The following is a 72,089-nucleotide window of genomic DNA, read 5'->3' as shown; positions in this document are numbered from 1 at the left end:
GGCCATATAAGCAGAAACCTAAGAAGCCAGAGTGGTGTGAAATTTAGTGGTCCCTTGGTCTCATAGAACTCTACCTCACATCTTTACCCTACATGCCTACTTTGTCATTTTGTGAGTAAACTATAGACATTGTGTTGTGTTCTGCTTTAACCTCAATCATTTACTTGAGAATATTTCAGAATTTGCATAGTCCAAAACAATCAAATAAGATAATCGTTTAATCAAGATTAGACAGTTAAAATTTAAATTAAATATTTTTATTTTATATATTAAAAATTATATTTAAATTTATTTGATATTATTCAACTAAAAAAATATTAAAAATAAGTCGAATGCATGAAATGTTGACGGTAATAAATCTGATAATAAACCTTAAAAACCTTAAGTTATTTAGTTGAGGATTTCTTGAATAACAAGTTGTTGGTTTGGCTTTCTAACCATATAAGTTAGTTGTAAATGCCAATTTTTCCACCACCTTGTATCTAACTCAAACCAAACAAGTATCAAAATATCATATATTAAATTGACAATTTTAAATCACATTATATGTATATAATTATTTTATATTGAATATACTAGAAAGGATTTTGAAAGTCGATATCTTAGAAAAGCTTAGTTATAGACAAGTAGGTCCACATGCATGATCCTACTTCAACTGGAAAAATTATGATATCTTGTACAATTATAATCAAACAGTTGAGGCAACATAAGGTCCACTTCATTATTAGTATGGTAGGATTATTCCATAAAAAAATGTGGTAAGATTAGTGTCCTCTATTCAATCATATAGTCTTGAATTTTACATGTTTGAAAAAGGATGAGAGATTGGGGGCTGAATATAATTTCTCAAGTTGGGTCCAATGTATTTTAAACCTTAGTTGCTTTTAATCGAACGTTCAAAATTTCAAAATTTAAAGTAAATGGTTGGTTCAACTAAGGCTATGTATGACGAAGGTGTTGGATCAAAGTAGAAAAAAAAGGGCTTGAGAAATTTCATGTGACGTTTCTATTCATTAAGTAAGTTGAAATGAAGGTGAAAAAATATGCACATAATGTTGAACACTTAAATCAATTCCGTGGCACCTCAATTTTATCGGGTTTAATTTTCTTAAAATAAAAATAAATTAATTTTTTTGTTTATTTTTTATTTTCACTAATATTTTTATTTTTATTTTTGAAAATCAAGAAAAAAAGTTTAAAAAATTAAGATTTTTGTATTTTTTCCCCACAATTTTTCCATTTGAACAAACTTTTATTCTCTATTCTTTTTTGCCATAGTTTGTCTGCGACAACTTGCATCTAATCTAATCTAATCTAATCTATTGTGATGTAGGAGGTCTAAATATTCTCTATGGTGGCTGGACTTGATTAGTAATAATGGTAATGGGATTGCTAAAGATTTCATAAATTAATTGTTCTTTAAGTTGGGATTAGGAGCGAACATACCATTTTGGTCTGCAAAATGGTGCAATCGTGTTCCATTGACAACCTTATTCCCTCACTTATACCAATTACAAATCAATAAGAATATTGAGCTTGGAAAGATGAGAAGTTGGACTTCGCAGGTCTGAAACTGAGATGTTTATCATAATATTATTGATGAAGGTGTTCTTGCAAATTCTGTCGTGGAAGAAATAGTGAGATTGAATCAATTACTATGTGAAATCTCTCTAGTTTTTTAAGTTTCTGATTGTGTGGTATATATTAGTGCAGGGGACAAATCTTTTTCTGTCAAAGATTGTTATACAAAAATCATGCAGGGTGTAGATGCAGTTTTGATTGAGGATCAATTAGGAAAGCTTTTAAATTTATGTGGGAAACAAAAGCTCAGGAGAAAATCAAAACCTTATGTTGGAGGCTTCTCCAAAACAAACTTTCAACTCGTCTGCAACTTAGAGCCCGCAATGTCTTACATGATCCACACGACTTGGTGTGTTTTTTTGTTTTCATCAGGATGAAGATCATGAACATCTCTTGCTCCATTGCCCTGTCGTGATGACTATTTGGCTTAACATTTGTTTATGGATAGGTATAGATGTAGGTGAACAAGTCAACATTGTAGAGCATTTTTTCAATTCGAGGACATGTTGGTTGGGGGAGATTGACTGCAAATGGATAAGTATTATTTGGATGGCATATTGTTGACTGATTTGGAATATAAGGGATGACATTATCTTTAGAGGTGTTATAGCTAATGTGAATGAGATTACTTTTAAAATTAAAGTTTTGTCTTAGTTTTGGATTAGTGAGGAGTTTAATTCTAATCATAATTGCAAGTTCTATGATTGGTATAAAATCATTTTCTTTGTCTTAAACTTCTTTGAAGTCTATGTATTTGGGTTAGAGTACCCCTAATACGCTTTGATCAATACATTATTTGGTTATTAAAAAAATAGTTTGTCCACTACCATTCGTATGTTGGAAATTTTACACACTAGGAAATATATTGTGCTCTTGGTTGATGCATAATGGAGCCACTTTTTCACATTAAAACCACACAAAAAAACCCTAAAAAACACAAACCCTAACATGGCACTATATAAATTAACTCATGGCCTTTGAAGGGGAAGGTCGGAAAAGTTGAAAGAGAGAAGCTTAGAGAGTTCTAGGAGTGAGTTTACAATATAAGAAAAACACCAAAAACCCAGAAAAAATATCCACCAAAAAAACACCATCACATAACACTATTCATCATCCTTACATCATTACAACCACCTTCTATTAAAATCACATTCCATAAAAACCATCATTTTCACCTTTGACAACAACAACTTTATCTTCTTCAACGTAGCTTGTTAGAGTTTGAAAGTCCTTTTATCATTCAAAACCTTAGCTTATGTAACATGCCTGTTTGGATAGTTTAGGTTTTGTAATAACCATGTTTGTAATATTTTGTAAATATTGATGCACATGTTCATGTAAAGTAGGTATGATCATGTTATCATGGTAGTTTATGGTTAGTTTATAAGTTATTATTATGTAGATATCCTTTGTATGCTACTGTTTCAATGAATAAATGAGAAAAGATAGGGATAGCTAGTTATTATAAGTGAAAAAACGTAGAAAACACAACTTGGGAGCGCTGACGAGCGTTAGCGCGAGGTGACGACCATCACCATGGTTTGCTTCCGTGACGGTTTGGTCGTCAGCACAGTGACGATTGTCATTGATGCTTGCTTCCATAACGGCCTGACCTTCGACACAATGACGACCATCATCACTGTGGGTCTAGTGACGGTTTGACCGTCACCAGAGGTGGACGACCATCACCCTAGTCTGAACCGCCACATACCTAAAAAAATTGTAAAAAAAATTATTTTTATTTTTATTTCACCTTTTAACTCATATTTATTTTCTTTTATTATTTTTGAATTTTCATAAATAAAAAATGGATTAAAAAAGAATAATCGAGTGCACACCATTTTATTCCTTAGATAATCAAACGCGAGGCGCACACCTTATTTTAGTTCGAACATTTTTCTTCTGCATGATAATAACGATCTTTAATCCTCATAAAAATTTGGATTAAAAATGAAATGATCAGGTGCACAAACTTTTACCCTCGAGTAAATGAAAGCAACACATACACATTGTTCCATATCAGCTATTTATCTTCGCATAAAAAAAAACATAACTGATCAATTTTATTTTTGCCTATGCGCAATCAAACTATATCTTAAACAAACTTTTACCGCTCAAGCGAGAGTATTTTTATTTAATTAACAAGTCTTTTTCTGCCATAGTGTGACTAAACTCCTTTTTGCAATTAAAATCAACCAACCCATAAATTTTTGCTACAAGAACTACGTAACTTTGAATTCTCCATCGCACCGGGAGATACGTAGAAGCAAGATTCAACCTCTCGTGAAGCACCCTAATAAAAAAATTTTTATTATTTTTTATTACATTTAAATACTTTTAATAATTATAAGAAACACAACATTTTAAGCTATCATATCTTCAAAAATTAATTAAACGGTTCTTGTTGGTTACAAAGGATGTCGCAGGGTATTAATATTTTCCCTGCGCATAATCGACCCCTAAATTTGGTTGCGATGATCTTATTTTTGTTCCTCAAGGGTTTTATCAATGTTTCCCTTTTAAAAAAAATTGGTGGCGACTTCATTGTCATTCGAGTGTTTATACGCTTGGGAATATTTTGTGTTGCTTCAGGTGGCGACTTCACTGGGGACCATAGAAGGTCAAACCTAGTTTAGTTAGTTTTAGTGTTTAAATGTTAAATTTGTTTATATTTCCTCTTGTGTTTTTATGTTTTCTTATTATCTTGCCTTATTTTTTTTAATCATATCTTTTGTATATTTTTGTATATATTCACCATGTTATGGGTTTGAGATTCTTACTCGAGCAAGGCATTCTACTCATGATCCTAGAGAAGAACCTAAGTTTAAGTTCAGAGATTATGTAGTGTTTTCCCCTGAGGTGCACACCTTGTATGGTTAACCAGAAGAATCCACCTAGAGTAGATCCTTTTCGAGAATCTTGTCGTAAAATGGCTAGCCCGTTATGACAAAATTCTGACCAATTTTGTTTACTCTAGGAAGCTTTTAGAGTCGTTTTAGAATATGAAGGTTCTGTAGTGTTAGACCCAAGGTGCACACCTTGTATGATTAACATGAAGACTCTGCATAAAATAGATCTTATTGGAAGTGTTGTCATAAAATGGATAACCCATTATTATGGCAAAATTTTGACTAAGTTCTATGACTCTAGGTACTTCATCAAAAACTCTGTAGTCAACCTTTGTGAGTTATTTGAATAGAAAGCACTTATAACTATCCTATCACAATGAGCCTTCCAATTTAGGTTGTTTTATCGCCCAACTACCCGTACAATCATGAATTCATGTCTTCTTAATAGCACATGTGACTTTGCGTTGTATGCTTCATCATGACATTTTTTTTAGGCCTAAAAAATATGTTTTCAAGGAATTATAAAGGCTAAGATGAGAGTCACAGGATGTCCCCATTCTCTATGCAAACAAAGTTTCTCTCTCAGAATCACTCACTAAGTTAACTGTACGATCACTCATCATGACTAGAAAATAGGAAATGTTGAAGATAAAAGCTTGAGTCGAGGAGGAAACCTGGTTGTGTAAGATTGATGAAGCGTAGAAACTCTGGTCAAAGAACTACAATAGTCCTATATAACGCTCTTAAAAAGGAAGAGGCAAAAGTGTTTGTCAATAAAGTGTATGTGAATGAACCTGAATGCCAAAGATTGTGAAAAAGTTTCCAAAATGCTTAACTCCTCCTATTTATAGGTGAGAACAATTGGACGACCCAAATTAGTTAAATAAAGGAGTTACGAAATCAACGATTAGATTTCTCCTCGGGGATATATGTAAACTCGAGTGCACTAAGAGTCGCTCAATTCCCTAACTGGCTGCATAATCACAAACGTCAGAAGAAGACGACAAAACATTTTAATGATGTAAATATATTTAATGCCCTTGTTCCCCATTACTCTTTCAATTTGTCAAAGCATTTCAATTGTAGTTCACATCGGATAACGTCTTGGAGGCTGAACAAAATCACTAAAGGCTTCCTCGACTCACTTAGTGCCCGACAAAACCTTGGAGACAATTATTCTGGGCCGTCCAAACGCCTAAATAGCTAAGGCCCAATTCATCTCAAATCCGCTCCACTTGGCACAAGGTATAAAATGAGTTCACACGAGAAAGTAATATGCACTTTTTGATCTCCGCTTTCACTATACTCATCTTGAATCTTGAACTGACCTGGGCATTGAAGTGTTAACCATGCAAATCCATCACGCGTCTCCACTATAGAGATCAATACCCCCGATTTGAGATATTCATATCACATACATCACTGATTTCTAGTTCTTCAACGGAAAAACTGCATTTTGTATAGTTTTTATTTTTATGTTTATTTATGTTGATTTTTTTCTTCTAATTTTGTTATCTATATTAAAAAGTTATTTTACGTATTTGTTTTTTAGATGATTTATCACGATTTAAAAGTTTCTACCAACACATAGTTTAATTTGTGTAGGAGAATTATAATTTGAGTTAAGTGTACTCAATTATTTTAACGTTAGGTGATAAGTTATAATTTTTTAATCACTCAACATTAGAAAATTTGTATTTATTTATTTATGCATATTTTATTGCTAAAAAAATATTTATAATTTTTTCATCTTTGAATATCATATGACTTATATAAGATCATAAGGATAAAAATATAAATTATTAATACAATTCATCTCCTTCTCATATGAACCAAAATTATTTATAATTAAATGTTCACCATTACCATTCCGTTAAGCCAATTCAAATGGTAGTTGTACACACATTATATGCAGAGGTGCGGGTTTAAATTCGTGACATTCCAATTGTTCACCTTTAAAGGGTGAACTTCATCCACTAGACTATTTGAAAAAAATCACCCTTTCCCTCTTAGGGATGACAATTTGACTCATCCCCAAAGGAAACATGCAAATTTACCCACAACGAGTAGGGTAAAAACCCGCAAAAATGGGTACGGGCATGGGCTCGGGTAATTATCCATAAAAATAAGCGGGTATGAGCGCGGGTATGTGCACCTTGGTATCCACCCCACCTCATACCCGCACACTATATATTTATGTATTTATATTTATATTTATATATTTGAATCTATATTATTATATAAAAATGTATGTCTATCAATTATAAAATGTATATCAATGTTAAACCATTATGTATTTAATATAAGTGTTCGTTCATTTCAATAATAAATTATTTGAAAACTTTTTAATGTTTGTAAAAACTTAAACTTATATGATATTTTATAATTGATCTATTTATTTTTAATAAGAATGAGGGTCATGGGTACGGGTATGGGTACTTGCATACCCATAAGGTACGAGTACGGATGCTAACTTTAGCACCCAAGCGGGTATGAGTTCGGGCACATGGATTTTTCAAATCACGGGTACGGGGATGAGTACTATAGTACCCTGCCCAAACCCTACCCATTGCCATCCCTATTCTCTCCCCTCTCATTTCATTTCCTCTATTAAAATCCCTCATTTCCTTCTATTATAATCCTTCTCTTCCTCCCTCGTATTAATCAAATAGGTCCTCTTTAAATGATTTAAAATACATTTTTTTAATAATTTATTATGTGTGGCATTATAAATAAAACATGATATGTATAAAATATTTTTACTATAAAAGTGCTAATACTCAAATTTTAGAAAATATTTATTTTAGCATGTCAATTACCAATTCACTAATTCATGTATAGTAAGTAAGAACATTGTTTGTCTCAAATTTGACAGGTGAATTCAAAATGTATTGATATTTCTATTACAAAACAATGAAAGTTTAATTTTCTATTTCATAATTTTCTCTCTCTCAAATTCATTCATTTAAATATAAAAATAGCAATATTCCCCTCTAGATGGTAAATATGAATGAACGTAGTTTTTAGAAAGAGAATTACTCTTTTTACCCTTATGTCTTATCCCACACTACTATGAAAAGTCCATATCGTTCATAACATTCGAATATGCATCTCATGACGCTTCTATTTTAGTTAATTTTCAGACCAAATTAAAGAGACACTCCTTTTACGTTAAAATTTAATATGAAAATGCATATCCGTATGTGTAAAAAGTGCGTATGAATATACATCTCTGTAACCATCATTTATTCAAACATTTGTGGGTGGTCCGGAGATGTATCTTTGAACGCTTTTCTTTCATATCCCGCGCCAGACCCTTCTTTCTTCCTCCTTCTTCATTTTCTCAAAAGTTCTTACAAAAAAACACTTGACCTCCCCCTCTCCCAACAATTGAAGCATCTCATCCTTTCGTTGAAGTATCAGTGAAACTCTTTCTCATCCTTTCTAGCATCCCATAACATCTATTCTTCTCCTTCTCATCAATCAATTTCATTTGGTAAGTTTTTCAAATTTTATTTTCTTTTTATGTTTTGATTTGTATTTAGTTTTTTTAGAATACATTAGTTGTTTTAAGTATGTTAGGTAGTAGTGTAAACGAAATTGACAGGCTAGAAGAACAAACCCTTATATCTTATCCCAAACTAACATGAAAAATCCAAACTGCCCATAGTGTTCGGAGATGCTTCTTATCACGCATCTATTTTAGTCAATTCTCATATCAAATTGAAGAGACACCCCTTTTACGTTAAAATTTAATATGGAAATGCATATTTGTATGTGTAAAAAGTGCGTCTGAAGATGCATCTCTGTAACCATCATTTAGTCAAATATTTGTGGGTGGTCCAGAGATGCATCTCCGAACGCTTTTCTTTCATATTCCGCGCCATACTCTGAAGGTGTGAAAAACACAATAAAGGGGGAGGGGGTGAATCGGGTTTTACAAGCAAACACTTTTTCCAAAATAAAAATACCACTAACAAGTTAAATAATGAAGAGATAAAAGCACAATGACTTTTATCCTAGTTCGCTTGAAACTCAAAGTTAATCCAGTCCACCCGCCAAGGTGATTTGCCTTATACACAAGGACTTAATCCACTATAGTCAATAGATTACAATAAACACAAAGAATACCCTTATTTGTCTTCTCAAGGATCCAACTAAACCTTAGTCTCCTAAAGGACTCACAAAGTACAACTTTCTTTGTCTTCTTAAGGATAACCTCCTTAAGGAATCAAACAAATAGTTTGAATAAAAGTTTATGTGTTACAAGATGCTTCTACAAAAGCAGATTTACACAAATGAAAAATAAATACTTAAAGAACACTGTATACAAAAGATGATAGTTTTTCACAAAGAAAAATAGCTTGTCAAAATACTTGTGTAGATCAATAATTTCTTCAAGTCTCCAATGCATCCTTATATAGTGTAAGCATGTGACCGTTGGAGGGAAAAATGAGGAAAGCTCCTTGTCGCAACCTGAAAAAATACAGTGCGAAAAAAGACAACCGGCGAAGAAAAAAGACAGGAGAGTCGCCACCGTGCGTTATTTATCCCAAAGGAGGGAAAGGAAACGCTCGAAGTAAACCTGAAAATAGGAAAGAAAAAGACAAGGTCTCGCAACCAAATCTTGGGTTCGGGAGTCGGTTATGCGAAGGGAAGGTATTAGCACCCCTACGCATCCGTAGTACTCTACGGGATCCACTTATGCGGTTTCTGTTTAAAGGGTATGGTTTTGCCTAATGTGCTATTTACTAAAAAGGTTAAGAGAAATGACTCGCGCGGATGTCGCATCCACTGCATACGTATCTCATCTGAATATGAGAATCAGAGTCTTCGTAGCTCGGCTGACCTATGGGTTGGGGGTAATTGTGCTCGCTAAGACATCGCGTCTTATGCCTACGTATCTCATCTGGAATGAGAATCAGAGCAAGCCGTAGTTCGACTAACTACGGGGTTATGGATTATGTTACGGGGTGAACAACGTTACTACGCAATCTACCGGATGCTCGACCTTTGGAGACTTACTCGCCTGTAGTAGAAGGAGTAAACGTGTTGCTTTGGGTTTTAGGTTTTGTTTGCGTTGTAGGAACGCGCATGCAAAGAGGAAGTCCTAGGCGGAGGAACAGTGCTACCTAAATTGGCATGCAAACGGGAGGCTATGCGAAGCCTCGCATCCTATGGGGAAACAATCACATCACACAAAACATATATCTTGAAATAGAAAAAATGCCACCAAGGGGCTCAAACATTGCCTCCTATCGAGGTCTTCCAGCTAAGAAACAGTAGAAATAAAAGGGAAGAAGTAAAATACCACACGGATCAAGATCCGAAGTTACAGCAATTAAAGGATAAGCGACCCTGAGATTCTCCCAAGCTGATGCCATCAAAGAAAACCAATCAGTACGGGAAATCGGAATAAACCTCCGGAGGGTATCCCTGCGAGAATATGTGAGCCCTCACAAAAACTCAACAAAAGGGGTTAGGCAAACAGGATGAAATCAAAAGATGACAAGGCCATGGCAACACAAAGAACAGGTTAGAACAAAACGGAATAAAGCAGATACTGTCACATTCGCGACTGCTTCGCCTAGCGAAAGCCTAACGAAGCTTCGCTGCATGCTCGCCTAGCGAAGCGGCTAGCGAGCACCTGCGGGATTTGGATTTCCCATTGGTACCTGCACGATGTTAAAGATTCCAGATCCTATGGCATTCACCTCATAAACGAAATTGTTAAACAGTCAAGGCATAAATCACATATTCATACACAAATATAACCCTGTGGGCCAAGCCTGAGGTTACCTCATATATTCAGTATTCAACCCGAGGCATAGAGTAATAGGAACAGAGGCATACCTGATGAGAGACCTGTTAAAATTGGAAAGCAAGGCCGGATTGGCGAAGCAACGTTTAGGGTTTGCGTGAGGCGGAATGAACTCCTCAGGGCTGCCCGAAGGTTGCTGCAGAGTAGTTCCTAGGTTTGAAACTCCACGTGAACTCCAAGTCTATTTCTCAGGGAATTTCCAAGTGTCTGAAACCCTACTGAAACTCTTATATTTATAGCTGATTTTCGTGGACTTGTGGGCTTGGAATGAGGGAGACCCAAAATTTGTTATATTTTAATTATTTATTTATTTTTTCTTTTTTTCTTTTTTTTTTTGGAAAAACTGAAGGGTAAATTTTGGGGTATTACAGCTGCCCCTATTCAATCAACTGGAGACCCGGAAGGAAGATGACAGCTGCTTTCGTGCTTTCGAGGTATCAAGGGATTGAATACAATAAAAGCCCAAAAAATTTGCACTGAAGTGAAGTGAAGTAACAATGTCTGTCAAAATCGGCAAAGAGGTGGTCTTGAAAGAAGAATCCGTCTGGTACGGTGAAAGTCAGTCTGAATATCGAAAAAAGAATGTTAAATTGGATACCAAAATAAATGGTAACACAGAAATAACCATGGCCTGAATGCCGCTCATCAGTCTGAATACTGGAAAGAATTTCGATCTGATCATCGGAACACTGGCCTGGACGCCACTTCGATCTGAATATCGGAAAACTGGCCTGAATGCCACTTCGGTCTGGATACCGGAAAACTGGCCTGAATGCCACTTCGGTCTGGATACCGGAAAAGTGACCTGAATGCCACTTCGGTCTGGATACCGGAAAACTGGCCTGAACGCCACTTCGGTCTGGATACCGGAAAACTGGCCTGAACGCCACTTCGGTCTGGATACCGGAAAACTGGCCTGAACGCCATTTCGGTCTGGATACCGGAAAACTGGCCTGAACGCCACTTCGGTCTGGATACCGGAAAACTTCATGCCTGTCAGCATTGGCAGAAATAGGGAATGATAATAGAGGCGGCGCATGGGCCAATGACACTTGCTGGGGATAACAAAGGTAAGTCATGAACAATCTTCAGTCTGAGTACTGGAAACAACTTCTAGCTTATCACTTGGGATACCGAGAATGTTTTATGCTTACATGCGTATGTTTGAATTTTTCAATGGCGTAATGCTCCATGAAAATGGAAATGCTACGCGATTTAGAAGGATGCAATGCAATATGATTCTACATGCAGGGATGCAAAATGCTGGGTAGAATGCCAAGCTGAGGCAAGGGATCTGCTGGAGAAATGATCACCATCTTCTGGACCCTGGCAAGGCTGTTGGAGATGCACAGCGCAAAGGATTTTGTGGGGAGATGACTAGCCATGCGGTGTTCTGGCCATACCGAGACTCTGATCGGGGAAAGAATGGCATTGGAAGCCTGCTGCTGAGGAAAGCTACAATGGTTCTGGCAACCACGATTTGCGAGAGATGACTCAGCAGGGGGAGCAAACACTGATACGGTACCGAGGTTCTGCTTCAAGGAAAGAAACCATGGATCTGGCATTGGGATTATCGATCTGGCATCGAACTCTAAGGAGCGGCCACTTCTGCTGGGAAGATAAAGTCTGGCACTGTTAACCCCGTTGGGGATATGTAGTCTGGTACTGTCAACTCCGCTGGGGATATATAGTCTGACACTGTCAACTCTACTGGGGAGTGTATGTCTTGAAACAACCGCTTGGGGAAGTACAATGGTGAGAACCTGCTGGGGATTGAAGAATCCAACACTCTGATCAGCTCTACAGGGATAAGACACCGAAGTCCGTTGGTGACTTCTGGGGAAGATATTCACGATCATCTGCAAGGGGATTTTAAAGAAATGCCCCGAGGGTATCTGTTCTGAATAGACGATCCAAGGCACTCAAAATTTACAGCAATTTTAAATGTTTACTGAGCATGTACCTGTAAAGCCCTTATGTGTCATGATGCAATGTTTATCAAAAATTCGGACGTCATTTTCGCAAACAAAACAGTAAAATGAAAATGAAAACAGAGATATACTGAATAACATGATTTTATTGATTGAATGGCCTCTGAATAGGCATTTACATTAAGAAGCAATCCCTGGAAAGAGGTAATCGCACAATAGATAAAACAAAAATTAATCTAATGGCAATGTGAAGTGGATTTCTATTGGGTTCCAATTCTGCTATGACTTGCCCGTCTTCAAGATCCTCCAGATGATCAGCTTTCTGAAAGAGTGATTGGACTGTTTCCTATCCTTCAAAAATTTCCAGTCATTGGCACGAGATGAGATTCAGAGCTACTCAGAACGCAGTCATTCGCTTAATCCCTAACTTTTGCCTGGATCGCCCTTTTCGGGTTTTCGATCCACCGGGATACCCATTTTTGCCTAAGTTGCCTTTTCAGGTTTTCAACTTATCGGGTGTACAATCTTTTTTTTATTTTTGTCCCTAATTTTTGCCCGAACCCTTTCATTTTCTTGGTTCGCCGGGACGCCCATTTTTGCCTGGACTACTCTTTTTACTGTCCAGCGGGTCTATTTTATGCGAAGTATTTTTTAACTGCGTCTGAGTTCACAGGGGAAGCGAAGTCTTCACCCTCCATAGTTGCAAGCATTAGGGCCCCACCATCAAAAACCTTGGTGACAATATACGGTCCATCATAGTTAGGAGTCCACTTGCCCCTGTGATCTGTCTGAGGAGGAAGGATCCTTTTCAACACTAAATCTCCGACTTGGAAACAACGAGGACGCACCTTCTGATCAAAAGCTCTCTTCATCCGACTCTGATACAACTGCCCATGACAAATGGCTGCCATTCGCTTCTCTTCGATAAGACTCAACTCATTGAACCTTGTCCGAATCCATTCAGCTTCATCTAACTTGACATCCAACAGGACTCTTAGAGAAGGAATCTCCACTTCAACAGGTAGGACCGCTTCCATACCATACACAAGGGAGTAAGGGGTTGCCCCTGTCGATGTACGTACTGAAGTGCGGTACCCATGCAAGGCGAAGGGTAGCATCTCATGCCAATCTCTGTACGTAACGACCATCTTCTGCACAATCTTCTTTATGTTCTTATTTGCCGCCTCAACAGCGCCGTTCATCTTAGGGCGGTAAGGGGAAGAATTGTGATGCTGAATGTTGAAGTTCTGACACAACTCCTTCATCATTTTGTTGTTGAGATTAGAACCATTATCAGTAATGATTCTTTCGGGAGTCCCATAGCGACAAATAATTTCTTTCTTGATGAAACGGGCAACCACATGTCTGGTGACATTCGCGAACGACGCTGCCTCGACCCATTTGGTGAAATAGTCGATGGCAACAAGGATGAAGCGATGCCCATTGGAAGCAGTCGGCTCAATCTTTCCAATCATGTCAATACCCCACATGGCAAACGGCCACGGCGAAGACATCACATTCAGAGGATTCGGCGGTACATGCACCTTATCAGCATAAATCTGGCATTTATGACACTTCCGAGCATACTTGAAACAATCTGATTCCATGGTCATCCAATAATAACCCGCTCTCAACAATTTCTTAGCCATTGCATGTCCACCGGCATGAGTACCGAAGGAACCTTCATGAACTTCCTGCATTAACATGTCCGCCTCGTGTCTGTCCACACATCTGAGCAAAACCATGTCGAAGTTCCTCTTATACAACACATCGTCTTTGTTCAAGAAGAAACTACCTGCCAATCTTCTCAAAGTCTTTCTGTCATTGTTGGATGCCCCTGCAGGGTACTCTTGATTCTTCAGAAAGCACTTGATATCGTGATACCAGGGCTTGTCATCGACTACCAGTTCAGCAGCAAACACATACGCGGCCCTGTCAAGGCGCATCACATCGATCCTGGGAGCATGGTTCCAACGAATTACCTTGATCATGGAGGATAGAGTAGCAAGCGCGTCTGCCATCTGGTTCTCATCACGAGGTATATGATACAATTTTACCGTTTGTGAAGAAAGTCAACAGTCTTCTCGTGTAATCTCTGTAGGGGACCAGAGTGGGCTGGAGAGTATTCCAATCACCATTCACTTGATTAATCACCAGAGCTGAATCTCCGAAGATGTCCAGAGTCTTGATTCTCAGATCAATGGCTTGCTCAATGCCCAAGATACAGGCCTCGTACTCAGCTTCATTATTTGTGCACTCAAAAGTCAAACGAGCGGTGAAAGGTATGTGGGCACCTTTCGGAGTTGTAATGACAGCACCAATTCCACTTCCTCTAGCATTGACAGCCCCATCAAACAACAAAGTCCACTTTTCGTTCGGATCAGGTCCCTCCCCAACAACTGGCTCTTCACAGTCTTTCATCTTGAGAAACATGATGTCTTCATCAGGGAATTCAAACTTCATCGGCTCATAATCATCAATCGGCTGCTCGGCAAGGTAGTCTGACAGAATACTACCTTTGATGGCCTTTTGCGACGTGTACTGAATATCATACTCTGTTAAAATCATTTGCCAACGAGCGACCCTTCCGGTGAGAGCTGGCTTCTCGAATATGTATTTCACTGGATCCATCTTAGAAATCAACAAGGTAGTATGGTTCAACATATACTGCCTCAGTCGGCGAGCAGCCCAGGCCAAAGCACAGCAAGTTTTCTCAAGCTGCGAATATTTGATTTCACAGTCGGTAAACTTTTTGCTAAGGTAGTATATGGCATGCTCTTTTCGACCAGACTCGTCATGCTGTCCCAATACACACCCCATCGAGTTCTCAGTCACTGATAGGTACATTATCAGAGGTCTCCCAGGAACTGGAGGTATAAGGATCGGAGGTTTCTGTAGATACTCTTTTATCTTCTCGAAAGCCCTTTGACAATCTTCATTCCACCTGATAGCCTGATCTTTCCTCAGCAATTTGAAAATTGGCTCACACGTGGTTGTTAGGTGAGAGATGAACCTTGCAATGTAGTTCAACCTCCCTAAGAAACTACGGACTTGCTTCTCTGTTCTTGGCTCAGGCATTTCCTGTATTGCTTTTACTTTGTCGGGATCCACCTCAATCCCTTTTCCGCTAACAATAAAACCCAGCAATTTTCCCGATCTCACCCCGAAAGTGCACTTGTTCGGATTAAGCCTCAGCTTGAATTTCCTCAAACGCTCAAATAATTTCTGCAAATTCACCAAATGTTCTTCTTCTGTCTGAGATTTGGCAATCATATCATCCACATAAACCTCGATTTCATGATGAATCATATCATGGAACAGAGTTACCATAGCTCGTTGATATGTTGCTCCGGCATTTTTCAGACCAAACGGCATCACCTTGTAGCAGAAGGTGCCCCACGGGGTTATGAAAGTTGTCTTTTCCATGTCTTCTGGTGCCATCTTGATTTGGTTATAGCCAGAAAAGCCATCCATGAAGGAGAATACCGAGAACTGAGCTGTATTATCCACCAAAACGTCGATGTGAGGTAATGGGAAATCATCTTTAGGGCTAGCTCTGTTCAGATCCCGGTAGTCGACACACATCCGTACCTTTCCATCCTTCTTAGGTACTGGGACGATGTTTGCAACCCATGGCGGATAATTGGTGACTGCTAGAAACCCTGCATCCAACTGCTTTTGCACTTCTTCCTTTATCTTGACAGCCATCTCTGGTCTTGTTCTTCTGAGCTTCTGCTTGACCGGAGGACAACCTTCTTTGAGAGGCAAGCGGTGTACCACGATGTCTGTGTCCAGCCCAGGCATGTCCTGATAAGACCAGGCGAAGATGTCAATGTATTCTTGCAGCAATTCAATCAGCCCTTTCTTCACATTGTCTTCTAAAGCAGCCCCTATCTTGATTTCTCTCTTGGCGTCTTCGGTGCCGAGATTAATCACTTCAACAAACTCTTGATGCGGTTGAATAACCCTTTCCTCTTGTTTCAACAACCTGGCAAGTTCTTCAGGGAGTTCACAATCTTCATCATCCTCTTCTTCAGCTTGAAAGATTGGATTTTCAAAGTCGAAGCGAGCCATAGCAGAACCGTTATCAATAGGATCCGGTGATGTGCATCTGCATGAGTGATGGTATGTGCTTATGAGTGTGAAAAAAAATATGGAAACTAAACAAAACATTGCCATTTTTTTTATTATTATTTTTTTTTTATTATATATTTTTCTTTGAAAAACTGCAAAAATAGAAAGACAAGGAACGAAATATTTGAATGCGAAAAGACGTCTTTTATTTATGATAAAAAAATGCAAGTGTCACATAGACGGGCCCTACAATGAGTCGTTACGCCCTGGGTGGAACGTAAGACTTGGATATGCATGAATAAACAAAGAAAATTACTCTTCAAGAAGAGTGACTTGAACAATCTCTTCAGAAGACCAATTGTTGATGACTTCACCCGGGATCCTCGGACGCACCCAGTTGTTGATGTCGCAGTCACTATCCCCATCTTCTTCGTTGACTGCAGAGACTTGACCATACTGAATGATGCCAGCACTAGAGAAAGTGATCGGCCCCTGAAGAGTCTGAAGTGCTGAAGTTGTAGAAGTCAGAGTTGGCTGGTACCCAATCCCGAACTTATCCTCTTTCACTGGTAATTCCAACAGACGCCCCCAACCAGAAGCAACACCTGAATCCACCACGGCCCGTGCCTGCTTAAAGGATGAGATAGAGGCACCCGCTTTAACTTCTTCCACCGGAGCTGCATCCTTGACTTGAACTGACTCAAAAGCTTGACACAGAGTCTCATGAATTTCACCTTCTACTTCTACATACTTGAATGTAGACAGGTTACTGACCAGGATGTCCTCCTCACCACAGACGGTGATAATTCGTCCGTTGACCGGAAACTTAACCTTCTGATGTAGAGTTGAAGAGACTGCCCCAGCATTATGGATCCAAGGCCGACCCAGCAGGCAACTGTAGGAAGGACTGATATCCATCACGTAGAAGACAGTGTTGAAGGTTTGTGATCCAATCAGAATTGGCAATTCCACCTCTCCAAACACCGATCTCTTAGAACCATCGAAGGCTCTCACCATAAGATCTGAAGGTTTCAAGACCAAACCCTCTACTTCTAACCTCGACAGGGCCCTCTTGGGTAGCACATTGAGAGAGGAACCTGTATCCACCAGAACATGAGATAACATGGTGTCTCTGCATTCCAATGAGATGTGCAGAGCCTTGTTATGATTGCGTCCAGCTGGTGTTAAGTCAGAATCAGTAAAACCCAACCCGTTGCTTGTATGGACATTGGCAACGATCCCTTCTAGTTGGTTCACTGAGATCTCCTGAGGTACATATGCAGCATTAAGAACCTTCAGAAGTGCCTCCCTGTGTGCCTCCGAACACAATAGGAGTGAGAGAATGGATATCTTGGACGGAGTCTGAATCAACTGATCGACTACCTTGTAATCGCTTTTCTTTATGATTCTTAGAAACTCGTCCACGTCCTTTGCAAAAGTGGGCTCAGAACCATCTTGGGGTGCAGAGGTACCCTCATTCACGACTTGCTTGCCTTTGGTTTTCGCCACAGCATCAGCATTATCAGCTTGGGTAACCGGTGGTGAGAGCAATCTACCACTCCTGGTGAATCGCCAGATTCCACCAACATTATCCACTGCGGGACCTTCAAGTTCAGGCTTCTGACCCTCTTCTACTTTTAGTGGCCGTTCCACCTTATGATCGTGCGTATACACGCTCCCCCCATAATGCCACGGAATGGCCCTTTCACTGGTGAAGGGTAAAGGACCAGGGGTTGTGATGGTCATAGTAGGTCGTCGCATTGGTGGCGCGGGTTGCGCTTCTGGCACACTGATCTGATTAGTTGGATAGAAAATAGTTATAGTTGCAATGTCACAGTCGTACTCAGAAACCTCATTTGTTGGAGCATGAACATCCGAAACATCGGAATCAAGTTCAAATACAAAAGAGTCAACCGTATTGGAAAGAGTAAATACATCATCATGGACTGCAGAATCAACAGGAACAACATCTAGGAACTCAGTAGCACCTTCAAACCCTTCTTCCTCGACCCCTCGGACAGACAAATCTTCAACCTGGAGGATACCCTTGTCGAGCAAGGCCTGAATACCTTGCTGTAGTTTCAAACAACCCTTCTCCTGTGCAGCACAATCCAAACAAACTTTCCCACAACCGGGGAAAACATCGGCCTTCAGCAAGCATCCTTTGATATCCAACAATGGAGTCTTCAACTTCAACACATCCTTAATGGACTTGGCTTCTCCTTCTATCATGTTAACGTTCGCACCACCATGCTGGGGCATGGGATTGTTAACGACATTCGGAGCCGGTGCAAGGTCGATGGCCTTTGAATCTATGAGGTCCTGAACTACGTGCTTAAAAGCTTTGCAGTTCTCAATATTGTGGCCAGGTGCCCCAGAGTGGAAGCTACACCTAGCGTTGGCGTCGTAACCCACCGGAAGTCTACCAACAGGAGGAGCCAGAGTGCGCAGTTGCACAAGCTGTAGTTGTTGAAGACTAGAAAGTAACTGGGCGTACGACATTGGAATAGTGTCGAAACGCCGGTCCATCATCCTTTGTCTCTGTTGATAAGCGGGTCTGTTACCCGGTTGTTGCTGCTGTTGGTACTGAGCTGGTTGATGCTGCGGTGGTTGTTGTTGTTGTGGCACTGCAGCTGGAATGGTCACTGCCGCAACATACGGTTGTTGATGATAATTCTGAAAATTATTCCTTCTAACACCTCTGTTCTGATAGGAAGCCAAAGAATTCACTCCCCCCTCTCTTTGCTTATGCCCTCCAACGAACGGCTTTTTTACCCCTGACGAAGATCCTCCTCCACTTTGGATCTTGCAGGTCTTCAGGTAATTCTCCACCCTCTCTCCGGTAGAGACCACATCAGCAAAGTTGGAAGCATTGCACCCCACCAGGCGCTCCAGATAAGGTCCAGGCAACGTATTCATGAACATGTTGGCCATTTCTTTCTCCAGCATAGGGGGCTGAACACGGGAAGCTGTCTCCCTCCAGCGTTGAGCGTATTCCCTGAAGCACTCATTGCTTTTAAGAGACAGATTCTGAAGTTGAGTTCTGTCCGGAGCCATGTCTGCATTATACTGATACTGCTTCACGAAGGCCTCCGCCAAATCCCTCCAGCAACGGATGTGGGCTCTGTCCAGTCTCATATACCATTCCAAGGATGCCCCAGCTAGGCTGTCCTGGAAGAAGTACATAAGTAGCTTCTCGTCATCAGAGTATGCAACCATTTTACGGAAATAGGCTTGCACGTGAGTCTTGGGGCAAGAGTTGCCCTTGTACTTGTCAAAGACCGGGACTTTGAATTTTGGTGGCACTCTCACACCTGGGACCAGCCCTAAGTCAGCAACGTCTACTCCCAAAGGATTCTGTCCTTCCACTGCCTTCAACCTCTCTTCCAATCTCCTGAACATGGGGTCTACGCCATGACCCATGCCAAAGTCTTCCTGAAGTGGGGGAAACTGATCGTCCTGATCATCATGAACGGTATGTTGACCGGGGTTGGCATGCGGGATCGGGATAGGCCCCGGTCCACTGGGTCCGTTAACCTCTCCAGCTGGAGGTTCAGTCACTGTCTCTGGTTGAGCAGGGGGATTCCCCTGTATCATCTGCCTGAGCTCTTGTTGTCCCTGAGCCACCCCTTCAACCACATCCATGAATTGGGTCATGCGGGCCCTCATCTCAGCGAGCTCTGCTTGTACACCTTCCATTGCTCTCTGTTGATTCCTCCGGGTACCGTATCGGTGAATGCCTGAGTCAGCTATCCTGCTAGTGGAACACCAAACAATATGAGAACACCGCAGCGGTACCTGTTATGCAAGATATGACAATGAATATGTAAATGTAATGACATGTTTATCAATTCCAAAAGGTATTCTACCCCCTTGATTCCAGTCTCACATCAGGTGGGTAGTGCAAGAAGGCCGAGTCATGGATAAACTTCTGAGATCAAGATGTAATAAAGGGAAACCATCATACAAATGAGTTCAAGGAAAGGGCCTTAGCCAAAAAATACATCAAAGGAGGATCTCCACAACAAGCCTGTGGATCATCACTACACAGTACCAAAGCAATAAGTAAAGAGAGGAACAAACAAATCAGAAGTCAGCCTCCTGTATACAACCCATAAGGACCGTTCCTCACTTCATCCAGTAACGCCACCGTGTCAGGATGATCTGGAGATTCTGTCAAACGCCGGATAAGCAGATTCCTCTTGCGAATGTTCCTATCCAGTTCGTTGATGTGTTCTTTGTAGTAATTCCCATCATCTTCTCCAAATACCTCTTCAAGTCTGGATTTCTTCAAACTTGCCAGCGTCTTGAGTTCTTCGATATATCCTTGAGCCTCATTGAGTTGATCTGTGATATAACCATTAGTTGATCGGGTACACAGCAGCTCATGGTTCTTCCCCTTCAGCAAAGTCTTCAATTTCTCTATCTGACCAGTCAGTTCAGCCACCGTCTCTTCCTCCTTTGTCTTCCGAGAAGTTGAAAATGCATCCCATCGCTCTTGCCACCCAGCTAATTTACCACGAGCATCCATTAACTGCTGCTTGACTCGCCTCAACTCAGAACTGGATGATCTCAAGGCTTCGTCTGTCTTCCTGAAGAAATTCACCTCCACAGCAAATTTCCTTTCAGCTTCCTCTTGCAATTTGACGGTTTCCTCCTTCTGATATTCTGACTCATGGAATCGATGCATACAGTCTTGCAATTTCTCCCTTAACTCCGAGTTCTCGATTTGAAGTCCTTCTGTGGTGTTCTTCAACTTGTCATACTCCTCTCGGCTCACCGTTGCTGACTGCTCGAGAGTAGGTGAATACAAGGGTTCTTCAATAGGAAACGGTAGACCAAACTCTTCGATTCTTCCTTGAAGCCATTCTCCATACTGAGGGTAAGCTCTACAATCTCCTTTCCCAAGAACAATTCTTCCTTTCTTGATCACCTTGAGCCAGGCCTCAGCTGCCTTACGGGATACCGTCAAATCAGGCGAAGAATGGAAAAACAGAGACTCTTCCACATCCTTTTCCACCGGCGGAGTTCTTAAGGCATATCCAAACTGTCTAACTGCCAGAGAAGGATTATAGTTGATTCCTCCTTTTCTTCCTACCAACGGAACATTCGGGAAGTTCCCACAACTGTGAATAATATCTGCCCGAAGCAAACTCCGGTCAGACCACCAAGAAATATCTTCAGCTCTCAACCCCATCAATCTCTTTGACCAACTCAACGAGTCCTTGACATCAATGAATGCTCCTGACTTGGGTAGGTGAGAACTGAACCACTTATAGAACAAAGGCGCACAACAATTCAACAATCCTCCTTTTCTATTCTTATTCTTGTGGTGCACTGAATGAAAGAAATCTCCCAGCAAGGTCGGCACTGGATTTCCCAACACGAAGAGGCGTATGGCATCTACGTCTATAAATTTGGCGACATTAGGGAACAAGACAATCCCATACACACAAAGAGCCAACACAGCATTGAAACCCCTCTGGTCACCATCTTCAAGCTTCTTCTTTGCTTCTCCCAATAAGAAACTCAGATGAAAACCGTTAACTTCTCCCTTCTGACACATATTAGCCTTCAAAACTGATTCCCTCAAATATGTGGTTGAAGCAACCATGCTGAGATCGGGCAGACACTCCGAGCTGTAGAATAGCAACTGTGACTTGATGGGAATTCTGAGAAAACTGGCAATCTCCTCCAAAGTAGGGACCAAAACATAATCCGGGAATGTGAAGCACCTCAATGGAGGGTCATAGAACTGCAGTAGTGTGAAGAGAGCATCATGTTGATCTTTGGAAAGGACCGCGACGAAACTTAGAATTAAACCGTAATCCTCTCGGAATCCTTCTAGAGAACCAGGATCCATTAACTTCATCAGTTGTTGGATGGGCTCCAAACAGACCACCGGAAACTTGTAGGCGACGAGTCTCTTTCTGCCAATATCCATCTTAAGAGAACCAGGAAAAACCCCGACCGGAATCAAGAAGAAGATGTAAACCCCCTAGAAATGGATAAACATGTGTTAAATGATATGAATGCAAATGATGTGATGATGTGAATGCAATGCAGCGGCATGTCAATCAGGATCGCTGTATCTGCTTGAGCATTTGTCAGGTTGCACTGTCTGAAGAGAAAACCACTGAGGAATATAATACGAGATCAAAGCACTGCTCCAGAAAACCGGGTTGGTTGGAGGTTAAGGTTTCCTGAATTTAGCCCGCCCCTCACTTGTAGGTTCTAAGAACAGAAGTTCGTCAACTTCAGCCCTTCAGTCGCGAATAATACGTTTACCATTGAAGGTTTGGCATTATTACGGAATAAAAGACCTCCACTGACTCCCCTCAACAGGACATCCTAAAGCAAGTTCCCAGTCTCGGGGTCCTCGGATTGATCAGCGAGAATGTGCCCACCAGAGCTAACATAATCACGTCTCGGAGGAGAGGCCTCGACTGAGTTCTCGGGAAATGGTCACCAGAGTCGACAATTTCTAGGGGAATATTATGTCGTTACGGAACATCCGTAGGACATAGTATATCCAAGAGAAACCTCGTCTGGGTGTGGTTCTTCACGAACGACTTAACGCAGCAACATACCACGCAAGCCTCATGAACATCCACTCTAAAACCTGTGTGTACACTCAAGCCTGGGTAATGGGCTTATCTCTCGTAGAACATCCCATCCCAACAAACAAACAAACAGCAGCAGATACAGCAAACATATGTACATGAATGCAATTAGGCAAATAAGTAACTGCACAAAAGAATGAACACTCAATAAACAAGAAAACACACAAGCTAGGAAGGACTCGCTTAGGGAAGATGGACCAGCAAGAGGTCAACTTCTACACTCCCCAGCAGAGTCGCCAGCTGTCGCAACCTGAAAAAATACAGTGCGAAAAAAGACAACCGGCGAAGAAAAAAGACAGGAGAGTCGCCACCGTGCGTTATTTATCCCAAAGGAGGGAAAGGAAACGCTCGAAGTAAACCTGAAAATAGGAAAGAAAAAGACAAGGTCTCGCAACCAAATCTTGGGTTCGGGAGTCGGTTATGCGAAGGGAAGGTATTAGCACCCCTACGCATCCGTAGTACTCTACGGGATCCACTTATGCGGTTTCTGTTTAAAGGGTATGGTTTTGCCTAATGTGCTATTTACTAAAAAGGTTAAGAGAAATGACTCGCGCGGATGTCGCATCCACTGCATACGTATCTCATCTGAATATGAGAATCAGAGTCTTCGTAGCTCGGCTGACCTATGGGTTGGGGGTAATTGTGCTCGCTAAGACATCGCGTCTTATGCCTACGTATCTCATCTGGAATGAGAATCAGAGCAAGCCGTAGTTCGACTAACTACGGGGTTATGGATTATGTTACGGGGTGAACAACGTTACTACGCAATCTACCGGATGCTCGACCTTTGGAGACTTACTCGCCTGTAGTAGAAGGAGTAAACGTGTTGCTTTGGGTTTTAGGTTTTGTTTGCGTTGTAGGAACGCGCATGCAAAGAGGAAGTCCTAGGCGGAGGAACAGTGCTACCTAAATTGGCATGCAAACGGGAGGCTATGCGAAGCCTCGCATCCTATGGGGAAACAATCACATCACACAAAACATATATCTTGAAATAGAAAAAATGCCACCAAGGGGCTCAAACATTGCCTCCTATCGAGGTCTTCCAGCTAAGAAACAGTAGAAATAAAAGGGAAGAAGTAAAATACCACACGGATCAAGATCCGAAGTTACAGCAATTAAAGGATAAGCGACCCTGAGATTCTCCCAAGCTGATGCCATCAAAGAAAACCAATCAGTACGGGAAATCGGAATAAACCTCCGGAGGGTATCCCTGCGAGAATATGTGAGCCCTCACAAAAACTCAACAAAAGGGGTTAGGCAAACAGGATGAAATCAAAAGATGACAAGGCCATGGCAACACAAAGAACAGGTTAGAACAAAACGGAATAAAGCAGATACTGTCACATTCGCGACTGCTTCGCCTAGCGAAAGCCTAACGAAGCTTCGCTGCATGCTCGCCTAGCGAAGCGGCTAGCGAGCACCTGCGGGATTTGGATTTCCCATTGGTACCTGCACGATGTTAAAGATTCCAGATCCTATGGCATTCACCTCATAAACGAAATTGTTAAACAGTCAAGGCATAAATCACATATTCATACACAAATATAACCCTGTGGGCCAAGCCTGAGGTTACCTCATATATTCAGTATTCAACCCGAGGCATAGAGTAATAGGAACAGAGGCATACCTGATGAGAGACCTGTTAAAATTGGAAAGCAAGGCCGGATTGGCGAAGCAACGTTTAGGGTTTGCGTGAGGCGGAATGAACTCCTCAGGGCTGCCCGAAGGTTGCTGCAGAGTAGTTCCTAGGTTTGAAACTCCACGTGAACTCCAAGTCTATTTCTCAGGGAATTTCCAAGTGTCTGAAACCCTACTGAAACTCTTATATTTATAGCTGATTTTCGTGGACTTGTGGGCTTGGAATGAGGGAGACCCAAAATTTGTTATATTTTAATTATTTATTTATTTTTTCTTTTTTTCTTTTTTTTTTTGGAAAAACTGAAGGGTAAATTTTGGGGTATTACACTCCTTGAGCGGTTGTCTACTGTTGGATGAGAAAGGAATGATACCATGTACTATCCTTTCACCCACATATTCAGTAACATGTGTGATGAATAGTATAGTCCTTGCCCATGAAATTAGGTAGTGGAAAGGTTGTTCGATTTGTACTATGTACTATTTGATCACGTTCCCATTTGATCTTATCTTCAGATTCATTGGCTTCTGGAAAAAAAATGATTGAAGCATGAAATGAAGAAGTAAGGAGCTGAATTCAGAAACTTCAGAACCTTGACAACGTCGGAAGTCTGACTTGAGTTCTTCAGTGTCTTCATAATATTCAGAGTCTTTAGAATCCTTAGTCAGAACCTTGATAACTTCAATCGTCTGTCTTGAGATCTTTAGAATCTTCAACTACATAACACAACTTCAAAAGCTTGCTATTCTTCAAAAGTTTGTTGATCAGAGTCACATCCAGAAGCAAAAACTAAGAGAATATTGCAACAACAGTATAGAGTATCCTCAGAAGCTTCTGATGGGTGAGATAACACAAAAGCAGAAAGAGCATTGCAACAACAATATTGACGTCTTTTAGAACTTCTAAAAGCAGCGCAGAAGCGGATTTGGAACGCAAAGTTCAGAAACTGATGATGTTGCACATCATATGATCAGAATCAGAACTGGTTATTAAAGCTACACAGTAACAAACCATTAGGTACCAAAATTGTTCTCACATAAATACAATATTGTTATCATTAAAACTCAAGGTCTAGATGCAAAACCAAATCTTATTCTAACACACCCTTCCATTTTCCTCCTTCATTTTCTCAAAAGTTCTTACAGAAAAAACACTTGACCTCTCCCTCTTCCAACAATTGAAGCATCTCATCCTTTCTTTGAAGTATCAGTGAAACTCTTTCTCATCCTTTCCAGCATCTCATAACATCCATGCTGCTCCTTTTCATCAATCAATTTCATTTGGTAAGTTTTTCAAATTTTATTTTCTTTTTATGTTTTAATTTGTAGTTAGGTTTTTAGGAAAAATTAGTTGTTTTAGGCACATTAGGTAGTAGTGTAAACAAAATTGATAGGCTAGAAGAACATGCATTGAGGTTTTTTGGGACTGTTAGGGAATAAATGGCGTATCTGCCATGACTGAGAGAATTGTAGGTGTGTTCGGAGATGTATCTCCAGATTTACTCTGCATTATTTTCGGAGATGTATCTTCGGATTAGACCCAGGCAAAAAAATGGGTGATTTTATGGAGTTTGTGAATTTCTTCGAACAAGTTATTTATATTTGTCTCTATTTCTAACGTAGGTGAAATGGCTTAAAGCAACACTAGTCGGGCGTGTGTCCCACACTATGTCGGTACAACGTCAGAAGGCCGCAGCAAGGACCACAAGGTCACGAGTTACTGATATCTCATTTGATGGCACATCTTCTTCATAGCCCCGTGGTTCCCACCTGTCTGGTTCTCGTAGCCGACTCTCTCCGACCTCACAAGCAGTAGAACCTGAAGTTACTGAAGCACATGTTGACCCTGAAGTATATAAAGCCCATGAGGAAGCCGCTATCAGCCCCGATGCTCCATTAGAGAGTTACCCAAGAGGCCTATTTGATACCTCTTCACTTCATCTTTTTGCAGTCCACGCTGCTAGGCATGTCTAACATGGAGAGGTATATTTCTTTTCTTTTGTAATACATATGTTGCAGACTAATTAAATCCATACTAGTGGTTATATTTTCTCTTTAGAAAAGTCTGATTATTTGAAATTTATTAACTACGACAAGAAGATTTTGGAGCTTCCATACTAGTGCTTCTTGTTTCATTGATGTTATTCGCTATTCCGGGCTTGCCAATTTTTGTTCTTCAGCTTACATGACCATAAACCATGATGTGCTGGCGGCTTTTAGTGAGAGGTGGAATTCATAAATGTTATCTTTCCACCTACCTATAGGCGAGATGACTATCACCTTAGATGACGTTTCATGCTTCCTACATCTTCCCATCAGGGGGAGATTTCTGGACCATGGTGAGAGGAATAGGTCGATCTGATGGTTACCCATTTGGGTGCTGACCCTGGTAAGGCCTCCAAGGAGGCAACTAACACTAGAGGTGCTCATGCACGATTTAGTTTTTTGGAAAAGCTTTATAAACACCATTTGCAGAGGCCCCTTGATGCCTTAGCCGATAATATCCAGGTTAAATACCACCAATATTGCGCATTGAGGTGTTACCTCTTGTTCCTAGTTGATACATCCATGTTTGTGGATAAACATGCAACCTATGTCGATATGGTCTACCTTAATTACTTCATCGACATGACTTTTATTCACGAGTACAACTAGAGCCCGCCTATTTGGTCTACCTGTACTCGAAAATGGGCGAGAGTTATCTTTGGAAGACAAAACATATGACATGGAGCTGTATGCTTGTTATGATAATTTCTCGTCACTAATATTTTCATAATTCATTTGTTATACTTGTTATTAATATTGTATCCGAACCATTTGTAGGAAAGCTGCGTCTGCCTACGATGACAACTGACAACCACTTTTGTTCCATATGGAGGGGATTTGTGCGGTCGAGTCATTTAGAGTCTCTCTTAACCGTATGGTACCAGATGACGTTTACTTTTGCCCATACGGGGGTCATCTCCATACACATCAATTTGACGTCATTTTCTTATACTCTAGATGACTGACATGTGGGTCATCTCTTATGTATCCCTATCTATCCGAGCGAGCAATGCACTAGTTTGGTTACTTGCAGATCATTTTGAGACCTCCCCATGAGTCCGCTCTTCCCGACGTCCGCTGCAGAGATAATTGATAATTTCGAGAGTCACTTGGTACCAGAGGAGTATTGTAGGGAGCCAACTCTTGTACACTTGACTGTTGCTAAGGGTTACATGACATGGTTCTATAGGGTGTCACACCTTATCATGACGTCAGACGCTCCTAGAAGACCACCTAGGTCAGTTAATCAGGAGGTACTTGAGGTCTAGGATGAGCAGGCAAAGAGCGTGATGGAGGTCTGTCGGCGTGTTGTAAAGATAGGTAGAGCTGCCATAACATCAGGACTATTTGAGGATGTCAGTCCCTAGTTGTCCCTCGTGGAATGCATGGTTGCCGAATTACGATATGACTGTGCAATACATGCGAAGGAGGAGGCATGGGATTAGACATATCCAATAGTTAGTTTATGTTTGGATGTATTACTTTTTAGTATTTTTGAACAAATGTTATGTATGGTCTTGACTTTTTGGATTAATGTATGACTTTTTGCTTTCATTTAACTTTAATATAACTTCATTTTACTTTGCTTTTACTTTAATATGCAGACTAAAAAAATTATGATGTTGGGACAATGTGATGTTTTGAAATGATTCAGGAGGTTAATCGGAGATGCAAATCCGGATGCATCCAAATAATATACAGAAATGCATCTTCAGACCATAATTTTTTAAACTGGAGTGAAACTCAGAAAATAAAGGATTGACGTGATTTTGGATGCATGCAAAGATACATCTCCAAACACATGAAGAACAATTTTAGATTTTCAAGAATGTGGTATGCAAATGTAAGGGTCTAATGAGCAATCCCTTCAAGATATTACCGTGTTAAAAGTAGCTCTCCAAAACCATTCTTAATTTTACGTGGCCCAATACGATCCAATAGGCCCAACAAAGATAAAAAAATTGAAATTGCATATCAAACTGTAAAATCAAATTGAAATCCCTAAAAAGAGAAATGCAGAAGAGAGACCAAAGCAAAGCCGGTGGAGCCACCGGCGGTGGATCATCAACACCGGCAAAGAGAGGCCGTCCTTTTGGAAGCGGAAACAACAGTGCAGCTGCCGCCGCCGCAGCTGCTGAATCGGCTGCTCCGTCAACACTTCTCGGCCCTTCTCTTCACGTTCATAGCGCCTTTGCCGGTTAGTTCACAGCTTCTTCTCCTTCCATTGTTTTGATTTTTGAAATTGCTTTAGTGTTCCTTTTAGGTCTGAATTTTCTGGTTAACACAATGATGTTGAAAATGTCTCTAAATTTACTGTATTTTAATAATTTAATTTTTGCAGATCAAAACAATAAAAGAATTGTTTTGGCTCTTCAGAGTGGTCTGAAGAGTGAGCTGACGTGGGCATTGAATACTCTCACATTGCTCTCTTTTAAAGAAAAGGATGACATGCGCAAGGATGCAACTCCCCTGGCGAAAATCCCCGGTTTGCTTGATGCACTTCTTCAAGTTGTATGTTCTAATAAACTCGTTTTACTCTACTGTTTTATTTCTCTTTGTTGTGTATGTTAAGATGTTTGAATATTTAAATATGACCGATTGTGTGATGACATTAATCGTATAAATATTTTGTTGTGACAACATGGGATAGATTTAGATCAAACTTGAGATTGTTTGTATCTTAGCTCACTTCCTGTAGGTCTGATAAAAAAACCCAAGTCTGAAACAAATCTGCATTATCTTTCATGTTATTGGGCAAGTCCTTTATGAGTTCTTTCCTATCGGAGAAACTCATAGAGAAGAAATACATTGTTTGGCAAGCAAGGTTGTCAAGATTGGGATTTTGCGTAAGATTGAGAAGGGATAGTAAGACTGTAAAACATTAGATTGTAATTAAGAACGGAAGATTCTACCCAATTATTTTTTATGATTGAGAGGGGGCGGCTAGATCGTAAAACACAAGATCGTAACAAAAATTGTAAGATAATACTAAAACATAAAATAATACTATATATTTTGGCAAGCAAGTGTATATTTGGGGAAATGTTTTTTTTTCATATTCTTTAGACATGTATTAGTTTTTATACCTTATTACCATTTATCACAGGAAGCATTTGTTAGACATTAGTGACATAATTGGTCCATTACTTGATTTATCATGAGTCTAGTTTAAAACAAACCCTACGACTAATATGTTTATTCTCTAAACCCTAAATCTAAAACTTCAACATTTCAAAAGGCATGCACTCATCACCACCAAACCGAAATTGTTGTGCCTCTGCATCTTGGTGGTGGCCTAAAACGGCCGATCATGGTCGGAACTGGCTAAGATCGCTCACAATCAATGGTTTTACGGATTTTTTTTCTTCACAATTTAGCTACAACACACGATTCTACTTAAGATCTGGATCGTTGGAGGTGAGTGAGATCGTAAAATCTTAAGATTTTATGATTTAGATCGTGATTTTGACAACCATGCAAGCAACTGTTGAGATGTGATTCTATGCTCAAGTTATGTTTGATCATTTGAACAAGGAAGTAGATGGTATTTACTAAAACTGAACGTGAAGGATTGAAGAAAGCTGTCGATAAATCAAAATCTTCCTTGGTAACACAATAGAGCACAGTCTGCAATTTCTGAGGTCAAATTGCTCTTGATACATGTGTACGCATTAGTCCTTCACTGCTGTCACAAGGTTTTCGAATCCGCACAAAACCAAATTCACACGAAGCCTAGCTTTCCCACCATGAAGAACTTGTTAGTCTCTTGTTGTGACTCCCTCATCTAGAGGTTATGTTAGGACTTGGCTCTCAACCATGTTTAGATTCATATGCTTTTCTTATATATTTAACCTCATCTAAGTCCATTAGTCCAAACTTACTTTCAACAACCGAAACAACTGAAGCAAAATCCGATGGTAAGCCTTCAAGAATAACATCAATATGATGAGAAACAGGAACTGGATCATCAATTGAAGCTAACGAGTCCACAATAATGCGAATTTTGAACAAATATTCCTGAACCGTTGAGTTTTCAAGAGTTGGGTACGAAGTTCAACACGAAGTTGTATGGCGCGCGCACAAGTCTATCTTTGAAAGTAATTGAACAGGCGATCCTAAAGCTGATGTGCATGAGTACAACCAAGAATACACGAGAGAATTTCGTTCAAAAGTGTAGATTGAAGCTAGGAAAGCAGCATTTGATCTTTCTGCAGCCAACGCGAATATTCAGGATTAACATTACCTGAAATTCGAGCATCATTATCCACGAATTGCTGAGGAATTCGAGCACAAACAACAAAATCAGTGAGATTATGAGCAATTATATACGGTTCAATCTGCTGGTGCCATAGATAAAAGTTCTTCTCATCCAGTTTTTGTGTGAGTTTGAGCCAAAACTGGAGGTGACTGGTTTCTTCACAGGAATTCGACAGCACCAGTGTACGTGCGGTGGAGACATGAGCGGAAGCCGTCTGCCACTGCGACGGTTGCGGTGGGTCAGCCATGGTCAGGTCCTAGATCGTGATCTAGCAATCTGATACCATGTTAGATTAGTTAGAGAGGTTAGTTAGAGTTCTCATTTCAGAATATAACTAACTTTTGATTTTTGAAAGATTAGTTACAATTGACAGCATGCATTACTTTATATAGTAACTGCATGACCTGCTACACCAGGTCAAGATTACACTCAAGCTGACAGTTGTCAGTCTTGAGACTAAACTAGTGTTAAGCTAACTTTCTCTAAATCTTACACTGATATAATTAATAGTCAATATTGGTTATTTATGTACATAATATTTTATTATATAACTTGGTAGTGTTAATTATTTTTCTTATTTATAATATAATTTTGTCTTCCTTGATGGGATCTTACTATCTGTATTACGTTCCCATGGTTTACTATTTTTCTACTCTCAAACGATCTTAAGTGAGATCTTGAGTTTGAACATGTTATTGATAATAACTTTATAATAGCTTGATACGAAAGACTAAATTGTAATCCCTATTTATAATTTTAGACAATAACGAAGAAAATATTACTGATAATGACTTAATAATAGCTTGATGCATAGATTGAATTCTAAATAAATTGGGAAGTCAGAAACAAATCATAATAGTAACAAGTACAGTAATATAGATAATCTAAGATTATAAACTGATCTTTGGAAATAAACTAATATATTCTAATATAATATCAAAGATACATTTTCTTATATTCTATTAGTGTAAAAATATTCAAAGAAGATTTGTAGATGTTCTTTCTCCTTTTATTGTCAAAATAATTACCGTCTTTAATACTCTGTCATGTTGTAAACCAAAACAGATTGATGACTGGCGTGACATAGCACTCCCGAAGGATCTAGTTAGGATATCGAGGGTCAGGTCATTAGGTGCAAATTCTGTTGCAACTGGATTTGGAAATGGGTATCAGGCATTGGGCTCTACTGGTGCTCTCCAGCGGCCTAGGTAAACATGTCCTTAAATGTTGCCTTTGTTTTTGGCTGTCCAAATTTCAATTGGTTTTATCTTTTCATTTTGAAAATGTGAAGCTGGTAGAGAGAATAAGTCACATTGTAGGATATTGCTCTTAAATATGCAGTCTAGGATCTGGATCTGCCAGTACAGAATCAACACAGCAGAATGGCACAACAAAAACTCGCTTTTCAGAGTTGCGGTTTGATGAAGAGGGTCTATTTAACTTAGATGACGAAGGGCGAGCAGAAAAACAGCAATGTGCTGTTGCTGCTTCAAATATCATTAGGAACTTCTCTTTCATGCCAGATAATGAAGTTATAATGGCCCAAAATCGTCATTGTATGGAAACAGCCTTCCAATGCATCGAAGATCATACAATAGGTGAGAGTTTTTGCTAGTCGAATATAACTTGTTCATTTTTAGTTTTGCACAAATGATTGATGGTTACAAATTACAATGGTAACAGTACCTTCATGGTTTAAGCTATAATATGTTTTGGTTTGTATTCGTTTTTATTGTTTCCACCGAGTTGGGCTTTGGTCCCTACCATTGAGTATTCTTTTTTGTTTTAGTCCATATTTTTGTTCTAATTGAAATTTGATCCCTATAAAACTATAGTTGAGTTATCAGTCTTAGATAGGTACATGCACCAACAACAACCATGCTTTATCCCACTTAGTAGGATTGACTACATAGATCGAACAGTGCCATAATGTTCTGTCATATATTACATCTATATCCAACTATTTAATTGCTAGGTCTTTTTTAATCGTTTCTCTTACAGTTTTTCTAACATCTTCCTCTACCTTTCATGTCTCCTTCTACCTTCTGTGATTTGACTATCCTCCATCTGATCTATACTTTTAAGTACATATTCTATATGGCTTCTCTTCACATGCCCAAAGCACCTAAGCCGAGCTTCCACCATCTTTTCTACAAGAGATGCTACCCCAACTCTCTCTAATATTGTCATTAGTAATTCTATCTCATCTAGTCTTGTACACATCCAACACCGTTTAAAGCTTTCTAAATATCGTGTTGAGTTATGACGTTTTTCTTTCTCATTACTACCATCCTATCATGCACTGCCACATCATTAAAAGTTTGTATTGGGTTTTGCTATAAACTGTCTTTCGTAATATTGATAGAGGATGAAGAACTCGTCACAAATGCTCTAGAGACAATTGTTAACTTGGCTCCATTAATGGATCTTCGAATATTTAGTTCGTCCAAGCCTTCATTTATTAAAATAACGTAAGTCATTATTCTACCTTCAATGTTCTTGCATTCCATTGTATTTCTCTATAACTGATTGATAAATGGCTGTATTACTTACAGAGAGAAACGCGCAGTTCAGGCCATCATGGGGATATTGAATTCTCCTGTCAAAGCCTGGCATTGTGCTGCTGCTGAGTTACTTGGCCGATTGATCATTAATCCTGACAACGAACCTTTCTTGCTATCATTTTTTCCACAGGCACTACTTCTTTTTATGCATGTTTTACGTTGTTAATTTGTTAGTTTAAACATGTTCTATGTTTTTTGTCTCTGCAAATTTATCACCGTTTGTTTGTTTTTTAGTTTGTGAAACATATATTTTTTTGCTTTTGGATGATTCTTATTATTTTGTTTTTTCTTTCTTTCGCTATAATGTTTGTTCATGTTAAAGTTTTGTTCTTGTTTGTAATCTTTGGTCCATCTTTATTTTAATGAAATATGAATCATATATGGACAAAATTCATATGGTTGATATGATATTGTGACTCATTTCAAAACAGACGATTATTATTTATAAACAAAACAACTTCCAAAAGCAAAAATTGTATATTTGTAAGGACAAATAACGAAATTTATTAGTGAGTAAAAGCAAAAAATGATATATGTTTTTGGATGAAAAAAATATTTAAGCTTATGCTGCAAAGATAATCATCATCAATTGATTACTGCAGATACACAAACGTTTGATTGACCTTATCAGCTTACCGGCAATTGATGCTCAGGCAGCTGCTATAGGTGCACTCTATAACCTTGCTGAAGTTAATATGGATTGCAGGTTGAAGATTGCTAGTGAGCGATGGTAATCTACTTATTTTGTTTGTTTTTTCCCCTTAAAATAAAACAATATATATTATTTGTGCATCTGTGAATAGTTATAATCATATGATATGACAATTTTCTCTAAAATTTGCAAAGAAATTTGAAAATGCACAATAACAGAAACTGATTAGAATTCCTCAAACTCAGGGCAATAGATCGATTGCTCAAAGTAATTAAGACACCACATCCTGTTCCAGAAGTTTGCCGGAAAGCTGCCATGATATTAGAGAGTCTTGTTTCTGAGCCACAAAACAGAATTTTGTTGCTAGCCTATGAGAATGCTTTTTCTGAGATACTTTTCACAGATAGCAAATATTCTGACACGTTTGCGAGGATATTGTATGAACTAACATCTCGACCAAGTAACAAAGTGGCAACAGCTCGTGGCATCTGGGGCATGTAACTTCTATCCATGTAAGTGTAGATCTTTGATTTGATGCATCTGCAATTAGTGATCAGTGATATATATATATATATAGCCCTAGTTTCACAACTTGAATAGCTCTTTAATATCTGATTTCATTAGAAGTTTCAAAATGTATATTATGTTATGCTGTATGATTGTACCATAATGAATGTAATGAAGTTGTATGATGACAAGCTGATGCAAAATGACTTAATTTTTGGAAGCTATGAACTATTGCTTTGCATTTGCTGCATGCTTGTTGTCCTGCTACTGTGAAAACAAACATGACATTTATTTGCCATTTGCACTGTATCTTCTTTTTAATGATGGTTGGTATAATTTTTTTTGAATTGAGAATTAAATTTTATTGTGAACCATTGTTTCTGAATTATGATTTAAATTTTATTAAGAACAATGTAATGTATTGTCAATTAAAATTTCATTTTAAAGAAGAAATTAAGGGGCATAACAAAATTATAAACTAATATATCAGATACAAATTTCAAAATAATTTAAGAATCAAGTTGTGTATCAAATAACAAAAGAAAAGTGGTTTGTAATTTAAAGTTGTTAATAAAGTGAATGAATAGAAATTCATCATGGTGAATTTGAAGTATTAATAAAAGAATAACAAAACAAACATGGGAGTAAGTTTAAAAGTAATATATTAAGTAATTTTAAAATTAATTATTTTAAGTTTAATTTAGTGTTATGATAATCATTAAGGGACATCAGTGTTATGATAACAAAACTCTGGCGCTTCTTGATCATTTGAAAATAGCAAAACTCTAGTTTTGGCTTCTTCTCAATCCCTCTTCAATGGAGTCTTTCACAATTTCTTGGTCTTGCGTTTCTCTATTGACAACAGAGCCTGCCCTGAAGTCGATACAACATCCCCAATTCAAAATTAGAAATCTTTTAGTCGGTCTGAAAGCTTGTAAAAACAACTTCCATGGTTGCATCTTCGATCGATGACTTTCTTAGTTAAATCAGAGTGATTATTTGAATTATTGCTTGAATTTTCATCATTTGTAAGATTCTTTCTCTGCTTCGTCTTTTCTTTTTCATATTTCTTGATGAATTTTCCTTGCAATGCCTATTCAACCACATTTTTCCCTTTTTGAGTCTCTCTACTTCAGCCTTATCTCATGAGTTTCTAATGAATTTTTTTTCATCTGTGTTATCTAAAACAACTTTCTCAGCGCCTACAATTTTATCATCTTCAATTTTCCATCTTCGCTGTACAAGTTCTTTAGCTTGTCCCACACTTCTTTGGATGTTTCTTCTTCAATGATCTTCTTAAACACGTTAGGATCCACACACCGGTGAATCAAGAAAATAGTTTTTTCATTTTCTCATTTGTTCCTTGTGCGTAGTCTTCTGAACATCATTTGAATTTGCTTTCAATGCAGGTACTACGTCATTCACGATTTTATTCGTTTGTGCAACCCACCTCTTATGGTTTTCCCTTTTAAAAATCAGTAGATTCAATAAAAATTGCGTTGATGTTGTATTACCGTTTGCCATTATATATTCTCTCTGAATCGTAATCGGACTCGTTGAAATCAATTTGTTAGAACAATTAGGATTTTCAAAAATGATGAAGAAGAGAGAATAAGAGAGAGAAATTATATCGTGAAAAAAAAGAATTTATTGAAATAAAATTGTTGTATTTTGATTTACAAAGTTACCGGTATGTGTAGACAACCAAAATACAATTCACTTCTGTAGTGTTCGACTATGTCAAATACTTGCTTGCACAATACAATTCACTATTGTAGTGTTCGACTATGTCAAATACTTGCTTGCACACTTCGACACATACTGTATTCGACTAACACAATTACGTAGAATACAACTTTTCTAAAAACACTGAATTATATCTTCTAACAAATTTGTCATTTTAAAATATTGGTGAAACATCAATAGAAGGGTTCACATTTCACCTCTTACGAAAATGGTCCTCTCTAACTATAGTCATTTAACCAAACTCATTTAATAGAAAATACTTAGCTAGTACTTTTATTGTACTATACTTTTTGTCATTCAAACCTAATATTCAGGCGAATGACGGTTAGGATTGTCCAAACATTAAAAGAACTTAGGTTTGGTAACAAATTAAAGAATAAAAGTTCCATAGCATCTTGTTCTATGGTCCAAACTTTCTTTGGGACTGATTTATGATTCAATTTTTTTTATCAGTTCTTGTGTTTCCAACACAAAATATGTCCAAATTTAAATATTGATTCGCCACTTCACGTAGACCAACTTATATGTTATGAAATAAGTTGCCAAGTTAGCTCAATTTTCATGAGACAAAATGTAAAGAATTGAAAAAGATAGTAAAATGTTCACATTAGTTTTTACTAACACAAAATGTGCGCTGATTTTGAAAAGGTAAAGTAAAATAACAGTGATTTAGATATTCAGTGTTATACTAACATATTGATATATTAAACTACTTTATATTAAAATAAATACATTATTAACATATTAAAATTGAAGGTTCTCAACTTACAATGGTACTCTCTTCCATATATACATCAATTTAATGGAAAATTAAGATACAATAATAGACAAATACGTCACGGATATAAAATTTCTCACATTTGTTGGAATCTTAAGTATCAACAATAAATATAAGATGGCAAATCGAACAAATAAAGACATAAAAGAATACCGATACTTTAACGTGAAACCCCCCTCAATATGAGAGTAAAAATCACGAGTCGTACAAACCAAAGAAATAACTCCACTATAATCAATTAAGGGTACAATAAAGTCTTAAAGTGATTCACAAGTTATTGTCAACAACCACAATTACAAAATAAACTAGCTTACAAATAAGAATAAAAAAGCTGAAAAATTATCCAAATCTGCAGCTTCAGTGTGAAAAAGATATCTCTCGGATCAAACATTGTTTTGAAAATTTGAACGGTCAAATGTTAGATACAGGAATTGCAAACCTGCCCTCCAAATTTGAGCTCGATCCGACGACTAACAAATCGGAGATCGTCGATTTAGTGAGACTGGTTGTAGAAAAATGGGAATAAACTTCTCTCATCTTTTCTCTCTTTGAAATCCTTATTTCTCTCTATCTCTCTCAACCCTAAGTTGATCCTCCCCACTTAAATATGATAAATAATATAATCATATTTGAGCATTTCTCCACATAGGAAGAGAACCCAAACCCAACAAAATTCCCTCTCATAACTATGTGGAGGAAATCACCAAACCGACAATATCACAATAAATTTCAAATCTCTCTCTTGGTAATGCTTTAGTCATCATATCATAATCATTATCATTTGTATGAATTTTTGCTAACTTCAACAACTTAGCATCCAAAACATCACGTATCCAATGATATCTCACATTAATGTGTTTGAACCTATTATGAAAAGTCGAATTCTTACCAAGATGAATAACGCTTTGACTATCAACGAATAACACATATTTGTCTTGAACAAAACCAAACTCCTGCAATTTTTTTCAACCACAGTAACTTTTTGAATGCTTCGGTATTGACAATGAACTCAGTCTCTGTAGTAGACAATGCTACACACTTTTGCAATCTGGATTGCCAAGCCATAACCCCATATGTAAATTTAATCATGTAGTCGAAGTGGACTTTCTGGAATCAATGTCTCTAGCCATATTAGAGTCATAGTATCCCACTAGAGTGACTTATCTCCTCCAAAACAAAGCCTCACAGAAGTAGTACCGCGAAGATACCTTAAAATCTATTTTACAACGTTCCAATGCTCTCTACGTGGATTTGACAAAAATCTACCGACTGTACCAACATCTTGTGCTATATCTAGTCTGGTACAAACTATTGCATACATCAAACTACCCACAACAGACACATAAGGAACACATTTCATACCAAACGCTTCATCTTCACTTGAAGGACTTTGAATAGAACTTAACTTGAAATGAGTAGTAAGAGGAGTGCTTACCGTATTAGAACTTTCCATTTTGAATCTTTGTAGCACTCTTTCGATATAATTTTCTTATGACATCCAAAGTTTCTTCTCTTTTCTGTCACACATGATTCTAATGCCAAGAATCTGCTTAGCTACTCTAATGTCTTTCATGGAAAATGACTCTCCCAATTGCTTCTTTAACTTGTTAATGTTAGAAATAATTTTCCCTACAATAATCATATCATCAACATATAACAACGGGATAATGAAGTCATCGCTAGAAAATTTCTAACAAAGACGCAATGATATGAAGTAGTTTTCTGGTATCCTTGATCACACATGAAAACTTAAACTACTTATACCACTGCCTTGGAGCTTGCTTCAACCCATATAAACTCTTTCTCTATATACAAACATGATCTTCTTTGCCTTTAACTTGAAAACCATTAGGTTATTTTATGTAGATCTCTTCCTCTAAATCACCATGAAGGAAAGTTGTTTTCACATTCATTTACTCAACCTATAAATCAAGAGTAGCAACCAAACTCAACATGGTTCTAATTGATGACATCTTTACAATAAGTGAAAAACTATCATTAAAATCAACACCCTTTCTTTGACGTAAACCTTTCACCACTAATCTGACTTTATATCTTAGAGACTTAGAGTTGCTCTCATGTTTAACTCTATAAATCCACCTATTTTCCAAAGCCATTTTGCCTTTAGGAAACTTCACTAAATCATAAGTGTGGTTATCATGCAATAATTTCATCTCATTATGCATTGCATCCAACCACTTTTAATTTTCATCACTTTCCATTGCCTCTTGAAAACACTTGGGTTCACCCTCTTTAGTCAAGGTCACATACTCATCATAATTATACCTTATAGAAGTCCGTCTCTTCCTATTAGACCTCCTAAGTTGAACTTGAGAAGATTCTGGAGCTTCACCAAAATTCTCATCCTATGACCTATCAATCTCCCTTTCACCATCATTAGTTGGAATATTTACCTCATCTCCAAGTTGTTAATCATCAAAATAATTATATGGCTCACCATTGTGATCATCACCACTAATAGCATCCAAATTATGACTAGGTAACTGAACTGGATTAACATTAGACAAACTTATATCTTTCTTGGGTGTAGCCTTCTCTACCTTATTAATGTATTCAATAGTTTGGTCTTCCATAAACACCACATTGTGACTTTGAATAAGCTTCTTCCCTACAAGATCATACAACCTGTAACCAAACTCATCTTGCTCATAGCCGATAAAGATACATTGTTTTGACTTTTCATCTAACTTGGATCTTTCATCCTTTGGAATATGCATAAAAACCTTACAACCAAAGACTCTCAAATGATTATACTTGACATTCTTTCCAAACCAAAATTTATCTAGAACTTCACTGTTCAAAGAAACAGTAGGAGTGAGATTAAGAACATGCACTGCCGTGTAAAGTGCCTCGCCCTAATATTGATTAGGCAACTTAGTTTTAGAGAGCATACACCTTACTCTCTCAATTAGTTAGATTCATCCTCTCAGCTAAACCATTCAATTGAGAGGTTTTAGGAAAAGTCTTTTCATGTGCAATACCATGCTGCTTGCAATAGGAATTAAATGGTCCACAATACTCTCCACCATTGTGTGAACGAACACTTTTCAGCTTCTCGCCTGTCTGCCTCTTAACCAAAGCATAAAATTATTTGAACTACTCAAACACTTGGTCTTTTGTCTTCAAGGGATAAACCCATAATTTCTTAAAGCAGTCATCAATAAAGGTAACAAAATAAAGTACACCACTAAAAGATTTTACCTTTAATGGACCACAAACATCAGAATGTATTAATTGAAGCAACTTTGACTTACTTAAGGGGTGATGTATCTTGGGATACCCCAATCTGTTTACCAGCCATGCAATGAGAACACTTCTCCAAATCTGCATTATTTAATCCAGGAAGAACATCCTTTTGGCTAAAACATTCAGCCCTGTCATACCCCAATTTTGTCCAACCCATTCCTAATTTTTCATCTGCATTAACATGACCATTGCATTTGGTCATGCTTTCCTCCATTCATAAGTCATCTGCATACAATCAAAATAAAAGTCAAGGACAAAAGGTGGCTCTTTTATGATTTTGATTTTTCAATTTTTCATTGTCACTGGTCTTTAGCTTGGATTTTAAGAAAGTCAAAGTCAATAAGCTTGACTGTTGACTTTGACTTCTTTAGGCCTTATTTGCAAAGGTCCATTAATTGCATATTTGTCTTGATTTTTCTCTTAAGTTTGTTCTAATGCCTAAGTCCATTCTTTAGTCAAATTTATTTTGATTCATATGTGGATAGAAGAGCAGTTCAAAATGAATGAGTTGTTGTTTTTATATTATATTGGTCAAAATTTACAAAATACAAAAAAGTAGTTTTAGTCATACAAGTTAATTTTGATGCATTTCCCTTAATAGTGGACTTTTTTCATATCACATGCTACATCATTTTCACATTGCGTTTATATACTTTACAAAATATCGAAAAAAAGAGAATTAAAATAAAATAATTTTTATTAATAAATTAGTTTAGTCTTTTTACATAGGACAAAAGAAAAATCAATACATAATACATTTATTTTACATTTGTTTTACAAACTACAAAAAAGAATTGAACAAAAGTCCCAATTTGTTGGAGGGCAGTCCCACGCACATCCTAATCCCCAACCCATCATCGTTTCATCACCATCATGATATTTACCACCCTACAAAATGCAAAATTAAAGCATTATCTGTTGGTGTAAGCCCTAAAGGCCAATACTTTTGGTACTTATATCGAATTATTTATTAATAATAAAAGGCTTTTTCTTTATTATGTTTGTTTAATAAAGTTCCTAGAATAGTTAGTCCGTTTAATGTATCAAGTGTGACTTAATCATGAGATCCCATTAAACATAAGGACACTATTCTTAAAGTATCCGTAGTCGAACTTTGTTGTAAAGTGGGATAACATTAAAGCATTAAGACTATTATGTATATAGACTGATGATCACATCTCATGGATCATGGATAAGAAGTTATCAAGTCTTAAACATAGGTATGAATATTAAGAGTAATATTTATACTGGATTGACCCGCTATGGGAATACTATATAGAATGTTATGCAAAGTATCATAAGTTCTTCTCATGGTGATAGTAGTGTATACCACCCTTCGACCTGAAACCACTATGGACCCTAGATGTAAAGTCGAGTGCCTTATTGCTGATCAAACATTGTCCGTAACTGGATGACCATAAAGACAGTTGATGGGTACTCCACGAAGCATGCTGAGGGACATGAGTGACCCAGATGGAAATTTCCCATCCTGCGTAACAGGATAAATGTCTACGAGCCCAATATTGAACTGGACAAGGATGACACGGTCTATGCCTTGTGTTCAATATAGACATAGGGCCAAAATGGTAATTGTACACATAAGTATTATCACAAAAGGATTTGTCATTTCACATGACATTTTCGTGTCTTGGGTAGCAGTGATGTGTTACTAGATACCACTCACTGTTTATTATGTTAAATACGTGATTTAATATAATTGTCAATACCGCGAAAACCTACAGGGTCACACACAAAAGGAAGTATTGATGAGAGATAGAGTAACTAAGGAACACCGTAAGGTACAATGCACTTAAGTGAATTATAGAACATTGTAAGGTACGATGTACTTAAGTAGAATAGAAATATGGTAAGGTACCACGCGCTTAAGTGATTTTGACATAATATAAGATATGGACCACATACACTTAAGTGGGCTTTTTACCTTGCAACCCACACAAGTGGTTCTATAAATAGAACCATTGTGCAGTTGCAATTTCGTTTCTCTCTCTCTCACTTAAAGCCTTCATCCGTAGCAGCTAGCACTGAGATCGAAGGAATCCGTTTGTGTGGACTGGGTAGAGGCGTTGTCACCATTCAACGTTCGTGATCGCTCCGTAGATCTACATCAAAGGTTTCAATCGCCACAAGAGATAACGATTCTATCACTGATCATGCCCATTCGTAAGGATAATTAAAGGAGAAAATTTTAAATTCCGCTGCATTTTGGATCACTCTTCTCCTTCATTATCAACCAACAAACAAATCATGCCATACGCATGAGAGTCATCACCAACATCACATACAACATCCAAAATCAAACTAACGAACTTAACAAATATCTCAGCAATATAACCATCCATACACATACATACCAATTGACAAAATCAACAAACCCAATAGAAAAGAGAAAAACGTGACTCAAGCCACATCAAATCACACACTAATTCATACATACCACATACATAGCCACTAACAAATTCAAAACATAAAAACAAAGTAAGAAAGAAACTCAACAAGGACTAAAATGCGTGAACCACATTCCATCCATATACCATTCATCTTCACTTATACATGAAAAAACACACTTAAAGAATCATAAAATGTAACATATTTCACTCCCACAAATGAATCACAGCCTCTCATCTTTGATCATCACACAAATTGCAAAATTATTCCCTCTAATTTCTTCACTCACCTTACTACATTTCCTTCCTAAAATCTCACACTCCTATAAATTAACCCTCACACTCGTTCATTTTCATCAACAATCATATCACTAAACCCCTGCTAAAATTCCCCAAGATCCCTACACTAAAGCTCAAAACCCACACTACTCAGAGCTTCACACTAAAGCTCTGAAGCAGTGGAGCTTGGCCCAACAACCACACACAATACATCAGAAGCATACACTTAGAGAAACACACTAAACAATCAACACAAATAAAAGAGGGAAGAAGAGAGTTTAAGCAGAGTGGAGGAAGAAAAAGGATAGAATAAAAGAGTAAAAAACTTACTTGCTGGAGAAGTCACTGGAGTGCCGCTGATCAATCACCATTTTCATTAAGTTTTCGTTACTGATCCGACAAGAAACCGAGACTTTTGAAACACTGTGCAATAATTTTTGATACTTTTCGAGTCAAATTTACTTCCGGTATTATATTTAAGCATTTTCAATCATTGTTATATTTTAATTTTATTTTCGTGATTTTATGCATGGGATAAGTGTGTTTTTGTACGATAGGTCCAGGTAGAAAAACCAGGGAACTCAGAACGAGACAGTGCGAGATTCCAGCAAGCAAAGGAGCAGAAAACCCCAGTACAGGAGGCCTGACACGGCCACCCATGTCACCTGACACGGGCCGTGTCAGGCAAAGGAGGGCGTGTTGTAGAAAACAGTAGCCTGACACGGCCGCCCGTGTCAGGCACCATACCCAGCCGTGTCACCCATGCCAGGGGCGTGTCAGCCAGGACAGTAGGCTGACACAGCCACCCGTGTCAGCAGACATGGGCCGTGTCAGCCCAAGCCCAAAATTTTAGTTTTCTCGGGCTTTTGTTCATCGGGCTTTTTTAGAGATATTTTTGGACATGTCCAACTGTTTCTTGGAATTTTCACTAGAAAAGAGGACCTTCTGCCTAAGGAAAAATCATCTTGGAATACAACAAAATACAATATTGTGAAGCAATCAAGTATTACAGAGAGCAAGGCATTCGGAGAGCTGAAGGTTTTCATGAGCGGGAGCGATGGAAGATCAAAGTCATCCAATTACTTGTAATGTGTAATTTTTATCTTGCATTTGTTTTAAACAATATGAGTAGCTAAACTCCCCAATGCTAGGGGGGGTGTCCCTGATTTAAAATTGTAACGAATTTGAGTTTACATTTGCATTTATAATATTATTTTTACGGTAACCTTTTGATGTGTTTATATGGGTTTCTCTTTTGGACCAATCGAGATTGATTTGTGGTTATCAATTAGGCTGGACCACCATTGATAAGGTTTTCATAAGGTTACTCTACAGTAGATATCACCTAGGACTAAGGATACCCTGTATGAACTAGAGTATTCTTGATATTATAAAGCTTAACTTCACCTTAATTGGCTATGGACATATAAATTATGGTAGATTAATTAAAGGTTTTCTCACCAAGGACTTGGGAGAAAATACCCTTAAGAACTGATAGTAATTGATATTTGTTGATGCAACAGTGACTCAGAGTTGTTACAGGGATAAATCATACACCTTCCCTGACATTGTTCATTTTTCTCTATAAACCCTTATTTTCATTCTTGTTTACCTTTACCTTTATTGGTATATTTTTACACCTAAAAACCAAATTAATACTTTTTGTTTAATTGAATGATAATTTAAACTCGATATTGACTTGTAGTCCTTGAGATCAACATTCGGGGAATTTCCCCATTATTACTATAAAAGGCAAAATAGTACACTTGCTATTTTCCCGATCAAGTTTTTGGCGCTGTTGCCGGGGACTGCCAAAATATAGAGTTTAATTTTAAATTCAATTAAAATTTTATTGCTCTGCAATAAAATTATTTTTCTGTCATTTATAATTTACGAATTTGTATGCGAGGAGAACCCTCAGGTGAATTTCTTTTTGACGCAGAGATCGAGAGAACCCTTCACCGAAGACACAGAAATTAAACAGTGGATTCCAAAGAAGAAAGTACCTATGATCACTCCGAAGTCAAAGAACCAATGGTTGAAGTTCCTCCAATTCCACCTCCTCCACCTTTGGAAAGACTCCTGGGTGACTATGGAGGTGCAAACGCACCGGGTGGTCGATTGACCATTGTCAACCAACCGGTGAATGTGACGAATTTTCAACTACATCCTAGCACAATCAATCAATTGGAAAGAAAACATTTCACCGGAAAGGTTAACGAAGATGCCAACAAACACCTACAAAGATATCTGACCATGAGCACCACGCTGAAAATTGATGGTAATACTGATGAAGCAAAAAAATTAAGAATGTTCCCGTTCACTTTAGCTGAAGATGCGGAAGAATGGTTCTATTCTCTTCCCGCCGGCAGTATCACATCATGGGAAGAGATGGAAACTGCATTCTTAAATGAGTACTTTCCAGCATCAGTATTCCTGAGAAAAAGGTATGAAATTCTTAATTTCAAATAGAAGGATGGTGAATCATTGGGAGACGCCTACAAAAGATTCAAAAGGGTCTTAGTAGCGTGTCCAAATCACAATATGGATCAGACCGAACAAATGCAGATGTTTGTTAATAGGCTGGAAATAAAAACAAAGCAGTTGATTGATACAGCAGCCGGTGGCTCAACAAATTTCTCAATAGCCACTGGTATTAAGAGGATTGTTGAAGCAATATTTGTCAATGAGCATCTAGAATTATATGACAGGTGTACTAGTCAGCCAAAGGGGGTGATTGATCTAAAATTAGAAACAATTAAAATCCGTCTGGAAGACACAGTTGCTGTCGAAGTAGACAAGAAGTTGAAAGCTATGAATATAGGTACTCAACAGATAGCGCAAGTCCAGCCAGCTCAGGCTAGCACTTGGGAAATCTGTAATGGACCTCATCACACGATCTATTGCTTTGCTACTCCACAACAAATTAAAGATATCAAATTCTTGAAGTAGAATAATCCCTACTCCAACACTTACAACCCAGGTTGGAAGAATCATCCAAATTTCTCCTGGAAAGATCAGAGAGGGAATGTTTCGCAACAAGGTACAGGGCAATATCATACTCAATATCAGCAACAACAACAACAACAACAGGCACCTAAAAAGGCTGAATGGGAAATCTCTATTGAAAAATTAGCAGCCAACAACATACAGTTTCAAGAAAAAACCAGGACTAATCAGAAAAACACCATGACCTCCATTAAAAATCTCGAAGTCCAAATGGGTCATATAGCACAGCAGTTAGCTTTCAAATTCTCAAGCCCCGGGCACCCTGCCTAGTGGTACGGTAACAAATCCGCGGGAACATAACACTGTTAACACTATCGTAACCCGAAGTGGAAAGTCAACGGAGGAAAATAGTGCTGAAAAAGATGGATTGTTAGAAGTGGATTTAAAAATCAAGGAAACCAAGGACCAAGATGAAGAAGTGATACTACCACCTGTCAAGGAGAAAGAGAAGGTTTCAGAACCAGTCATCAAACTCCCTTACCCTCCAAGACAGAAAAAGAAAGATCAACATGAGAAATTTTTTGAGAGGTTCCTAGAAATGTTCAAAAAATTGGAAATAAACATCTCTTTTTCTGAGGCATTAGAACAAATGCCAATATATGCCAAGTTCATGAAAGGCATCATCTCCAAGAAGCGTTCCACTGATAGAGACCCGATCATCCTAACTGAAACATTCAGTGCCATTCTCCAAGGCATGAAAATTCCAGTGAAAAAGAAAGACAGGGGATCAGTTACTATTCCATGCACTATTGGTGATAGAAAATTCAAGAAGGCTCTGATTGACTTAGGAGCGAGTGTAAGCTTGATGCCACTGTCCATCTATAAAAAATTAGGCATCGGCATTGTTCAAGATACTCGAATGACACTTCAGTTTGTGGATCGCTCTGTGAGGTGACCCTATGGGATTGTGGAATATGTTTTTGTAAAAATTGACAAGTTTGTTTTCCCAGTTGACTTTGTCATTCTGGAAATGCCTGAAGATGAGGAGATTCCTCTCATATTGGGCAGACCTTTCTTAGAAACAGGACGGTGTATGATAGACATCGAGGAAGGAACTATGACCCTCAAGGTCTATGATGAAGAGTTAAAAATAGACGTGAGGAACACAATGCAATACAAAGATGATATTTGCACAAGCAACACTATAGAGATAATAAATCAAGTAATTGCTCAAGAAAATGAAAGGCATAAACCTCAGTCACCACTAGAACGGGTCTTAAGTCTATCAATTTTTGAAAGTGATGAAGATGAAGGAGAGTCTGAGGTGCTCGCTATGATTGAAAAACAACTTGAATGGATTAGATCTAGACCACACCGGTGGGAAGATTTAAGACCACCACCATCAGATGTCATTGAAGAACCAAAAACAGGGGTAAATCTGAAGCAGTTACCAACAAATCTAAAGTATGTATTTCAGGACACTGAGAAAAAATGTCCAGCTATTATCAATGTCAGTCTACAAAGTGTCCAAGAAGCAGAACTCATTCAAGTGCTAAAAAAATACAAAGGTGCAATCGGATGGGCAATCGAGGACTTGAAAGGTATAAGCCCGACCGTTTGCATGCACAAGATCTTAATGGAAGATGATTACAAACCGGTGGTGTAACCACAACGAAGACTTAACCCAGCCATGAAAGAAGTGGTACGCAAAGAAGTTGTAAAACTCTTGGATGCGGGCCTAATTTATCCTATTTTCGATAGTTCTTGGGTCAGTCCAGTGTATGTGGTACCAAAAAAAGGGGGCACTACGGTGATAAAAAATGAGAAGAATGAGTTGATTCCAACCCGAACTGTTACATGTTGGAGAGTATGCATAGATTACAGAAGACTAAACGTGGCAACACGGAAGGATCACTTCCCATTACCATTCATTGATCAAATGCTGGAAAGGTTAGTCGGCCACGATTACTATTGTTTCCTAGATGGTTACTCGGGGTACAACCAGATTGCTGTTGCCCCCTAAGATCAAGAGAAGACTGCATTCACATGCCCCTATGGTATTTTTGCTTATAGAAGAATGCCATTTGGGTTGTGCAACGCACCAACCACTTTTCAAAGGTGTATGACATCAATCTTTGCTGACATGCTCGAAAAGCATATGGAAGTATTTATGGATGACTTTTCAGTATTCGGTTCTTCATTTGATAATTGTTTGACTAACTTGTCACTTGTGTTAGAAAGATGCCAGCAAACAAATTTGATCCTGAATTGGGAAAAGTGTCACTTCATGGTACGTGAAGGAATAGTCTTGGGACACAAGATCTCCAACCAAGGTATCGAAGTGGACATAGAAAAAGTGGAGGTAATAGCAAATTTACCACCTCCGGTAAATGAAAAAGGCATATGAAGCTTCTTAGGACATGCGAGGTTCTACCGCAGGTTCATAAGAGATTTCTCCAAAATCGCAAAACCACTAACTAGTCTACTGGTGAAGGTTACACCGTTCTTATTTGATAAGGAGTGCATGCAAGCCTTCGAGACCTTGAAGAAGGAACTTGTGTCAGCCCCCATAGTTATTACCCCTGATTGGTCTCTTCCTTTTGAGATAATGTGCGATGCTAGTGATAACGCAGTAGGGGCAGTACTAGGGCAACACAAGGATGAGCTCTTGCATGTGATCTATTATGCAAGCCACGTATTGAACCCTGCTCAAATGAACTATGCAACCACTAAAAAAGAACTCCTAGCAGTTGCGTACGCGTTTGATAAGTTCAGATCCTATCTGTTGGGATTAAAGGTAATTGTGTATACTGACCATGCTGCTTTAAAATATCTTTTCGCCAAACAGGAATCAAAGCCAAGGCTGTTGCGGTGGATCCTACTACTACAAGAATTCGACCTGAAAATCAGAGACAAAAAGGTAGTGAAAACACTGTTGCTGATCACTTGTCTTGGATGACTCCGATTCAAGAAACAGAAGAAACACACCCCATCAGAGATGAGTTCACAGACGAACGTATCCTAGCCGTTACGCATATCCCATGGTTTGCCGATTACACGAACTTTGTGGTAGGTGGACTAATACCTGATGACTTTGACTCTAACAGAAGATTTTTTTTGCATGATTGCAGGTTTTATGTGTGGGATGATCCATTCCTTTACAAAAAGGGATTAGATGGCCTGGTCAGGAGATGTGTTCTAGAGGAAGAGCAAAGGGACATCCTAAAAGCCTGTCACAACTCAGAATATGGAAGACATTTTAGCGGAGATAGAACCGCAACAAAAGTCCTCCAGTCTGGATTGTACTGGCATACACTGTTCAAAGATGCACAAGAAGTGGTAAAAGAGTGCGACAGATGTCAGAGAACATGAAACATATCTAACCGAAATCAGATGCCTCAGAATGCCATGTTAGATGTAAAACTGTTCGATGTGTGGGGAATAGATTTTATGGGACCCTTCCCACCGTCCTTTGGAAAGAAATACATTATGGTCGCGGTTGACTATGTGTCGAAATGGGTGGAAGCAGTAGTACTGCCCACGAATGACATGAAAGTGGTAATAAATTTCCTCAAGAATTATATCTTTGCACGGTTTGGGGTACTAAGAGCATTGATTAGTGACGAAGGTACCCACTTCCTCAACAAGCTAATGGAGAACCTGCTGAGGAAATACAATGTCAAGCATAGAATCGCCACACCATACCACCCCCAGACTAGTGGACAGGTTGAGGTATCAAATCGGCAGATCAAGAAAAACCTAGAAAAGACTGTTAGTGCCTCACAAAAAGATTGGTTAATCAAGCTAGATGATGCACTCTGGGCATACCGAACAACATTTAAAACACCAATAGGTATGTCCCCGTATCAACTGGTCTATGGTAAAGCTTGTCATCTACCACTCGAACTTGAGCACAAAGCATTCTGGGATACCAAATTCCTCAACTATGATCTTTCCAAGTTGGATAAATCTCGGATCCTCCAATTACAAGAGCTGGAAGAATCCAGAAATCGAGCATATGAGAATGCCAAGATATACAAAGAGCAAACCAAAACATGGCATGACAGACACATTAAGAAGAAAGAACTTCAAGAAGGACAACTGGTCCTATTATTCAATTCACGGTTGAAGCTATTTCCAGGGAAACTAAGGTCAAGATAGTCGGGACCCTTTGTGATACAAAAAGTATTTCCGCATGGAGCCGTTGAACTAAGAAATCCCGCAAACGGAGACATGTTCAAAGTGAATGGGCAGAGAGTCAAACGGTACCTACAAGACCAGAAGGGTGGTCTAATAGACAAAATTCGTCTCAACTAAACAGACGGAGAACTGTCGAGCCATGCGACGTTAAACAAAGCGCTTCGTGGGAGGCAACCCATGCATTTTAAATTTAATCAGTTATGTATGTTTGTAGGTTTACACAGGAGCTCTACAAGGAGGGAACATCACGTCAACAAATGTCTAAGTCATGCAAAAGGATAATCAACGTGGCTAGAGGTACCGGACGGTTGAATAGGAGAAAAAGCCAAAAAAACGGCCAAAAGGGAAGCCTGACACGGGCCGTGTCAGGAGGATGCAAAATCAGGCCAAAAAGTGGAAAAACAATGGCCTGACACGGGCCGTGTCAGGAACACTGAAGGTGAAAGGAAATTTTATTTATCAACAGTAGCCTGACAGGGGTGGCCGTGTCAGGATCACTGAAGATAATACCAAAACCGTGGTGAGGGACAGTAGCCTGACACGGTCACCCGTGTCAGGCAGGCGGAAATTTTGAATTTTTTTTGGAAATCCGAATTTTAAGTGGGACCCACACATTTAATCCACCATTAACCACAAATTTTCCCCATTCACCTTATCATTATCAGATTTTTTTTTACCATCTCATCATTCTCTCTCATCACTCTTATTCCCTTTCTCTCAAAACCTTCCAACCTCCATTTAAACTCACAAACCCCACTACCTAAAACCTTCCATAACCCACACTTCCACTCACCTATCGTAAAAACACCCTTCACAAATATTACTCTACTCGCCGTCCCCGTTCTAACCACGGTTTCAGAATTTCCTAACTCCATAGTTCAAATAATTTCTATTTGTGTAGGTCCAAAATGCCCCCGAGGAGAATTCTCACCGGAAAGCAGCAGCTCGCGGAGATGGCGAAGTCACGGATGCGCCCGAGTCGGAATGCAAATCCACACAACATCGTGTTTGATAATCCGGAACAAGAAAAGAGATATCAAATTCACCGGAAGTGCAAACTCACGCCGATGAGGTACATGTGTGAGCATACTCTGAACGCACTAGGGCTCAAAATGGAGGTATACTGGATGTTCCACGTTTTAGGAATGCTAGAGTTCATGAGCCTGGAAGCGCCGACATACGAGCGCATCACTCTCGAATTCCTTAGCACGTTGGAATTCCAGCTCGAGAAGTGGTGGATAGACACGAACATGTATTATTTCGGCACTTTGCATTTTCGATTGTTTAAAAATTATCATGAACTGTCTATTGGGGAGTTAGCAGCGATACTCCGACTCCCTCTGTACGGACCAGGAGCGGTCCCAAATGGGTTCTCACCTAAGGATTTATAGATTGCCATCACCAGGAGGACGAATTACACCTCCAAAGGTGCTAAGGCCTCGGGCATCCAGAATCCATGTTTCAGGTATGCTCAAAACGGTTTGGCCTACACCCTGTTTGGAAGAGGCAATATCACAAGGGTAGCTACTCAGAGAGAGATATTCTTTATGTACTCGATGACACAAAACAAGGCCATCAATGTAGCAGCTGCCTTTGCAGCGGACTATCTGGGAAGAGTTGGCCGAGCCGACTCCAGAGGCATATCTGTAGGTGGGATGATCACCCAAATCACTGAGCATTTCGGGTATCAAGCTGTTTTACTCGAAGACACGCCAATTGCAGGTAAGACCAAAATTGACATGTCTGCTCTAATTTCACAAGGTATGATTGTTGTTGCCCCTACTTACTATTCTGTGCTTATCCATAAGAGATTTATTATCGCTCTACCGGGTCCGGACAAAGTTGCTATTACTGACTGTGCCAATTGGCTGTATGTGAGTGCTGACCCCGACACGGAGGAAGGCCACGAAACTGACCATTTTACTGCAGGTGATCAATTTATAGATGACCAGGTGGAGGGCACAGAGGCAGAAGAAGAAGAAACTCAAGCACCTTAGGAGCAGTTTGTACCACCACATCGAGAACCTACCCAGCAGGAGGCAGGTTCATCTTCCTGGTCCACTGACCAATGGATCTGGGTACAAACCGAAATAGGTGACTTGAGGACGGAACAACAACGACAAGGCATTGAGCAAGCCCGTCAGGGGGCAATGTTGGATGAGATGAGCAGCATGATGCGACAGTTGATGCTGCATTTCCCACAGCCACCTCCTCAGTAGGGTACTGTGAGTGTCCTTCTTCGCTATTGTTCGCAAACATTGAGGCCAATGTTGAGTTCAAGTGTGGGGGAGATTTTATGTCTTTTACTGTTATTTTATTTTCAGTATTTTGTTATTTTATCTCAGTATTGTGTTATTTTACTTTTGTGCATTCTAGATTTGGTTTTTCTGTTTGAAGGTACATTATACTGCAAGTGTTTCAAGTCGTGATATGTTGGAAATAGTAATTATCACGATTGGGAGTGGATGAAAGGATCATGCCATTTACCATTGCTTGTTGTGAAGGATCTCCCCAGGAAGTTGACACTGTTGAAAGTAAGATCGGACGCAACGTATACAACTTAACTAACATAAGTGTCCTGTACATTCCGAAGTGAGGAAGAAGTCGCACCACGCTAAAGAGCATTATGGATACTGTCAAAGCTTAACCAAACAGGGTGAGTCATAAAAATCCAAACACATGTGATCATCATGAGCGATATTCAGGTTTGTCTTTATCACTCTAAATTTGCGTAGATTCTCTAGGACTGTCACTGCATGATACACACACTGAGGCACGTTGTTTGAAATTAACCCTGAGCCTTTCTAGCCATCCTAAATGATTATATCCCTTGTTAACCCTATTTGAGTCTGTATCCATTTGTTTGTGTAAACCCCATAAATGTACCCCTTGGCCAAAACACTTCCGTACCCTGTTCATAGTCATGTTAATGCATTTAAACTGTGTTGAAAAGCTAAGTTTGGGGTAAAAAACCCCAAAAGCTCCCAAACCCCAAGAAAGTGCGGAAATAAAAAGAAAAAATGAATGAAATAGGAAATCATCGAGAGAAAGAAAAAAGAGAAAAATTTTATAACTCGAAGATTCAAAAAGAAGCACGAAAAAGGGCACTCGGTAGAAAAATATAAAAAAAAAGAAAACCGAGCAAACAAAAGAAACAAACACAGTATGTAACATCGACTCTGAACCAAAAATACACTTGTTTCCCATTTTTGTTTGAATATCCACACCCTAACCCAAGCCAGGTTACAATCCGAAAGACCTCAAAAGTGTGTGTATTATGTGTATGTGATATGAAAAGAGAGACTATTCAAACTTACGTGTTGATATTGCATATTCTGAATTATGAGTGCAAACACTTAACCCCGAGAGAATTGGTGAGAATGTGATTTAAGCTGACAGGTGAAATGGTACTTTGAAGTGGAAGTGCGATTGAAAACATACAAGGAAAAAGCAGGACTTATGGAAGGAAAAAGGGAAGACATCAGCGAATGATCTCAACAATGGTGGGAAACATAAAGAATTCGGGGGAGTGACAGTGTTGTCTGAAACATTACTTGCGGACAAGCAATGAGCTAAGTTTGGGGTTGTGATCAGTCACCATTTACATTAAATTTTCGTTACTGATCCGTCAAGAAACCGAGGCTTTTGAAACACTGTGCAAGCATTTTTTATACTTTTCGAGTCAATTTTACTTCCGGTATTATATTTAAGCATTTTCAATCATTGTTATATTTTAATTTTATTTTTGTGATTTTATGCGTGTGATAGCTGTGTTTTTGTCCGACAGGTCCAGGTAGAAGAACCAAGGAACTCAGAACGAGACAGTGCGAGATTCCGGCAAGTAAAGGAGCTGAAAACCCCGATACAGGAGGCCTGACACGGCCACCCGTGTCACCTGACACGGGCCGTGTCAGGCAAAGGAGGGCGTGTTGTAGAAAACAGTAGCCTGACATGGCCACCTGTGTCAGCTGACACGGGTCGTGTCAGGAACCAAACCCAGCCATGTCACCCATGCCAAAGGCGTGTCAGCCAGGAAAGTAGGCTGACACGGCCACTCGTGTAAGCTGACACGGGCCGTGTCAGCCCAAGCCCAAAATTTCAATTTTCTCGGACTTTTGTTCATTGGGCTTTTTCAGAGATATTTTTGGACATGTACAACTGCTGCTTGGAATTTTCACTATAAAAGAGGACCTTCTGCCTAAGGAAAAATCATCTTGGAATACAATAAAATACTGTATTATGAAGCAATCAAGTATTACTAAGAGCAAGGCACTCAAAGAGCTGAAGGTTTTCATGAGCGGGAGTGATTGAAGATCAAAGTCATCCAATTACTTGTAATGTGTAATTTTTATCTTGCATTTGTTTTAAACAATATGAGTAGCTAAACCCCCCAATGCTAGGGGGGTTTCCCTGATTTAGAATTATAACGAATTTGAGTTTACATTTGCATTTATAATATAATTTTTACGGTAACCTTTTGATGTGTTTATGACTTTCTCTTTCGGACCAATCGAGATTGATTTGTGGTTATCAATTAGGCTGGACCGCCATTGATAAGGTTTTCATAATGTTACTCTACAGTAGATATCACCTAGGACTAGGGAGGCCTGTATGAACCAGAGTATTCTTGATATTATAAAACTTAACTTCACCTTAATTGGCTATGGACATATAAATTAGGGTAGATTGATTAAAGGTTTTCTCACCAAGGACTTGGGAGAAAATACCCTTAAGAACTGATAGTAATTGATATTTGTTGATGCAACAGTGACTCGGAGTTATTATAGGGATAAATCATACACCTTCCCTGGCATTGTTCATTTTTCTCTATAAACCCTTATTTTCATTCTTGTTTACCTTTACCTTTATTCGTATATTTTTACACCTAAAAATGAAATTAATACTTTTTGTTTAATTGAATGATAATTTAAACTCGACATTGACTTGTAGTCCTTGAGATCGACATTCAGGGAATTTCCCCATTATTACTATAAAAGGCAAAATAGTACACTTGCTATTTTCCCGATCAGCCGCCATAAGTAACACCTCCATAACTCTTTTTTCTCTTTTCTTAATGCCAATTTATGCGTGGGGACCTGGGGGAGTAAGACCCCCATGTTCCCAAGCTTCAATTCCATATATTGGTCATTTAATTTGAGTTTATTTGGTTAGGGTTTTTGAATTCTTAAGGTTCAATCTGAGAGATTGAGAGATGTTTAGGGAAATCTGACCCCATATTTGGGATCAAAAGAAGAAATTAGGGGGGGGGGGGAGGGTTATATTGTTTGTTTTGGATTCTGGGTGGAGGTTACTGGAGAAGACAATGGCGGTCACAGTGGCCCGCCGACATCGTCAACTCCAGTGGAGCTTTAGAAGGAAGATGAGTTGCAGAGGAACTTGAAGAGAGAGAAAGGATTTGAGCAAATGAGGATGGTGGACTCTAGGGGTGGACAAGTTTTCTCAAAACCGCATATACCTGTCTGACCCATAAAATCCGCTTACATGCGGTTCGGTTTTAAATGGGTATCGGGTCTATAAAATAAAATAATCCTGTTCTTAATGGTTTATATCGGTTCAGTTTGGTTGGGCTAATTCAACCCAATGAAAATTGAACCCGACCACCTTATTATATATTACTTTATTAAATTGGATTGAACTGAATTTTTTCAAGGCCCAATAAACTTATTCATCATATCCAAATATCAATATATCAATTAGAAATCCTATCCATCTCATATTTCTCTCCTTTTTTGCATCGCTCACTTTACTCTATCTTCTCCACCTTTCTCCCTCTTCATTCTTTCAATAAGGTTGACGATTTTAGTTCTTCTTTGTACCAAGGGCGCCGTCATTACGACTCACAATTCTAAAGAACTGCCACCATAATTTCTAATTTATTTGTTCTCTTCTTTATCTAAAATCCACTGTACTTGATGATTTGTTTCTCCAAATTTATTTGACAAAATATTTCTCAAATCTTTGCAAAGCTGAAAATTTGAAGATTTCCAGATTGTTTCCAAATCCTTTTGCAATTTTCCAACAGCTCTCAACAAGCCAAGGAAGATTCAATTTATGTTTCAAGAAGAAGAATAAATGCTTTCTTATTGTTTCTGTTTTTAAGGAAATGCATTTTTTAGTTTTTATTCTCATGATTTTTAAATGGATCACCGGATTAAACCGATCTGAAATCCGTCAAACCCATAAATCTGTAAACTGATAAAACCGAAAACATAAGTGGTCGAAATTGGGCGTTTATTCTGGACCCGCGGTTTGGGCCAGATTGGGTTTTAGGACCCGAATCCAGTCCAATCCGACCGATGTCCAGCCCTAGTGGACTCCCCCCTCCTTTCTCTTTCTTTTGGTCTGAGAGGTGATGACAAGTGGCGTCCTTTGACGCCCTTGGTCCCACCATGTGCCACAAAGGTGGCACATCCTCAACCGTGGATCTGGTGGACTTTCCCACCTTTGACCTTGATCCTATAGGCTTTCCCCTATTCCCTTATCATACTCTAGCGCGCTTGATGACATATGATCCCTCAGTCAACTCATCTAAGGGCCTAGAGGTTGAGTCAACCTTGGTTGACTCCCTCCTCTCTGACTTACGTGCTGGACCTACTCTGTTGGGCTTTGCTACTTTCACACACACCTTTATTTTATTTTTATGCAATTTTTCTTTAGTCTTTATTTCTTATTTTGTTGGGCCTTGAGCCTCCTTTACCGTTTACAATCCTGGTTATATTTTCTGCACCTCCTTCATTTATTTAATGTTATTATTATTTAACTTATTTAATTTAATTATAACTGATTAAATAAATGAATAATAATAATAATAATAATAGTAAATAACAAATAATCATATGATAAAATAATATATTTTCACAATATAAATTTTGTTTTTTATTTAGTTTTATAATATTTAATCTTATTTATTTATTTCTTTAATTGTTTTAATTAATTAATTAAATAAATTCTAATAATAATAATAATAATAATAATAATAATAATAATAATAAAATTAGATAAATCATAAATGAATATTATCAAATACATTAAAAACCCTTGGTCCAACGTCAAGTGACTTTTCAAAACCTTAGTCCAACGCCAAGTGACTTTTTCAAAACTTGATTAATTTTGTATCGATGCGAATTCAAATTTTTTGCCGATCAAATGTAACGCGTTAAAATTCTTTTTCCAATAAACGTGAAAGAACAGGACCATTGGGGTTTCACATTCCATGAAAACCTCAAATGATAGGTCCTGAGGCGTACATCTTGTGATAACCGCTTATTCTTTCTTTCGTCCTAAAACACTTAATTCAAACTTGAACAAAAAAGGAACATTGGAGTCTAGCATTCCATAAAACCCTTGAACAATCGGTCCCGAGACACACACCTCGTTCTTACCGAGCGTTCATTGTCCATCAAACAAATTTCATAAACACCTTGAATGACAAAGGAACATTGGAGTCTCACATTCTATGAAAACCCCGAATAATCGGTCTCGAGGCACACGTCTTGATTCTACCGAGCATTTGTCATTCGCCTAAAAAACACTTAATAAATCAAACCTATTTTTCTCGCCCCCGCGCGATCGAAAGCCTTTTCAAAAAGAACATTGTTTAGTCCGTTCTACTGGGATACAAACAAGCGCTTAAGCCTCCCCCATGAGCATACAAGTCAACATTTAACCGCTAGAACGTGATCTAAACACTTGTTCAATAAAATAAACCAACCCACACAAATGTAGTTTTCTACACAGAACTACATCATTTTGAATTCCTCATTGTACCTAATGATACGTAGGAGCAATACCCACAATCTTGTCAATCACCTTAATAAAAACGTTTTTGCAACCCATTTTATTTTCCTTTTTGATCTCACCTGATCAGGAGGGCCTTCCACGGTCTTGGTTAATGGGCCGGAGAATGAAATGAGAGGGGGGTGTACCTGCAAGGTGCTCCAATGCTTAAGTCAGAAAAGGTACAGAATGAGGTTATCAGAGTGTGAGTTAGAATACCTGCCCCTTTGCCATGAAAGGGGTATTTATAGTGAGCCCCCAGCGCTGGGCCAAGGCTCCTAATGGGCTGGATTAGCTAGGCCCAAGGAGGAGCTGCCAGGGGACGCGTAAGAAGCGTTAAGACCTAGACCAAAGTCTGCCCCCTGGTCCAACTGCCCCTATCCCTAAGGCGACAATATAGGGGAGTTGGGTGACGTGGTGAGTGGGATGCCGTTAGGGCTCTGCCCGACACAACTGAGGTGCCCGCGACGTGGGTTGACGGTGAGTGGATGGAGATCGTATGAGGAGGACCCGCTCGCTGTCCGACACGTGTTTAAGGGGTCGGGGAGACGTTCGTCGGGCGGACTGTCGTCCACCTGACGTATCCTCGTGGTCGTGCGGACATGGTCGTTTGGATGTGGGCTTGGCGAGCATTGGGCCGTGCCGTGCCTAGGGTCATGGCCCAGTCCGGAACAGGAGCCCCCCAAGTCGAGTCTCTGAGCCAGAGGGATGACTTATGTTTCAACTAAGGGTTCCCCGAGACGATGGGGAAGCTTGATCGTTAGATAGGCGAGGTCGTACCAGACCTATTCATGACCGACCCTTTCTTCGGGAATGTCGGGGATGGAGGTGATCGGTTGATCTGCGCCTTCCTTGTAGTAAACGTGGGTATGACGCGGGGAGGTGGCGTCTTGGTGAGTCGAGGAGACGGATAGGTGCTCGGGTCGTTTCAGCTTCTCATCTTTGACAGACGTGTCTCAGAATTAGTGGGGTCGCTTCGTTTCGCGTGCAAAGACGGCGTAGGCAGGCTAGGCAATGATGACCTAGCGTGTTGGTCCACGTGCCAAGCCCTATAAAAGGGGGTTGAGTAACTTCATTTCCACTTTTTCTTTTTGCTCACGCGTTCATCGGAGTTCTCCACATTCTCTCTCGTTTGCTCTCTCAACCGTCTGGACCGCCGTCTCCGCCCGTCCTCCTATCTGAACCACCGTCTTCTGCTCGGACACCACCGTACCTTTTCAACTTAACTATGTCAGGTATGGTTTTCCACTGTGACCCATTCTTTTTCCTTGTTGTTTTCTGTCAAACGCATGCTATTTTCGTAGAAATGTGGTTAGGTTTAACTTAGGGACAGTGTAGTGGACTGTAGGTGTATATTAGATGGTAGAAAATAGGGTTGGGATCCTACTATACCGGGCATAAACTTCATATGCCGGGCAACACCTGCGTAGGTTGTATGAAGTTTATGCCCGGTCTCCATAGAATGCGCGGGCCACCGAGTTGAGCACGGTTAGTGTCCGTCGCCGCTACGCCCTTTCACTTGACCTGCGGTGGAAGGGTGGATTTGATACGACGTCGAATTCACTCTTTCTGTCTGCGTTTCAGGTGTTACCGGGCGCTTACGACCGAGGAAGGAAGATTCTGGGTCCTCCACCGACGACGCGACAATCGCTCGTCTCCCTGTCGGGGATGGGAGTGTCCGAGATGGTACCGAACACGCCTCCTCTTCCGGGCAGGTCGACTTCTCCTGGGTTGCGGACGAGCCCTTGGAGGAGGAATCAGACTTCTGTGACGAAGCCATCACTGCTCACGCTATGGTCGAGGCCATAAACCGGGAGGGTCCACCGAACTGGTATTGCTGCGCCCCCAGGGAAGAAGACCGCATTTGTCATCATTTCCCGGGGAAGCAGTTCACCATGTATGAATTTGCTTTTCGTGAGGCGGGGATGAGACTGCCCTTCAGCTCCTTCCAGATGTCGGTCTTCAAGTGGCTCCGGCTGGCGCCGTCCCAACTACATCCTAATGCCCTCGCATTTATGCGGGCATTCGAGTTAGTTTGCCAGTTCCTCGGCATTGGTTGCACCCGGGCTCTCTTCTTCCACGTGTTCCATCTCCAGAGGTCCGGTTCCCGTGGCCGCCACAGTTGGGTTTCTTTCAAGCAGCCCGTGCGTCTGTTCAAGACGTACGAGGATTCTGTTCGCCATTTCAAAAGCCGGTGGTACGTGGTGATGCCGATTACCCGGGCTGCCCTTCACTCTCTCTACTACTATCAACGGGAACCCAACGGGGAGGAGACGCTGATGTCGAAGATACCGCTGAGGTGGCAGCGTGATCATTTCGATCTCTCCACAGCGCATTACCGGGTCAAGTACGCGATGCTCGGCGAGGAGGATAGGCTCGCGTACAAGAAGCTGGTCGATTACGTGCAGAGCTTCAGCTTGGCGTTCTGGGCGAATCGACAGGGCGTGCCCTACCTGGATGAGGCCGGGGAGCTAATCACCGAGACGCGTTATATCAATACGAAGGCTCTGCTCGAGTGTGATACCGAGGAGGAAGCTCTGGCGTTATTGAGTAGGCAGACTTTGTTTAGCTTTTTATTTCTGTTTATGACTTCGGTCGCTAACGTTTGTGTGTAATTTATTTGCAGGTGCCATGCCCAATGCTCGTGATCGGGTGCTGAAGCTGGCGAATCAGGTCGGCGCTCCTGACCGAGTGCCCAAGAAGAAGAAGAAAACTGCGGCCCGTGTCTCGGAGATTGCTGGCGATGCCGGGGTCGGTCCCTCGCAGGCGGCGAGCGTGATTCCTTCCTCTCCTCCTCGGCTTAACCCGATCACCATTCCTGATAGCAGTCCGTCGCCAGCGGCTTCTCCCCTCCATAAACGGAAGCGTCCGGCTGGGGGCCTTACCAGGTCGTCTCCAGGAGGTTCGCATGGACCGGGCAGCTATCTTCTGCCTCCCTGCTATTTGGAACGGTCGTTCTTCAAGGCCGAGGAGTCGATTGCTGTGCCTGCGCCTGAGGCCAAGGCTATTCTGGACCAGGATGTTGCTGCCCGGAGGAAAGATCTGGCCAGGGATATTGCTGCCGTCATCCGGGTGATGGAGACGGCCATGGTTCTGACCGACACTTCGGTCTCCACCGCCTCGCTGGAGGAAGCCCTTTTGCAGGTTCGGACAGAGAAGGAAAGACTATCTCAAGATCTGTCGGACTACAAAGAAGAGCATCAGCTGCAGGAAGGGCTGCGCCAGAAGCTGGAGGAGGTGGAAAGGGAGAGGGACCAGTTGAAGGCTGCTAAGGCGAGCCTGGAAGAGCAGGTGGTCGACCATCAGAAGCTGACCGAGGACAACGCCTACCTACGGGCTCAGGTTGAGTCTCTCGAGGGAAAGGTCCGTCCTCTGGCAGATGAGACCGAGGAGGAACGCGCCTTTGGCTCGCGCGGTGAGCTGCTAGGGCATATTCGGACTCTCAACCAAGATCTTGTGGCCTGCTTCAAAGAGGGTTTCGACAATGCTGTCGAGCAGCTCGGGCTTCTGAACCCTGAGTTGGTGACGGAAGGGTCGGCCTATAACTGCTGCGTCCGGGATGGTGAGATCATCTGCCCGTTTGAAGTGGAGGAGGAGCTGGGGGGAGAAGAAGAAGAAGAGGATGAAGAGGAGCTCCGAGCGGAGTCTTAGTTTATATGTTTTTCTTATCATGGCCTGCGTGCCTTATGTATTTTGGCCTTCGGGCGTTGTAATATGGCCTTCGGGCGTACTTGGCTTCGGCCACTCTTATCGTTTTTAATGCATGAATATTTTCGTTATCATTCATTGTGCTCGTTTGTGTCTGATACTTGTTTGTATGAATTCGTACTCTGCTCGACTTTGTTAATCTCCTCGGTTTAGGGAACCGACGAAGTGTCGGGCTTTGTGCCCGTGGGTATCGAAGCCCGGGTCCGTTGTTCGAACCCTGGTCCCGAGGCTTGGGTCCTCCCATCGCGAGCTGGGTGCCCTGCCAGTCTTGGTACTTCGACGTTGAGCCTTGGTCAAGGTCCCAACCGTCGGGGAGGGTTGTGTTTGTTATGTGACCCCGGATCGTTCCCGGGTCTCGTGGTTCCTCCCTGGGGTTTTGGGGACGAAGAGCGTGGTCGTACCTGCCACGTCTCCCCGTGGTGTATTTAGCTGTAATATTGTCTAAGTTTTTCTGCGTTCCATGGTCGAGCGAGTTGTTCTCCTTGTAGGTTTTCTAGGTAATAGGCCCCGTTGCTCGTTTTGTCGCGGACGCGGTAAGGGCCTTCCCAGTTGGCCGCCAGTTTGCCCTCTCTCGGGTTTTTCTGGTTTCTTCTGAGGACCAGGGTGCCGACCTGGAACTCTCTTTTTATGACTTTCGCGTCATGGCGTAGTGCTATCTTTTGTTTGAGGGTTGTTTCCCGGAGAGCTGCTTCGGAACGTATCTCCTCGACTAGGTCGAGCTCGGCTCTAAGGGTTTCATCGTTCATTTCCTCGTCTAGGGGCTCCTCTGTCCTCCTCGTTGGCGTCCGTATCTCCACCGGGATGACTGCCTCGGTGCCGTAAGTTAGTCGGAACGGGGTTTCCCCGGTGGTAGAATGTGGTGTCGTGCGGTAGGCCCATAGGACGCTATGTAGCTCCTCGACCCATGCCCTCTTTGCCTCGCCGAGTCTGCGTTTGAGGCCACGTAAGATTACCCTGTTGGCCGCCTCTGCCTGCCCGTTCGTCTGCGGATGCTCGACAGACGTGAAATGCTGTGTGGTGCCCAGGCTGGCGATGAAGTCCTGGAATCCTCCGTCCGTGAACTGTGTCCCGTTGTCTGTGACAAGTGCCTGGGGTATACCGAACCGAGCGAGGATGTTGCGTTTGAAGAACCGGAGAATGTTCTGCGCGGTTATTTTAGCCAGTGCCTCCGCCTCGATCCATTTGGTGAAGTAATCCACCCCGACGATGAGGTATTTATTCTGATATGATCCGGTGACGAAGGGTCCGAGGATGTCCATGCCCCACCACGCGAAGGGCCATGGGGAAGACAGTGATTTGAGGTCGTTCGGGGGTGCGAGGTGCATGTCGGCATGTCGTTGGCATTTGTCACATCTTTTGACGTGCTCTTTCGAATCGTTTTGCATGGTCGGCCAGTAGTAGCCTGCTCGAAGGGCTTTTCGTGCGAGCGATCGTCCGCCGAGGTGCTGAGCGTTAATTCCCCGGTGTATCTCTCCAAGTATGTCGGGGACTTTCTCTTCCTCGACGCATTTGAGTAGTGGGATGGAGAATCCTCTCCGGTAGAGTTTGCCTTCGAGGAGTACGTACGAGCATGCGCGTCGTTTGACAGTGGTCGCCTCTTTCGGGTCAGCCGGGAGTTCGTCTCGTGTGAGGTAATTGTAGATGGGTGTCATCCAACAGTGGGCATCTCCAATAGCGTTGACCTCGAGTGGAGGCGGTAGTTTGTCGATGCTGGGCCGCGGGAGAATTTCTTGGATTACTGATTTATTCCCACCCTTTTTCCTCGTGCTGGCTAGTTTCGAGAGAACGTCTGCTCGTGTGTTGTGCTCGCGGGGTATGTGTTGAACTTCCCATTTTTCAAATCTATCAAGTTTTTCTTTGACGAGGGACAAGTACCCGAGGAGGTTGTCGTTCTTGGTTTGGTATTCTCCTCGCACTTGTGAGGCCACGAGCTGGGAGTCGGTGGATATTTTTACCTCTTTTGCTCCCAGGTCCTCGGCTAACCTCAGGCCTGCGAGGAAGGCTTCGTATTCGGCTTGGTTGTTTGATGTTGGGAACGCTAGCGCTAACGATACCTCTATCAGGATCCCTTCTTCATTTTCGAGGATGATCCCGGCCCCGCTGCCTGATGTGCTAGAGGCGCCATCGACGAAGATCGTCCATTTGTGGGCGCTTTCTGCTGGAGTCGGGCAGTGGGTCATCTCCGCGACGAAGTCGGCCAGCGCCTGAGCTTTCAAGGCTTTCCTACTTTCGTATTGTATGTCGAATTCGGAGAGTTCTAGTGACCACTTGAGCATCCTCCCGGCCATATCCGGGCGCCCGAGCAGCTGTTTGATTGGCTGATCGGTCCTCACCTTTATCGTGTGTGCGAGGAAATAATATCGTAGTCTCCTCGCTGCGTTGATGAGGGCCAGGGCGACCTTTTCGATTTGCTGATATCGGAGCTCGGGACCTTGGAGTGCTTTACTCGTAAAATAGATGGGCTTTTGTCCTTCGTCGGTTTCTCTTATTAGAACGGCGCTGACGGCCTCGGTCGCCACGGATAGGTACAAGTATAGGGTTTCCTTTTCTGATGGCCGTGACAAGACCGGGGGTTGGGACAGAACCTTCTTTAGATGGAGTAGCGCTTGCTCGCATTCGTCGGTCCAGTCGAAGGTAGCCTCTTTGCGAAGGAGTCTGAAGAATGGCAATGCGTGCTGGGCGGACTTGGCGATGAAACGGGAGAGTGAGGCGAGCACTCCATTGAGCGACTGGATCGATTTTTTGGTTTTCGGGGTCGGAAACTCCGAGAATGCCCGGCATTTGTCGGGGTTGGCCTCGATCCCTCTTTCGGTGAGATAGAAACCGAGGAACTTGCCTGCCCGGACTCCGAACGTGCATTTCTCGGGGTTGAACCTCATTTTACACTGTCTCGCCTGTTCGAATACCTTCGTAAGGTGTCGAGCATGGGTTATTTCCTCGTGTGATTTAACGATCATGTCGTCCATGTATACTTCGAGCATGTCCCCTATTTCGTCCTTGAAGACTTTGTTCATCATGCGTTGGTATGTAGCGCCAGCGTTCTTGAGCCCGAACGGCATCACGTTGTAATAGTAGTTGCCCGTTGGGGTCATGAACGCTGTGTGTTTCTTGTCCGCGGGCGACATAGGGATCTGGTTGTATCCACTATATGCGTCCATGAAGGACAAGAGTTTAAAACCTGCAGAGTTGTCAACGAGCGAGTCTATATTAGGGAGGGGGAAAGCATCTTTCGGGCAAGCCCTATTAAGATCAGTATAATCAACACACATACGCCATTTTCCATTATTTTTCTTAACGAGGACTACATTAGAGAGCCAGGTTGTGTACTGGGCTTCAGAAATAAAATTTGCCTCTAAGAGGTCTTTTACAGCTCGCTCGGCAGCCTCTGCCTTTTCGGGCGATTGCTTGCGTCTACGCTGTGCTATGGGCTTGGCTGCCCGGTCTACAGCTAGCTTATGACACGCGATCTCGGGGTCCAGCCCGGGCATTTCTGCGGCATTCCACGCGAAGAGGTCGGAGTTCTCTTTGAGGCATGCTACTAGCTCTTCTCTTGTTTCCTCGGGTAGTCCCTTACCTATTTTCACCGTCCTTTCCGGATCGTCCCCAAGAGGAATGAGTTCGAATTCCCCGTCGGGGATTGGTCGGACCGGGTGTTCGAGAGAGCGTTCCTTGGGGAACCTCCCCTCTTCGGTCTCGTCCAGCCCGACGCGACAGTCGAGGTCGATGGCGTTGACTCCTCGGGCGGGATCCTCGGTCTTGAGTTTTTTGTTGTTGCAGTTGCTCTTCGTGCTGACTACGGCCTGTCCTTTTACTGCGGCGTCGTAGCATCGCCGGGCTGCTTCGATGTCACCATGGATGGTGACCACACGTCCCAATTTGGTGTAGTATTTCATCTTCAGGTGGACGGTGGACGGGACCGCAGTGAGTTCGGCCAGTGTCGGGCGTCCAAAGATGCAATTGTAGAGAGACGGACAGTCTACGACCAGGAATTGGATTTTGACTTCCCTGGCCGTTTCTTGTTCGCCGAAAGTGACGAGGAGCTCAACATATCCCCACGGTCTGGTTGTTGCTCCGTTGAATCCTTGGAGATCTGATCCGACGTAGGGGGCTAAGTTGGTCTTGTCTAGCTTCAGAGTCTTGAAGAGGTGGACGTACATGATATCCACTGAGCTGCCTTCGTCGACCAGGATGCGTCGTACGTCGAATCTGGCCATCTTTGCTCTAATCAATAGTGGGATGGCCGAGTTCGGGGATCCGCCCGGGAGTTCCTCCAGGAAGAAGGATATTGGGTTGGATTTTCCCCGGTATTTTGTCAATGTCGCTTTCTGCTCGGGGGCAGTCAGTAGGAGTTCGTCGAACTTGCGTTTGACGGAGAGGGCCGCGGATTCCCCGTTAGTTCCTCCTCCTGATATCACCAGTGTGGTAGGGAAGTCTTCCCAGGGGCTGAGTGCAGTGATCTTGCCCTCGGGCAATGGTTCGGGGGGGAAGAAATCTTCCGGTCGTGACACGCAGAGGGCCACTTGATAGGGAGAGTTGTCGGGGGGTGTGTTTTCCCGGGGTCTCTTCTTCTCTGGCTCGTCGTGTCTGGGAGCTTCGTTCTTCCTCGTGTACTGCTTCAGGTGCCCTTCTTGGATTAAAATTTCAATCGCATCTTTCAGGTGGACGCAGTCTTCGGTCACGTGTCCGTGACTTCTGTGGAACCGGCAGTACTTTGATTTGTCGGTGTGGGGCTTTGGTGCAGACGGTTTTGGGAACCTGACCCTGCCCTGCTTAAATTCAGAGTTGATACATTCTGCGAGGATACGCTCTCGAGGAGCTGTCAGTAAGGTGTACTCGCTATATCTGCCCGCGGGGCCTCTTCCTTCCCGGAGCTCGCGAGGTCTTTCTTCTCTTCGTCTGTCTCCGTTGCGACGGGAAATGCTCGTGTCCTCGCGTTTTGAGTGCTCGGTCTCCCCAGCGTTACGTCCGCTGCGGGCATTGTGTGCCACCTGCTTTTCCTCGTATCTGATGTAGGCCTGGGCTTTATGCAGGAGCTCGTTTAAGGTGCGGGGAGGCTCGATCCCTACGGCTCTGCTAAGTTCACTGCCGGGTAAGAGACCTCTCTCGAGGAGATACTTCTTCATGTGCTCGGTGGTATCTACCTCGACAGCTTCCTGGTTGAATCGCTCGATGTATGAGCGCAGTGTTTCATTCTTCTTCTGCACTATGGCTTCAAGGGTCGCCTCAGTCTTGGGGTGACGACGGGAAGCTGTAAAGTGCCGGGTGAACATGGACCTCATGACTCTCCATGACGTCATGGACTCAGGGGCCAAGCTTTTGTACCAGGCCATGGCCCCTTTCCTGAGGGTCGTTGAGAACAGTCGGCATTTGAGGTGCCCGGTTATATCATTGCGGTAGTCGAGCATCGCGTTGACGTTGTCGACGTGATCGTCGGGATCTGTAGTCCCGTCGTACACAGCTAGGTTTGGCGGTTTCTCCATGCCTTTGGGGAGCGGGGCTTCCATTATTGCCCGAGATAGGGGGCAATGCAAATCTTCCTCGTCGCTCCTTAAGGGAGACAGTTCGTTGTTGTCGGGGCTGTGCCCGCGCCTTGGTGATGTTCTCGCTCGACCACCGTCACGATGGGCGCGTGCCCTGCTGGCGTGGGGTTCGGGAGAGCGACGTCCTCGCTTCTTCGTTGGCTCCGGACGTTGTTGTATCCTACTCACCGGCTGGGGCCGGGCCTCTTGTCGTTCGGCTTCGAGGGCCATGATTCGTTCGTGCTGCTGGTGGAGCATAGAACCGGCCTGATTGAGGGCATTCACCATGGCAATCATTACGGCGTCTCCTTCAACGGGAACGGGAATGGGATGAAATGTCTCTGCCCCTAAATTGTGGGCGTGAGAGACATCTCCGTTGTTTTGGGGCTCTGGAGACGGGGTGGATGGATGACCGTCCCGAACGTCCGCCTCATGGGATGGCGGGCCGTCGTCCATGTTGTAGTTGACGAGGGGACGGCTGTGATCGCTATGTTGTTCTCCGGCCATGTTGGAAGGACAGAAATGAATGAGCTTTTGATCCTCGTTTGATGAAGATGGGGATAGCTAGTTCCCACAGACGGCGCCACTGATCTCACCTGATCAGGAGGGCCTTCCACGGTCTTGGTTAATGGGCCGGAGAATGAAATGAGAGGGGGGTGTACCTGCAAGGTGCTCCAATGCTTAAGTCAGAAAAGGTACAGAATGAGGTTATCAGAGTGTGAGTTAGAATACCTGCCCCTTTGCCATGAAAGGGGTATTTATAGTGAGCCCCCAGCGCTGGGCCAAGGCTCCTAATGGGCTGGATTAGCTAGGCCCAAGGAGGAGCTGCCAGGGGACGCGTAAGAAGCGTTAAGACCTAGACCAAAGTCTGCCCCCTGGTCCAACTGCCCCTATCCCTAAGGCGACAATATAGGGGAGTTGGGTGACGTGGTGAGTGGGATGCCGTTAGGGCTCTGCCCGACACAACTGAGGTGCCCGCGACGTGGGTTGACGGTGAGTGGATGGAGATCGTATGAGGAGGACCCGCTCGCTGTCCGACACGTGTTTAAGGGGTCGGGGAGACGTTCGTCGGGCGGACTGTCGTCCACCTGACGTATCCTCGTGGTCGTGCGGACATGGTCGTTTGGATGTGGGCTTGGCGAGCATTGGGCCGTGCCGTGCCTAGGGTCATGGCCCAGTCCGGAACACTTTTTAAACTCTTTATCACTCGAAGAAAACAATTGACATATGCTAACATTCAATCGAAAATTTTACTAAATGGTTCCCATTGAATACAACGGACGTGATGGATGCTAATACTTTTTCCTTGCATAATTGACTCCCGAACCCGAATTTGGTTGCGACGATCATTTTCTTTTTTAAAGGGTTTTATCTATATTTTTCCTTTCTTTTTGGAATAAATAAAGTTCAGTGGAGAATCTGTTCAATCATTTTTATGAGCGTGCAAACGCTCGCGAATGTTCGTATTTTTTGAGATGTGATAAGCCTCTTTTCACTAATATGACTAAGTCTTTGGTGCCACAAATATACTTCCATATCGATAACATTCACATTATCCCTAACAACTAAAGCTTTTGTTCAATACAATTTACAAAGATTTCCCCTCTAGCCATAACCAAGTTACTTTTGTTGTGTTGCCACTTTCTAGAACTAAGGTGATTGTCATAATCACAATTATCAAGCATATGCACATAGATCAAATCAAAACGGATGTCTGGACCATGTTTGACACATCTAAGCAACAATTGCATTACCATGTTGGTTTGCAAGCAAACACCACAATCTCACTTAATTGCAACCCCTTAATATGAGAGTAAAAACCACGAGTCATCCAGAACAAAAAATTAACTCCAGTATAATCAATTAAGGGTACAAGAGTCTTAAAGTGATTCACAAACTATTGCTAACAACCACAAATCACAAAATAAACTAGCTTACAAATAAGAATAAAAAAGCTGAAAAATTACCCAAATTTGTAACTTCAGTGTGAAGCATATATCTCTTGGCTCAGACCTTGTTTTGAAATTATGAATTATCAAAAGTTATATATAGGTGTTACAAGTCTGCCATCTAAGTTTGAGCTTGATCCTACGGTTAACAAATTGGGGATCGTCGATTTAGTGAGACTGGGTGCAAAAAACGGGAATAAGTTTCTCTCATCTTTTATGTCTTTTGAATCCTTATTTTCTCTCGATATCTCTCAATCCTAAGTTGATCCTCTCTACTTAAATAAGAGAGACAAATGGACTAATCATATTTGAGCATTTCTCCACATAGGAAGGAAGCCCAAACCCAACACAACTAACTCCCATATCATTGTAAACTTACACTTAAAACCAGAATGTGCAATAGATTCTTACTCGTGAAAACATATCAAGCATGATAAAATGTGTTCTCCTTGCGATTCATTACAAGTTAATATATGCCCCAATAAAAGCCTCTTGCCAAAGACTTGAACTTTTGACAACACATTCTCCTCCCAAAAAACCTTCATTGCTTCCTTTGAATTCACTCCCAAATTCTATTCATATTCTTGATAATATAATCTATTTAGAACTGATGACTCACTAAATCCCCTTGTTTTATCATGAATCCATATGAATTTATCTTGGCAAGAATTATTTAGTTTAATTCCCTTTAAAGTCTTCTACAACTCAATGAGTTGTTCGTGAAAAACATCGGCCATCCCAACATTAGACAAGTAGGAAAACCAATGTACATATATCATCCACAAAAACATTGGATTTCTAAGTTAATGAAAATAAACATTGGGTATAAGTTAAACTTTTTTGCTGGCGGTTATTTCAAGACATGTTTCTAACAAAAAGTCAGTTGCAATTTAGGAACATTATTCACAATCCACATGACATGGTGTGTGTGATGTGCTTTCAATAAGTGGAAGACCATGTTCATCTACTACTTAGATGCTCGTTAGTGCAAAACGTGTGGCAAGAGGTGTGTCTAGGCACATACTATCATACAAGTTCTGAGGAGAATTTAATGGACCATTTCACGCAGGCAAGAAAATACTGGTTTAAGAAAGTTGATTGGAGGAGATTAAGTATAAAAGAAATGAAATTTTATTCAATAATGTTGTGGCATCTGTGGCCGAACAGAAGTTTAACATTAAAACCATCTCTTGGCTTTTGGTTTAGTCTAGATTCTAGAATCAATCAAAAATGTAATTTCTATGATTAGTATAAAAATCATCTTCTTTGTCTCAAATTGCTTTGATCATTGTTGTAAGATTAGACCGTGCCTTATTTTGTATTTGGGTTAGAGTACCCCTAATACTTAAAGTTAATACAATTTTTCTTATAAAAAAAATCACAAAAGGTATAGTTCTGTAATACAAAAAATTACGTGTCTAAAATAATAATTTGTGGAATTAAAATTTGGTACAAGATGCATTAAATAAATCTAAGTATGAAATTAATAAATAAATTTCATGAATACAAAAATTCTAAATACATCATGATCTAACAAAATAGACATAAACTCGTCAGTGGAAAACATCATCCAACAGATCTTCCACTAAAAACCCAAATCTATCACCTGCTAATTTGAAGAGATCATAGAAACAACGTGAGGTATAAGTAGGGATGTAAATAGGGAAGGGAGTGTGCGGAGGATGCTTCCTCGCTTCCCGCCCCTCCCCTAATGATTTCCCCATCCCCTTCCCCGATCCTCGCCATGGGGCAATATTTCCCCCCATCCAGATCCCCACAAATTCCCACGGAGAAACGAAGATCATGGAGATTCGGTCTTAAAAAAATTTCTATTTTTTTTGATCGAAACATGACACTAATATTCCGTTATTATTATTTAAAAAAACATATATTTTACATCTTTCTTTTTTTAAAAATGAAAACACATCTTGCATCAATAACAAAAAAAATGCAAAAGCACTTGCAGTTACGAAATTATAACCACTAGTTTACTAATTGAATCAAAAATAGGTTGCTAATTAAAATATAGTGAAGTTGAAGAGTAATTACTATAAGTACATTGAACAAAGGAGAATGATTGTTGTGATGATGATGTGAACAGATGAGATGGAGAAAAAAGGAGATAAAGAGAATCGAGAAAAAAGGAGGAGGACATGGTGTGTACACTATATGTAATGAGTGTCCTTTTTTAGGGTTGAGAAATTGGATATTGAAACAATATATTATACAATGAAGCAAAAATAAAATAAAACAATCTACTAATGACTCTTCATTTTTTAATATATTGATTATTTAAAAAACCATGCAAAATTATATAAATATATATTATATAATATATTATATAAGAAAGTTAAATAATATGATCAGGTTCGGGGAATCCGCAGAGTGGAGGGTACTTCCCCGATCCCCGCCCTAAAGTGTCATCGGGGGAACTTTTCCCTTCATTCATGTCCCACGGGAGAAAAAATCCCCGACTTTGAAGCTGCAAATAGATAATCCCTATGGGGATCCTCGTTAACAGATGCAAATTGACATCCCTAGGTATAAGATACTAATATCAATGGGTTTTCTAGTTACAACCACCGAACGTCTTACTATCAACTACTTGGGTTAAGGTACGTTTTACATATTCAACAACAATTTATTCGTACCCTTTTTAATATGCACTATCAACTACTAGAGGTAAAGCATGAGCAATCCACTTCTCCTTCTTCTAACATATACACCATGTTCAGTTGTGCACTTTACAAAATCCTTTTCCCTTATAAAATAATCTATCTTCATATTCCAAGCTCTTGGAGCTTGTTTGATTCCATACGGAGCTTTATGCAACTTGTATACCTTGCTTTCTTGGTCTTTCTTCACAAAACCAACTAATTGTGCTACATAAACTTCTTCATCTAAGTGACCATTCAGGAATATACATTTCACATCCATTTGATACATATACC

The 72,089-nt window shown here is 40.7% G+C and overlaps 2 protein-coding genes across 2 annotated transcripts; one reads left to right on the top strand and one right to left on the bottom strand.

The window, feature by feature from the left end:
• The first annotated feature begins 28,544 nt into the window (after positions 1-28,544).
• LOC127093604 (armadillo repeat-containing protein LFR) lies at positions 28,545-34,839 on the top strand. The gene is made up of 8 exons (XM_051032548.1): positions 28,545-28,757; positions 28,902-29,071; positions 31,884-32,026; positions 32,160-32,416; positions 33,184-33,289; positions 33,374-33,512; positions 33,985-34,112; positions 34,280-34,839. Exons 1-8 carry the CDS (start codon positions 28,574-28,576, stop codon positions 34,533-34,535), a joined length of 1,383 nt encoding a protein of 460 aa, XP_050888505.1. The 5' UTR covers positions 28,545-28,573; the 3' UTR covers positions 34,536-34,839.
• Positions 34,840-64,112: 29,273 nt separating this feature from the next.
• Positions 64,113-67,696, bottom strand: LOC127095133 (uncharacterized). The gene is made up of 2 exons (XM_051033866.1): positions 64,577-67,696; positions 64,113-64,475 (listed from the first exon to the last, which is right to left on the bottom strand). The coding sequence occupies exons 1-2, from the start codon at positions 67,694-67,696 to the stop codon at positions 64,113-64,115; spliced, it is 3,483 nt and encodes a 1,160-aa protein (XP_050889823.1).
• Positions 67,697-72,089: the final 4,393 nt, after the last annotated feature.

The sequence above is a fragment of the Lathyrus oleraceus genome, chromosome 6, assembly GCF_024323335.1.
Source record: "Lathyrus oleraceus cultivar Zhongwan6 chromosome 6, CAAS_Psat_ZW6_1.0, whole genome shotgun sequence".
In the NCBI taxonomy this organism is placed as follows: Eukaryota; Viridiplantae; Streptophyta; class Magnoliopsida; order Fabales; family Fabaceae; genus Lathyrus; species Lathyrus oleraceus.
This window is presented reverse-complemented; position numbering and strand designations above follow the sequence as displayed.

Coding starts and splice junctions, on each gene's coding strand:
- LOC127093604 (XM_051032548.1), top strand. CDS start 28,574: ATGCAGAAGAGAGACCAAAGCAAAGCCGGTGGAGCCACCGGCGGTGGA. Junction 29,072..31,883: donor TTGATGCACTTCTTCAAGTT/GTATGTTCTAAT, acceptor AAACCAAAACAG/ATTGATGACTGGCGTGACAT. Junction 34,113..34,279: donor AAGATTGCTAGTGAGCGATG/GTAATCTACTTA, acceptor CCTCAAACTCAG/GGCAATAGATCGATTGCTCA.
- LOC127095133 (XM_051033866.1), bottom strand. CDS start 67,696: ATGGCCGGAGAACAACATAGCGATCACAGCCGTCCCCTCGTCAACTAC. Junction 64,476..64,576: donor ATGCTCGACACCTTACGAAG/GTATTCGAACAG, acceptor TCTCACCGAAAG/AGGGATCGAGGCCAACCCCG.